Source organism: Carassius gibelio, chromosome A8, assembly GCF_023724105.1.
Source record: "Carassius gibelio isolate Cgi1373 ecotype wild population from Czech Republic chromosome A8, carGib1.2-hapl.c, whole genome shotgun sequence".
NCBI classification, from domain to species: domain Eukaryota; kingdom Metazoa; phylum Chordata; class Actinopteri; order Cypriniformes; family Cyprinidae; genus Carassius; species Carassius gibelio.
Genome location: NC_068378.1, coordinates 22069594 through 22129756, shown reverse-complemented (window position 1 = coordinate 22129756; position 60163 = coordinate 22069594). Strand labels below are relative to the sequence as shown.

Sequence of the window (60163 nt, the reverse complement as noted above, 5' to 3'; positions counted from 1 at the left end):
CCAAGTAACTGAGCAGATTGTGAAATACTCAGACCGGCCCGTCTGGCACCAACAACCATGCCACGCTCAAAATTGCTTAAATCACCTTTATTTCCCATTCTGACATTCAGTTTGGAGTTCAGGAGATTGTCTTGACCAGGACCACACCCCTAAATGCGTTGAAGCAACTGCCATGTGCAGTGGTGGACAGTAACGGAGTAGCTTTACTTCGTTACTCTACTTAAGTACATTTTTCAAGTATCTGTACTTTACTGAAGTAGTTTTATTTTGAGTAACTTTTAAACATAAGATCGTACTTTTAACTTCACTACATTTCATAAAACATATCGTTACTCCCTATAATATATCACGTGCTCCGACACGCAGAAGCGGTGTCTAATTCATCATGAACGAACTGAGTCTTTTCAAAATAAACCTTTAAATCGGATCGCGAATCGCACCAAACGATTCGTTTACGAATTAGAATGATCCGATTGCAGCTGTTCTGTAGTCGACCACTCACTGATTCAAATGAACCGTTTAGTGTGAGTCTACAGAAGTAAGAACCGTGAAATATTGTGAGCGCGTGCGTCTGATGTTGCTAAAAGTAAGTTATTAATGTCGGAATTTAGGATTAATTATTGTAACTGAAAATCATATTTTTTATTATTTATGTTATATATTTTATTTTGATAATTTAGAATTATTACTGAAATACAACCTTTTTTTTTTGTTTCAAACAGTTCATTGAACAATAATAAATGAAGTACCTGAAGCTGACAATGAAGTAAATGTATAATAATTAGCAAAGATGATTCATTTAGCGCTGTAAACGCGCGTGTGAGGGGCGGAGACGCGCCGCGGAGCGTCAGACGCGCTTGAGGAACAAACAGCAGAGCGGTAGGAAACTTCACTCCTCTCTCTTTTACTATATCGATTTATTTTTAGATACGTGATCTGAGTCTTTCATAGAGTTGTAGAGTTAGAGTTATTAGAGAAATATAATTATTTTTTACATTCTTTGGTCGAAGTTTTCAGATCGGCAATTCGGAGCCTGTTCGCGACTCTGTTGTTTCAGATCGGCACTTCGGAGCATGTTCGCGACTCGGTTGATTCAGATCGGGACTTCGGAGCCTGTTCGCGACTCGGTTGATTCAGATCGGGACTTCACAGCCTGTTCGCGACTCGGTTGATTCAGATCGGGACTTCTGGACTTCGGAGCATTTTCGCGACTCCGTTGATTCAGATCGGCACTTCGGAGCATGTTCGCGACTCGGTTGGTTCAGATCGGGACTTCTGGACTTCGGAGCATTTTCGCGACTCCGTTGATTCAGATCGGCACTTCGGAGCCTGTTCGCGACTCGGTTGATTCAGATCAGGACTTCGGAGCCTGTTCGCGACTCGGTTGATTCAGATCGGCACTTCGGAGCATGTTCCCGACTCGGTTGATTCAGATCGGCACTTCGGAGCATGTTCGCGACTCGGTTGATACCGATCGGCACTTCGGAGCCTGTTCGCGACTCGGTTGATTCAGATCAGGACTTCGGAGCCTGTTCGCGACTCGGTTGATTCAGATCGGCACTTCGGAGCATGTTCGCGACTCCGTTGATTCAGATCGGCCTATATAAAATTGCAAACATCTATCTTTCAGTACTTTTTTACTTAAGTACATACAAAATTGAGTACTTTTGTACTTTCACTTGAGTAAAATTGAAAAAGGAGTACTTTTACTGGAGTAATATTTTATTATTCGTATCTGTAGTTTTACTCAAGTACTTGATTTGTGTACTTCGTCCACCACTGGCCATGTGATTGGTTGATTAGATAATTGCATTAATGAGAACTTGAACAGGTGTTCCTAATAATCCTTTAGGTGAGTGTATTTCATAAGTCAATTTTATTTACATAGCATTTATATGTATAATTGTTTACAGAAATTCATAAAGTTTGTTTGTAATTTAATAATGTACTTACCGTAATATGTATTTATAAAAAAAGTGACGTGACATGCAGCCAAGTATGGTGAGCCATACTGAGAATTCGTGCTCTGCATTTAACCCATCCGAAGTGCAAACACACCCGGAGCAATGGGCAGCCATTTATGCTGTGGCGACCGGGGAGCAGTTGGGGGTTCAATGCCTTGCTCAAGGCCACCTAAGTTGTGGTATTGAGGGTGGAGAGAGTACTGTACATGACCTCCCCCTACCCACAATTCCTGCCGGCCGGAACTTATAGTATACCTTATACCTTATAGTATAGATAGTTGGAAAAAGATATAGCCCTGTGAGGAAATGATACATTTTAAACACATTTTCAAATGAGAGCCACTTTGCATACAGCTGATACTTTTTTCTTTTAAAGAAGAATGTTTGAAGAACAAATAATGTTGAAGATAGAGATGTATCTTGTTTTGTTCTATCAAAACAATTGCCTAAACCTTTCTGAGTGCCAGAAATATTATCTTCCCAAATTCAACATGCCCTCAAGATTTGCTTAAGATATTTCAATATCCTTTTATATCTAATTTACAAATTTTTATTTTGGTATATTCAGTTTTAAGGCTCTGCAGGGTTCGGTTCCTCATTTATGGAGATCTCAAAAGTGACTCCATGAGCAAATTGACCTGGTTGAATTTGACCTGTTTTAAAATGGTCAAAGACCAAATTTGGTTTTGTGTTTATCTAATCATCAATGTTGACACTGCAAAAATGTAAATAAGAATAGCAACCCAGGGTTTAGGAATGTACAGTACACTGTGACATGTCAGGTCATGAATATCCAGGATTTATACTTACTATTTATGTTTGCCTTTTGCCAGAAAAATACATCTACAAAATCAAACATTTTAGCCAGGTAAGTTTCTGAAATTTGTTCCTGTAGCTAGAGCATGGTGCTAGCAACAAAAGGTTGTGGATTCAATTCCTATCAAACATACTGAAAAATGTATGCTCTAAATTCTTTGATGCTAAATGTTTAAATGTAATAATTCAAAAAAATATATAGCCTATGTTTAATAATGTATTTTAAACTGTAGCTAATTTTACAACACTACAGTCTACTTATGATGAAGTGTGTGTGGTAGGGGGGAGTGAGGATATAATACTTATTATATATACTTATATAGTTATAAAACATTACTTTCAGAAAATCTTAAGCTTGAACGTTTGAAATGTTGCCTCAAACATATTTGACATTTATATCATGATTGGGTTAGATATACAGTAAATTAACTAGAATAAATTAACTATAAATTTCTTAGAATGTATAAAAGCAGATGTTACAGTCATCACGTCCAAGCTTTACAACAGTGGGGAATGATAAATGTTTAAGTAAATAAAAAAAATAAGATTTTGGCTGCCTGATGAGACCAAAAGCAGCATTCACAGACACACACACACACACACACACACACACACACACACACACACACACACACACATATATATATATATATCCTGTAACTCAATTGGTAGAGCATTGCGTTATCAAGCGCATTGTTGGGGGTTTGATTCCCCGGGAACACATGATAGGTAAAAATTGATAGCCTGAATAAGTAAGTCCCTTTGGATAAAAGCGTCCGCTAAATTAGAATTAGAATGATCCGATTGCAGCTGTTCTGGAGTCGACCACTCACTGATTCAAATGAACCGTTTAGTGTGAGTCTACAGAAGTAAGAACCGTGAAATATTGTGAGCGCGTGCGTCTGATGTTGCTAAAAGTAAGTTATTAATGTCGGAATTTAGGATTAATTATTGTAACTGAAAATCATATTTTTTATTATTTATGTTATATATTTTATTTTGATAATTTAGAATTATTACTGAAATACAACCTTTTTTTTTTGTTTCAAACAGTTCATTGAACAATAATAAATGAAGTACCTGAAGCTGACAATGAAGTAAATGTATAATAATTAGCAAAGATGATTCATTTAGCGCTGTAAACGCGCGTGTGAGGGGCGGAGACGCGCCGCGGAGCGTCAGACGCGCTTGAGGAACAAACACAGCAGAGCGGTAGGAAACTTCACTCCTCTCTCTTTTACTATATCGATTTATTTTTAGATACGTGATCTGAGTCTTTCATAGAGTTGTAGAGTTAGAGTTATTAGAGAAATATAATTATTTTTTACATTCTTTGGTCGAAGTTTTCAGATCGGCAATTCGGAGCCTGTTCGCGACTCTGTTGTTTCAGATCGGCACTTCGGAGCATGTTCGCGACTCGGTTGATTCAGATCGGGACTTCGGAGCCTGTTCGCGACTCGGTTGATTCAGATCGGGACTTCACAGCCTGTTCGCGACTCGGTTGATTCAGATCGGGACTTCTGGACTTCGGAGCATTTTCGCGACTCCGTTGATTCAGATCGGCACTTCGGAGCATGTTCGCGACTCGGTTGGTTCAGATCGGGACTTCTGGACTTCGGAGCATTTTCGCGACTCCGTTGATTCAGATCGGCACTTCGGAGCCTGTTCGCGACTCGGTTGATTCAGATCAGGACTTCGGAGCCTGTTCGCGACTCGGTTGATTCAGATCGGCACTTCGGAGCATGTTCCCGACTCGGTTGATTCAGATCGGCACTTCGGAGCATGTTCGCGACTCGGTTGATACCGATCGGCACTTCGGAGCCTGTTCGCGACTCGGTTGATTCAGATCAGGACTTCGGAGCCTGTTCGCGACTCGGTTGATTCAGATCGGCACTTCGGAGCATGTTCGCGACTCCGTTGATTCAGATCGGCACTTCGGAGCCTGTTCGCGATATATTTAGAATAAATTAACTATAAATTTCTTAGAATGTATAAAAGCAGATGTTACAGTCATCACGTCCAAGCTTTACAACAGTGGGGAATGATAAATGTTTAAGTAAATAAAAAAAATAAGATTTTGGCTGCCTGATGAGACCAAAAGCAGCATTCACAGACACACACACACACACACACACACACACACATATATATATATATATCCTGTAACTCAATTGGTAGAGCATTGCGTTATCAAGCGCATTGTTGGGGGTTTGATTCCCCGGGAACACATGATAGGTAAAAATTGATAGCCTGAATAAGTAAGTCCCTTTGGATAAAAGCGTCCGCTAAATGCATACATTTAATTTAATTATATATATATATATATATATATATATATATATATATACATACACACCTTTATGTATGTATATATAACAAACAGGGTTAGGCATCATGTGTGTGTGATATAAACAAGCTCAGGCTTTGATTTCAGCCTCTGAGTCGAGTTTACAGCTGCTGATCACAGGTCTCCTGATAGGCATCGTCAGCACTGTAGGGATGTGCGTTGTGGCTAACTTCCAGGTGACACCCACGGTTTCATTCTCTGATCTGAGTGTCAGTTCTCTCAAACTGTCAGTGTAATGCTTTTTTATATTCTTCCAGAAAACTGACATGATATCCATCCACCTTTTGGGATCGGGGCTGATCTTTGCTCCTGGGACGTTGTATATCCTGGTCCAGACTGGCATGTTGTATCATATGCAGCCACGTTTCCCGTCAGGGATATATATATATATATTTTTATATATATACTGTAGTTTCACTGCATTTGTGAATGTGAATGTATGAAAAAAAGTCAGTGTAATATAATGAAATATTTCATGGAAATACACTGGTTTAATATAGCAAAATTTGATTCGAAGGAAAAATACATACAGTAGGTTAATTAATGTAGGCAAGTTTGGTTTAATATATTTGTGAAATGTGGAGATGAAGTGTTTTTTTTTTATATTTTTTATTTTTTATTCACTATTTTGTTTTCATTGAAAAAAATATGTTTTTCAATTCTGCACGTATTCACTGGCTCAGTTTCTGTCACATTGAACCTTCAGGTCAAGCTCAAACAAGCTTTTCATGCATTAAATACAGCAGCTTATCACAGCAGTTATCCACAACACCCAACACAACACAAATGACAAACAGCTTTTAAAGTATGACTAACACATGACAACATAAATAAAAAATGATCTGACATTTAATTCTATCTACATTCCTTATAATTATTTACTACTGACTGACTGATTTATTTCACACAACTTCATTTACAACCAGCTACCTTGGTGAATACTTCCACTAGTTTTTCTTGGCTTTCTCCTTCATCCTTTTCTGGTATTCAACAATCTTTCTGTCAAAGAGCCCTGAAAAAATGGAAAAAACTTTATTTTCATTTCTATTCAAGATCATTTTTATATTGGTAGCATCCTCTTCTTAAGCAAAATACAAGTCATTAAGATGACACTATTAAAGGTACCTCAAAATGTGAAGATTTTATGTGAAGATTTTAAGTTCACTTAAATTAAACACAATAAAATAAAATAAAAATCACTATTAGTCATGCTTGCCTTCATTCATAGTACTCAGTACAAATATGGCATAATAATATTTATAATATATATCTTGATGTTGTTTCAACATTAACTTAGAGATTCAGTGTGAAAATATTTTAAAAATAATACATTTTAATGTTAGGTCAAAGTGTTTGTGTCTCACCTGTGCCGTCCTGAGAGGCGGGTCTCTGTTCCATTTCCTGAATGAAGAGGTCGAACATCTGTGTCTGTACAAATGTTTTCACAAACCGTCGTGTGCTCTTGGATTCTATTGCTTTACAGAAATTTGTTCGCTTGAACTCGCCCTGCTGGTCTTTGCCATTCCGCACGATATACTTAGCGAAGTGGCCGACAGTATTGATAAAAAATGGTAAGAAAGCTTCTGGGACCACCCGGTTCAACTCCTCCAGACCTGAAGTGATGACAAATGATATAAATATAGGTTATTAGTTTTAAATTCTTGGTCAAAATAATTGTGTAAGTGAATGTAGGAATGATTGAGATTTTTACGTTTACGCGATTGTTTTGAGAGAAGTTTATATCGTTTCTAGGGTGCGATTGTGATTGTTTACATAGCAACGTCATGGCATCTTGCAGTTGTGAATATAAAAACATAAACGAAAACAGTTTAAAATGTATTTAACACAAGTAATATTAGCTGTTAAATACACATTATATGTCCGGAAATGTCTCGAATGACAGATGTGCTGTGTTTCATTAACAGTCGCAACGCAGCATTTGCTGTGTTGCCATGTCCACTTAGAATACTTTTTTGGGCTTACTTTTCATAATATCTCTTGTTAATATTACCAGTTGTGGACTGCACTTTTGAGCTTATTTACAAAAACACAGCAGCATATTTAGGCTAATTTAGTCTTATTTGCTGTGGCTAGTGCCAAGTAGCTTATTATTGTGCTATTTTGTTAGAATCAGGTGATGGGTTCTCTAGCAAAATATGGCAACCATCAATGATGATTGGTTCGTTGCAAGGAAGGGTGGGGGTATACCTTATTACGGGTTTGTTCAAATACTTAAAGATGCTGTAAGTAGGATTGACGCCCAGTTTTTGAACTAGGTATTGCAGTCCAAATTAAAAATATTGGAGATAGTTTTTTTTTACCTGGCCCCACCTCCTCAGACTCTACGCACACACTGGTTGCCAGATTTACGACACAAACAGAAACGAGGGCACTTGATTCTGAATTAAATGAAATACAATGTGTTTTCTACCAACTAGCAACCCGGGGTTCCAAAATACAATTGGGTAAACTGGCAAAGGGCAGGCTTTACAAACCAAAACAGAGGCCGACATTCCGACCCAAAACGCAAATTTTCAAAGGAGAATAGCTTTCAGATAAACAACTTAACTTAGCATGTTTCTTAAATATCTACAAACATATAATGGTATTTTTATTCATTAGTAGTGTCAAAAACTTACATACAGCACCTTTTACCTTTAACACTACTTATGAGCAATGAGGAAACTGATAAATCAAAAACCAACTACTCTAAATATGAAAAAAAAAATTTTTACTTGATTTCTCATTTTTGGCACTGAGGGCCTGCTTGATTTCTTCTTTGAGTTTGTGAGGTAATATTGTGTCCTCATCTCCCATCTGTTTGGAGAAACATTTCAACCACAGTCACCCACACTATTTCCATCAGTCACTTTTCAAGGCAACAAATTAAAGGATGCTCTCTATGATGTAAATGAGAACTTACACACTTGATAAATGTCTCCTTCCTGCCTTCTGACAAGTCAACAACAAGCAGCTGGGGGAGTAGATGAATTTAGATGTCAGCTTGTAGCGTTTGAAATGTAAACTGCTTGCAATATTTTAACAGTGTCACGAGTCTGGTCTCTCACCTCGCTCTGGTCAGTGGCCTGATCCGCGAGACTTTTCTGAACACCCAGCAGGTACGGTGTGGGGGCCATGACGACGTCGATGAGGATCTCAGGAACGATGGAGATTAGTGTGTGCTGCCAGATGAATGGATACAGGAGAACAGCCACTGCGTGGATCACCTGAGACAACGTCCTGCAGAGATAGCATGGGTTTGATCAGGATTGGTTATACATAAATAAATCAAAGCAAAACCTAAAACTTGTGGATGTGTGTTTGGTCACCCAAGCTCGTCAGCGATGAAGATGATCCTCCGCTCGAGTACAGTAGCAGCAAACACCTGGAGCACCTCCTCATCTGTCAGGCATTTGAACAATGTGCGGAAATCTACGTGCTCCAGCCAGGAGTCTGTTGGACGAGTCAAACTGATGATCTACAGAGAGATAAACGAATGCTCTATTATAGGTACAGGGGATAACTATGAGGGGGGGGGGGTGTCACTTATTTGTCCATAAATTATTTTCCTTTTTGACACTGTAAAGCTGCTTTGACACAACCAGTGAAAGGTCCATGCACTTGGCCCAGGGTTCTGTCTTTTCAGCGTGAAAAGTTATTAAATTTAGGTTAAATTCAAATCTAACTCAATTTTATTATCTTATTTTGACTTCATTTCAATATGACCTTGAATTTAGATAGTCATACAAATTGGTTGCATGACCATTTCTAATGATTATTCTGACATTTGATTATTCTGTTTATTCTTTCATATTATTGTTCTCGTTCATTTGGGTGCTCATGTTGCTCAAAAATATGGCTACGTCAGTCTTGGTTATTAGACAGAGGAAACTGGCTAATACTTTAGCCAATTCAAAGTTATCAGATCAACCCAAGACATCAAATTCTCAAAGATGAATCTAAAAGTAAGATGCATACCTGTCTTTTAGAAAAATAAATAATATAGAGAGTGTGGACACACTCCATACTATGGGCTCATCTGGCTACAGAAGCCCCTACACTTTTGCTGCAATCCTTTAACTACAACACCAAACATCCCCCAAATGGAGGCATGTGCATACAGTTATCAGTTCCTTCTCATCAGTTATCAGTTCCTTACCCATCCTCCCTCCACTCGGTTCACTCAGAATGGTGCTGTTATGATGCAAGTAATATTTACAGTCATGTTTGGTATCATTTGAATAGTCCCATGGTGAGTGGTACAATGGTCTCAATCTTACAAAAGTAGACTAAAAGATGGTACAGTTCCTAAGAGTTAAGGTATTTTTGCTTACTGTAATGGGAGTGCCCTTTTCCAGGGTCTTCAATGTAAATTACCTTCTGTTCCCATTGAGGTGTAAAACCTGGCTTAATGCGAATTCTATGTGAGCGAGGCGTTTCCTGCATCTCCACTCCGTGGGGTGTCTCGAAGATGCTTGTGTATGTTTGTATTGTCTGTTTCTAAGGAGATTAAAGTATCTGAGGTTCTTTCATCCTTACACCCGTATTGTATAAAGCGCTATACAAATAAAGGCAACTTGACTTGACTCAGGGAGGAAATTTCTTTCTCATTGAATCATTGCTAAAAAAAAAAAAATTTAGTCGCTATATTTTCCATACAGTTATATAAATTGGTTTGTTCTTTAGTTTTATTAGTTGTATTTAGTTTTCATGTTTGATGTTTTCAGCCTAATTGTAATTCTCTTTTTTTGTCATATAGTTATAAAGCCATATAGTCAGTTCTGATAAATTAAGTATTAAGAATTGTTTCTTTAGTAATTTGTTGCTAACTTCCGTTTCGCAACTTGAAATTGAGTACCCTCAATTATAGAGAAAGATAGACAGATAGACAGACAGATAGATATATATATGGTTTTATAATAATGTGAGATATGTGCAGATCACTTGATTTGAATGTTACTTAGAAAATGTGCAGAAGGAGAATTTCAGGCAGAACTCAGTCAAGTTGGTACAAAGCCTGAGGACATACCTGCAAGAAACAGCTCATCTCTGACCCTTTTCCCCTGAGCTATTACTTCACTCACTTTAATTTCCTGCTGTTCTGCCAAAGCTGAGGAGGTGTGTGTTTGTGAATAGCGTGCCTCTGCCTGTCTGTCCGCTTGTTTGGAATTAGAGATGTATTACTTTACACCTCCTTTAATGTAATTGTAATTGACTCTAGTTTAACATTTCTGTGGAAAATACATGTAAAACCAGCTTTTATTCTCTTCCACAATTCCACAGCCTCTTCCTCTTTTTTGTGTTTAATAGAAAATGACAGACTAACACCAGTTTTTTGTTTTTTGGTGTTGGTTAGAAATGGAAAGTGTAGCAGCTGCTGACTTGAGCAACACTTATGTCATTAGGATAACCACAATTGTTAGTGTGTGTCATTGCTTCACTAGTTCTTACCTCAGTGCCTCTTTCTGGAATAAAACTTTTGATATTAACAGTGTGTCCAGGAGCAGGAAACGGAGACTCCCTCAGGCTCTGCATAAATGGGTAAATCATCGCCATAGAGTATTTTCTGCGCTGTTCCACCTCATCAAAGATCTAAAACAGCGATGCAGGAAACGGGCAGAATTAAAAAAAAAAAAAAAAAAAAAGGTTGGTGTGCAAACACCCACATTTTTTTAATGTCAATTTCTTTAAGATCACATAAGCTTTAGTCATACAACATTCGTCATTGATGTTTTCCTGAACGAACAAACTAATTTCCAGTCATTCACCTAAAAAAGTACCTGAACAAAGTTCAGCTCAAACAAACAAAAAATTCTCCAGTAACTGTAGCGCTATGTTCAGACAGTAAACAGACAGCTCAACAAGGGAGCATACATTACACATCCCATTTCAGACTAGTAAATGACTTTAGATTATCAAAGCCAATAAACTCCTAATTTAAGCTGCGGTAGGTAACTTTTGATGCTCTAGCGGTTAATAAACAGAACTGCTTGCGTCTTGCGGAAGAACATTGTAGCCGGAACTACTTCTCTCTGTTTATGTCTATGAAGAATCACAAAGGTACTGGGTTACTCCGCCGCGGTACCCCCGAAGCAATCTAAAATAGTCCGAATATAAACACTTATTATAGGTGCACCCTAGTGATTCAGGACAAGCTAAAAACACGGTTTGGAAAATGGATTCATGGTGTACTCGCTTATTATATACATTTTTCTACATTTTGAACACAAACAAAGTTACGGACCGCAGCTCTGATTGGTTGTTTCTTAACGGGAGCGCTGCATTTCTGCAAATGGCAATAGGACCACTGGGAGGAGCCAGAGGAGCTTGATTTTTTCACAGATTATCTGTCTCATATTCTACTGTCAGGACATAATGACAGGTTTAACAAATATGTAAAAAAGATATTTTTACAAAAGTTACCCACTGCAGCTTTAATACAAAGTCTCTCAAATACAGATAAAAACAATAAAGCACAAAACAGGAAGTTACAGATGACCATGCAGTAGATTAGGATATTTACCTTGGAAAAGAGTCCAAAACAGGCTAAATTACTGATGATACAGTAGGCTTCAGGTAGACGAGCTCCATTCCCATCAGGCTAATTAAAAAAAGAGCAACGACAAGAGAAGCTATTTTTAGAAACACTTTCAAAAAGTGATGCTTACCCTGTTGCTATGTTGCCAGCGTGTTTTTGTTAGCGGGTAGCTTTGTAAGTTTCACACTTAAGGTAAAGTCTAAATAACAGGAAGCATCACTGATGATATCAGTCAACATTTACCAATAGCCTCCTACAGTATCCATTCTTCCTCGTTCCATCAACATCTGTAAGCACGAAAGAGAATGTTTCACTGTGAAATAGAGAAAAAGAGAGGGACGATGAAAAATTCAGTTTCTGCCTCCATGCAGCATGCTGGGAGAAATGATGCATGTGGTGACAGTACCTGGAATATTCTGTTAAGGGCGCCCAGTTTACACCCTCTGGGAAGCAAAAGAGTGTGAGCGCCTTTAACGTCTTCTCTTCCTCCTCCTTCTGAATTCGCACCATTCCATCCTTCTGTACTCAACAGACACAGAAAAAGACAATTGAAGAGCAAGACTACATTAATAAGCATCAGGAACAGAACATGCAAATGGAATTTATCATTCATGGAGATCTCATTCATATCAGAATGACAACGAATGAGCTATATATACATTTTTATTTTCACACATTTCCTTGATCGTGTCATTTAAGTAAAAATAAATAAATATGTGTGTGTGTGTGTGTGTGTGTGTGTGTGTTTGTGTGAGACCCTGGAGCACAAAACCAGTCTTAAGTTGCTGGGGTATATTTTTAGCAATAAAATTATTGATTTTTCTTTTATGCCAAAAATCATTAGGATATTAAGTAAAGATCCTTTATGTTCCATGAAGATATTTTGTATATTTCCTACCATAAATATATCAAAACTAAATTTTTGATTAGTAATATGAATTGCTAAGAATGAATTTGGACAACTTTAAAGGAGAACTTTCTCAGTATTTAGATTTTTGTTGCACCCTCAGATTCCAGATTTTCAAATATTGTCGGATCCTAATAAATCATACATCAATGTAAAGCTTATTTAAACCTATTTTAGATTATGTATAAATCTCGATTTAAGACACACACACACACACAAACATATATAATATGTATGTACATAAATAAATAATACTATTACAAATAATAATACTATTACTAATAATTATTATTATTAATCAATTATTCACTATAATTCACTTCAAAGGCCTATATTAAACAAAAAAATACTACATATAATTAATAAAATAAATATTTCTAGATTAATTAACCCATCAGTTAAGTCATATTAAAAAGTATACACTTATCCTTAAAAAAAAAAAGTGAACAAAGACAATAAATCCTTCTGAAAGAATTATGTAATAAAACGATTGGTCTAATAAAAAGTTCTTCAACAACTGAAAACACAAAAGCACTTTTAATGAAACCATAATAATGTGAATTTTGATGTAGAAAACTGTAACATTCCTCATTTGCTTGTTACTCTTGATTTCCTAATTCAATAAATGTAAAATGTATAGAATTGTTATTGAATGGCAATAACGCCACAAGTGCTGCGAAAGTACTAAATATTTCCTGAATGCTACATGTGCCTCCATGCAGAGCACATGGTTTGTCTGCATCACCTTGGGGAACTGATAGATGATCTGTGGCTCGTATATCCCATCTTTGGTCTTCTTAGGTCGAACCACCACCAGATATTCAAAGAAAAACCCACTAGCATATCGCTGCTCCTTTTCCTTTTCTTCTATAGGGGAAAGCTCTGTGCTTGCAGGTAGATCTAGTTCCATACCAGTTCCTACAAAACACAAACACACACACGTTAGCTTCCATGATGTTTACCTCTTTTTAAAAACAAATTCTCTGGAACCAAACTGTTTTCATGTCATTTCATGGACAGACTACCAAACCAACTGTTTATAAATGTTTGATTTCAAAACCGTCCAAAAATGTTGCTCTTCCGAAAAAAGCACTTGAGATGATGATCCAACAGTGAATGCTGCTCCACAAACAAGTACAAACAAATTGGAATTGAGAAAGACGGTGCACTTCTGTAAATTTCCGTAACATCTCCTTTTGAGCATGCTTTTTGGCTGCCTCCCCCAAAACACAGCAAACAAAGCCGACAGGAATACCAAAGGAGTCCATTAAGTCACAAAGTCTTGTTCTAGCTTGATTTGCCTTACCATGGAAACCCTCAGGGTGCATTTCTCTAAAGGACAGAACAATAACTGTTGCTTGTAACTGAAAAGACGAGAAGTGCACTAAAGAACAGATGCAAATTGTGTGCTTTGACTGACTTTGTGAACCTCCTTGTGACTTCATTAATGAATTTTAAATGAACAACATATTACAAGCAATTGAAAAGCACATAATCAAAACTCCAGTTCGAAAGATAAATTAGCCTATTTTAGGCATTAGCCCTAATTACACTATGAGACCAGAGAATCATGCAGAAATGTTTTGACAAGGTTAACTAACCTACTTTTATATGCAATATATAGCCAATGGCCACAGCAAAAGATAACAATGTTTTACAGTCAAGTCTTCTGTGCATTCAACAGAGATGCTTTTTTGTTACTTAAAACATTCAAACAAACACAGTGTATGATTCAGCTGAATTTTTAAGTAGCTGAAGTAGCTAGATATGTTTGTAAAAATTTATAAAGCAATACTTAAACATTTCTCACTTTCTTTGGTGATTTTCCCCCGGAAGGATGAAAATAAGGTACTGAACCTCTTCATGGCTCCCATGTCTTGTTGATCTTCACCTGGAAGAAAGACACCTGAGCAATAAAATGCACAAAACAGTACAATTAATCAACTGCGAACACAGAGAATTGCTCTAGAAAGCTCAGAAATGTCACCAGAAATGCCTTGATCACCAACTCATGGCTGGATATTCACTTCCTCAGCCAAAGAGGTTAGCTTTGACCATTGACATGTTCATATTAATTCCAACAAATGTGATTTATTCTTTTCCCACGTGATTATGTTCCTCACCAGAAACCACAAAGACTCTTGCTAAACCTGCTTTGTCATTTAAATAGCTTACCATGTGCCAGACAGTTAACTGGAAAGAATCATTATATTTCTAATATTGTGAAAGAAACTATTCAACAAGTCAAACGGCATGATAAATTTAACTAACAAAACAAAAAGTTCTAAATAGACAGACAGACAGGCAGATAGAAGTCTTGCACAACACTGTAAAGTAAAATAAATTATAACATTCTATTCTGTCAGATCAATTAAATAAGAAAATAAATATTTAAACAATTATTATTTTTATTTACACTGTACATAAACAGCGTGGTTGAACTTACTCAGATGTTTACGCGAGTTTGCCTTCGTTCCTCTTTTTTTGACGTTAGAGAGAGTAATTGTGCTCATGTTCGAATCTCTTTGCGTAAAGTTGGTCAGTTAAAGTAATTTGTTTGTCGTGATCTAACGGCAGTCTTTCCCATATGCGTGCAAGATCACTGTATTAACGAGAATGCGCGCTGCCAACATGTGTGCGCCCTGCAGATGTCAGACTCGCGAAAGACTCGCGAATCAATGATTCAATGAGTCGAACCAAACTGTTCGTGAATCATTTCACTGTTAGAGAGAGTCAAACAGCATGAAATACAGTGATAAATAGCATTATATACACATATCCTGTTTTACTTCAAAGGGAAATCAGCGAAAACAGGATGTGGGCGTCTTTGTAAATCATTTGAGAACTCAAAACAATCCGTGAAGCATTTTAACTGATTTATTGAAATGAACTGTCCAAACGAATCGAATCGGTGAAAGGCAGATCGGAAGACACTTCCTACTTATGTTCAAACGATGTGAACTGTTAAACCACAAAACTACCTTATGAAAACTACTAGTGAATTCAGCTAGTCCAGAATTCATTTGAACTGCAGGTACTTTACATGACACTGGTGTGACATATAATGACACAATTAGACACTGTGTACTTTGCATTGCATGTCCGCGTTCCTGTTTGTTTTTGGATGCCTTTTTGACCAGGTGACTCCTGTAAAAGAGATTTTAATCAAAGTCGCTTTTGACTGGTTAAATAAAAGTTGCTAACTTAACACTTGTCAACAGTACCCTTACCAAAAAGTAGTATACTTCAAATTTATTTTATTAAGTATACTTAAGTAAAGTTGAAGTATATTTTTAAGTATGCTTTATGTAGCAAGTATACAAATATCAGTGTTCTAGTAGTATAATTGTAAGTGTACTGTTTCTATACTCTTTGCGGCTAAATTGGCCCACTTTCTAGTATATAAAAGTAGGCTATACTTTTTAAGTATAACAGTAGTAAACTTTTAGTACACAACTAGTTTACCTCTATGTTTGTAGTTTGTACTGCAATTACTAAAAGTGAACTTATAGGTATACTGATAGTTTACTAATTAAATATGTTGTATACTTTGAAGTATAGTCTCAGTAAACTACTTGTTTATTAGATTTATACTGCAAGTATACTCATAAGTTTTCTGTAAGTGAACTTTACATCATACTTTAAGTATACTATATGTCCCTATTTTGGTTTTAATTTTTATATATTTTGTTTTATGTATATCTGAACATACAAAACATCCAAAGAAAGAATAGGGTATCTGCTTGTAAACAAAAACATTTTATTCTAGCTCCATGCATTCTTTTTTAAACACTTTAATGTGGGTAAGTTTCATAAAAAAATTAAAGAAATAACATTTTGAACAAAAAGCTGAAAATAGACTATAAATTGGATTCAGAATGATAATCAAAACATAGATTTAGCTTGGCTGTAATTGATTGAGTCTTACCTTTGTTGGTCTCAATTTCTCCATCTGAGAAAGCTCTTCTCTTATCTATGTCCTCTTCATGTTCTTGAAATCTTTCTGTAGGCCAAGATAGAGACAACTGAACCTTATGCTAGTGACTAGAAGTGTTAATACGTCTGTAGGCTTCTCTCTTGCAGTTTATTTACAAAGCAGAGCAAATTTGGATGGCTAGGTGTGTAAAATGATTAACTCACGTTCACGTCGATCACTTCTAAATGAAGAAAATAATCTTCTTCTGAAATAATTTTCCCCGTCATCCGGTGGCGATCTAGCTGTGGTAGTCATAGAGACAAATCAAGACCAAAAGATCAGGAAATATTTCAAGAATGCAAATATGTTGAGATTTGAAACACCCTTTACTGCTTTAAATATATATATATATATTCAAATTACAATTCAATTTAATTAATAAACGACTTACTCTTTGAACGCATAGAGGAGAACGTCCAGGTTCTCCTGGGTGATGTCATTGTGTCACCTACCAAAATACATGCATACACTTAGTCACAAGTCACAAGTTTCTTCCATATCTTTTATGTCAGTCACAATCTAAGAGATATTAATTGCGATGTAACTAATAATGTATCAGAGAGAACCCTGACTTCAGTAAAAGTTCCGTCATTGTGAGAAACTTCCATGATTTTTTCCCAAAGACCAAGGTCGTAGTCCTTTGGGTCCTTAAGTAAATATTAACTTACAGACTCTTTGTCATTAATGGCAAGTCTTGACAATACCTTTACTGAAGGTGTGCAGAGATCACAGACATGAGACATGAGTTTTTATGAAAAAGCCTAGCTTCAAGTCCATATGAATCAGTTGTAGAGAAGCAAGCTTAACTAAATGAAATTATGTGAACATTTTAACTGTTTTTGCTTATATAGCTACTGCAACTCTTAAGGCCACACCACCACAGGAAGTGTCAGAATTGTGATGGTTTTATGGGTTGGATTCAAATATAGCATCATATCAGGTTAGCAATCATATCTGAGCCTTACTATCTTTAACATTCTACATACAATGCCATAAAGCCACATGCAGAAAAACAGTCTGCATAAAACCATAGTTTTATAAAAATTCTAGTAATTTTAATAAAAAAATAAAAAACTTAAAATATAAAAATATAGAATATAGAATATAAAATATAGAAAACTTGTTAAATAGTTAACTGTCAGTGAAATCCTTACATTTAAACAGAAAACTAAGTTTACTGTTATACTGTAAAAATAATTGCATTATTTACATTAAAATATGAATACTTGAAAATAACTACTGTTTAAATGTTTGAGGTTAGTATGCAACAAAGACAGATTAAATTGATCAAAATTGACGTTAAAGACATCTATAATGTTACAAAATATTTTAATTTAATATAAATGCAGTTCTTTTGAACTTTAAAATTAAATGATTATGGAAATTTCTATTCAAATAAATAGTTTCCACAGATAATATTAAGCAGCAAATTCTGAGCAGCAAAAAAATCTGAGCACCAAATCAGAAGGTTTTCTGAAGATCATGTGACACTGAAGACTGGAGTAATGATGCTGAAAATTCAGCTCTGACATTACAGGAATAAATGATATTTAAAAATATACTAGAATAGAAAACAGTTAAATGTTAAATAGTAATATTTCACAATATTACTGTATTTTTTAATTAAATAAATGCAGCTTTGATTAGCATAAGAGCCTTCTTTCAAAAACATCAAAGAATCTTTCCAACCCCAAATACTCTAATGGATTATGATATTTAATAATTTACCATAAAATATTGTTCATATTTTTGACTACATTCACAAAGATACCTGAAAGGTTGTCATTGTATTATTATTATTTATTTTTATAATTTAATAGAAATTAAATGTTGTGGTCAATATTAATAAATAGTTCATTTTGCTGTGTATCAAGTTGTACTGTCCTGGCAAAGCTCATGTTTATTCCCAGTCTCTTAAAGAAGAATCTCCATCCTCTCCCATACATTTATTGTCATGTTTTTGTGAAAGACGTGGTCGTTAATATTCTCGGGGTCTTTTTATAGCTGGCTGTATTCCCCACAGGATGACCTCAGGTCAGCTGTAGATCTTCCTGTTGCCCCATTGACTCCGTCTCAGCAGTTATGTGGGAATATTTTGAGGATGCACTGTTGTTGTTTCAAATGAATGTAGATCTGGGCCTTAAAGAGCTCATTTATGTTATTTCAGATCCAGACAGTGGCATAGCTTCTGTTTGGTGCCTTACTTTCAGTGTAGATTAGAAATTGGATGAACTGTGGCTCAGATATGAATAGATAGACAGAGGCTGTGTCAGCTGCTGGGAAAAGGAGAACACCCTCTTCCTAGGCTCCTCCTTCAAACATCAATCAATCGTTAACATCCATTCATTCACCCACTCATTTTCTCACTCTCTCTTTCATTATTCCAAATTAAAGGCCATTCCTCATGTGATGAATGTGGTGGGACAGTAGCTGACAACTTTTTGCACTAAACAGCTGTTTTAAATAGCTCCTCAACATTGATCTCATACTAGCCTACTTGTATTCCTTCTTGTACAGTTGTTTGTTTCTTATCAAAATAAAATTCAGATTGCACGGCATCAGCGAGGGAGAATACAGTGACAAGATCTGACCTCTGAATATTCACTCTAATCTCTTGTGTCAAAATTTGGACTCAAAACAGCTCAGAGGAGTGCAATTATTTATTTATTTATTTAAAGAAGGCTTAGCAAAAAGATGAGCATGTCTCATACAACAAAAACACAGTCTGACCCTAATAAGACATTTATTGGAATGACATATTCACCTTATGCTACTGCTCTTTCAGGATTAGTTTGAACTTTTATCAGTTAAAGGAAATTTGTTCACCCCAAATTTCATGGTAATTTTGACTTACATTTTTTGGTGTAAATCGTGCATAAGTAAAAAAAAAAAAAAAAAAAACGGTACTGGAACGATTTAGGTCCCACAAAATTATTGCTGACTGACACTGAGCTTTTAAACTACAGGTAAATGCATACAGATCTGTATTCAGCACAGAACTATGAAACGAGAACAACTGAATTTGAAGATGAGACCTGTTCTAGAGTGAGTGTGGAGTATAGTGGTTGACGTCAGTCAGCATTAAAGCATCAACGTGTGTGTGTGTGTGTGTGTGTGTGTGTGTGGTGCACAACCATACTGGGTCATTATGTCATGACAGTTTCTCCTTTCTATACTGCAGGACTGTTGTTCAACGCGGCAGGGACTAAAGCAGGTCAAATGCGCTGTGTTTTATGAAGTTGTGTGTAAAGATCCTGCTTGTAACAGGACATAAATCTTGTATTACACTTTTTTTTTTTTTGGCATGAGGCATAAAATGGTAAATACTTTTACAGTAAGCTGTCTTATCTTTCATGTCTAGAAGAATGATTGAAATGAGCTTAGTTATGTTTAGATCACTTCCCTGAACACTAAAGACACAGAGGAGCAGTTTGCCCTGAACTCTAGAGGGCAATATTGCACCTTATGACTCAAGCGAATATGTATTTCTCATTTTCCATAATTTTTTAAACTACAGGTAAATAAAATTATTTTGACTATTGTCAGGCAACAAGTTTTGATATATGAACGAGCTAGTAGGGATATTGATAGAAAATGTCTTCTGAGATCATGCGTGTTATATAAATCATTTTCTCTGTCCACAGTGAACTACAGTGAAACCAAGTTTTATTTCATAAGGAAGTCATTGAATTTGCGCTGTTCTCAGAACAGGAAATTCAAAAAAGCCAAATGAGAGACATCAATATGTTAAATATAATTTTTAATTTTGAAAAAAAAAACATTGCATTTTTATTTTTGTTATATTTATTTTTTTATCGAATATATATATATATATATAGAGAGAGAGAGAGAGAGAGAGAGAGAGAGAGACCTCTTTTTAATGAAACTCAATACACTAAAGTCTTTCAACAGAATGTCTCTCCATGAATGCAGAAACTTGTACAATAAGCAATTAATTTTGCATATGAGATTTTTGTGCAAATTAAAACTTACTCAGATAATAATAATATAATAATATAATTATATATATATATATATATATATATATATATATTCCTGTAGAAAAATGCTCAATGACATGTTACCATGAAAGTGTTTATGTAAATGTAAACGTTTCCTGCTTCTACATTTGTTGCCATTTCAAATGTTTTGAATTTACTGTGCACCTGTTCTTACAATTGTGCATGTTTCCTGTTCATCAGTTTTAAACACAACTTGTTAATTTACTGTAGTTTTCATGCTGTGTACTGACAGCTAACAGGTGTTTCTACAGAATGAAAGCGAGCATTATGGCCATCAAAGGACATCACACTCGTGGCTTGTAGAACAGAAACAACATGTTCAAAGTGACTTACCACAGTGCAAACTCTCTCTCGTGTCTCGATTTGTAGCTTGAGAAGGTTGGAATCTTCAGTTTGATTAAATATTTAACACATCACTTCAGCACGTTAGCAGTCCACAACAGTTGTTTAATGCTGGTTTACTTGCTGAACCAGTTTCTTCTATTTACTTTCTCTTCACCACTTGTCATCCCCTCACTACATGTGATTTTTTTCACTGTCTTTGTACTCTCTTAGTTACTGTACAACTGTCTTGTGTGTGTGTGTGTGTACGAGTCTTGAATCACTTTGTCGCTTCTGCTTTCATTTAGAGGAAGTGTTCATAAAACAAGAACCGAAGCGAACTGTCATACAGTAGTGAGGGGATTTCCTTATTTCAAACTCTAGTGCTTTTCAGGCCTTTCTTTTACAGGTGTATCTGCAGAAATAAATGAATTTGTACCACACAAAGGTTGTTTATTGAAAGGATAAAAAATATTGCCATTATTGAAAGGTTATTTTAACAATTTGTGGTTTTAATTCCAATTTTAAAATAAGCATATCTTTGTAAGCATCCAAACTGGTACACAAAGTTTTTATGTGATATTTTGTTATCATGTGTAGCTAATTAAATGTATCCATCCACACCCATTTAATGGGGTTTTTTTCCAATAATATTTAAAAGTGAAGATTTACACTTTCATTATTAATTCTCCCTAGGTTTCTTCCTGTAAGATGCCGTAATTATTCTAATCTTGGCAGACCTGCTTCCATTATTGTAATAAAATACTGTGAATGCCTAAGAATAGCTATTGGTGAGTGCACTAGTTTTATTAATACTTTAGCATGTTGCATTTGGCATTAAACCCTTGCAGTTGCATATATTTTGAGGGAAATATCTTTCTGTATTTTTCTATTGAGTGGATTCAAAATTGGTATAAAATTTAACAACATCTGTATGCAAAAAAATGTATGCAAAAAAAAGCATTTTAATGGCTTATGCAGTTCACAATTTTTTGCACAATTTTTGGGAGTGAAACATTTGCAGAAAACGTTGAATAAGGACAGATGACTTGGCAAAGCTTTCACAAGTTTTTTATTTGTAGAATCAGCTAAAGTACTCAAAGCTCAATTCTGAAATCTTTCTATTAAAGATATTACTTAAATTAATTGTTATTCTTTAAACCTCACAGGAACTACTTCTGCCTGATGAGGAATCCGTGGAGAAGCGCTGCATTCTGGAGAACAGTGGAAGATCCAGGGTGAGTGAGCTCAGGTTTTGATCCTAACAGAAAGCAAGAATGGTGATATAACAGGTCCGCTTGATATCTTAATGTTACAGATGTCAATATGACCATTTTCATTTATATACATTCTCTGTATCGGGGGTTGTGTTGATGAACAGCTAATAATTAAATAATAAAATGTAAAAAAACAAAAAAAAAAAAAACTTCTTTAAAAAATCTGAAAATGTTTATTTGTTTTCCTGCATGTCATGTGATCATTTACCAACATAAAAGAACTATGTAAAGTGCGAACATGCTAATGGTTTTAAATACTGAGGCATGTGTGTTTATATTTTATATACCTCAAAAATTTACTTTTTTCACTTTTTTTTTTTTTTTAAATAAAGAACAAAAAAAAAAAACTAATTGATATTAAGTCCTGAGAGGAATATTCAGATGGTTGTACTAGCCTCATTTGCAAAGAGGGACATTTCCTTTAGCTCAGGGTGAAAGTATGGAGTAACTATATGGTGTCTGAGTGCATTTCTGTGTCTTCTCTGCTCCTGGAGTTCTTGCCTGAAGGTTGGATAAGCAAAACATCTATGCATCACCCTCTTTGACTTCCAGAAAAACGAAACCATTCAATCAGAGTAACTGTTTACCTGTGCTGTTTAATCCTGTTTTCCCACAGTGACTTTTGCTTCTTTTTATTGATTCTGTAAAAGCAGAAGTCGAAAGCAAACCGTTTAAGAGCAATTAGTCACCATGCACTTTCACACCTTCAGTAACAATTTGTGGTCTGTTTTTTTTATCTATAAATACCAGTCCACAGGCTGAGAACATTTACCCACTAGTATGTGTTATAAGCTTGTTACATGTTATAACTTATTCTGGTCTAGATTTGACGTATTGTAGATAAGACAGAAAATGATGAACAGTACCTCTTGGTAACTTTCTCTTCTGTTTTTTCCTGGAGCTTGTGGGGTTGTTGAGCTGCTCGCACTGATTCAGTATAGAGAGATGCCAGAGCTAAAAATCATCAATTAGTTACAAGGCTGTCACTAAAATGCATATGTAATAATTTTTTTTGTATTGCTTTTTGTAATACACTCTCAGAAATAAAGGTACAAAGCTACCAATGGGGCGAAACCCTAAGGTACAAAATGTATTTGTACCTTATTTACCCTTAAATGGTACATATTCATAATTTAAGTCAGAAGTCACGGCCTACTGGTTAGAGAGTTTGAGTCCTAACCCTAGGGTTGTGGGTTTGAATCTCTGGCTGGCAATACCACGACTGAGGTGCCCTTGAGCAAGGCACTGAACCCCCAACTGCTCCCCGGGCGCTGCAGCATAAATGGCTGCCCACTGCTCCGGGTGTGTGTTCACGGTGTGTGTGTGTGTGTGTGTTCACAGCTGTGTGTGTGCACTTTGGATGGGTCAAATGCAGAGCACGAATTCTGAGTATGGGTCACCATACTTGGCTGTATGTCACGTCACTTTAAAAGTACATGTTAGTACCTTTTTAAAGAGTACAGCTCCAGATTGGTACCTTTTTTTTTTTTGAGAGTCTATGTAATATTGAAGTGCACACTATCAAAAATCACAATTTAAACAAAAATGGAGATTATTGTATTTTGATGGTTATTAGTTTTGAAATATAAATGAACACTATTGAACACATATTTAGAAATATTTTATTAATACTTCTCATTTCAATTTTCTCACCTGACAGAGGCCTTATCTCCATTGCAACTGGAGGATCTACAGCATCAGGCAGGGACTAAAACAAACATACGGTTTAAATGTATTTAAAGCCAAGCCAGCATAATTTCATACATAAATATCACCTATAGACATCTGAATGATCAATCTTTTGTTAAATAGTAAAAAATGTGACAGTAGATCTTGTCTGACCAGTACAAGCTGCAGTAGATCATTCTGATGAACTTTCTCCTCTGCTGTACGCGGGTCCTTCAACTGCATCTTCTCCCATTGATTCTCTCTCTGTAGCAGCTGCTCCAAATATGACTGTTTTATTAAACCCATAAAAAAAAATAATACAAAAATTCAGGTGTAGTTTTAATTAAGCGTTAGCATTAGTTCTGGCAGGTCACGTTGAGTGAAGCTTGCATCAGCTGATTCTCAGCTGATCACATCTGCCTATAGAAATATAACACCTATCACAGCACTCCTATATAAACTCTATAGTCAGTATTATTCGGCAGCTTTTCCGCTTGCTCACTTGTTTTCATTAGCTTTGAGTTTGCGGTTGATTTCAGCTGAACGCAGTGTCAGAAGCACTTGTTTATCGCTCCCAATGGCTTCTATACAAATAAAGAATAATGTTATGATAATGACACTCATTCAAAGTATTTCCGCAGGGTGTATGTTTCATCTGCTGGACTGCCACTCAATACTTATTACAGATCCATAATTCTGATCTGCTTGAATATATATGTGCTCACTTGTGAGTAATGTACGAAAACATGTTTATGAATGTTAAGTGTGATACGATGATATAGCTTGTTATGGTCACTCTCTGTGTTTAAAATGGCGTTGTTTTTTTAATTCATTGTTCAGTTCCTCCAGGGGCGGATCTACCAGGGTGGCATATGCCACCCTAAAAGAAAGCCTTGCCACCCCTGCTGCCACCCCAATTGGCAGCAACGAATTAAAGGTTATGGCCAATTTGAAATTTCACGAGCGTGATTCGTGATCCTGCTCCGAACTCCCGAACTGATTCAAATGATTTGTGATCCCCAAACTGACTCAAATGATTCGCGAACCCCATAACGGTCTCAAATGATTCGCGATCCCGCTACGAACTCCCGAACTGATTCAAATGATTCGCGATCCCCATAACTGACTCAAATGATTCGCGATCCCGCTCCGAACTCCCGAACTGACTCAAATGATTCGCGACCCCCATAACTGACTCAAATGATTCGCGATCCCGCTACAAACTCCCGAACTGATTCAAATGATTCGCGATCCCCAAACTGACTCAAATGATTCGTGAACCCGCTCCGAACTCCCAAACTGACTCAAATGATTCGCGAACCCGCTCCGAACTCCCGAACTGATTCAAATGGTTTCCCCAAACTGACTCAAATTATTCGCGAACCCGCTTTGAACTCCCGAACTGACTCAAATGATTCGCGATCCCCATAACTGACTCAAATGATTCGCGAACCCGCTACGAACTCCCGAACTGATTCAAATGATTCGCGATCTCCATAACTGACTCAAATGATTCGCGATGCCGCTCCGAACTCCCGAACTGATTCAAATGATTCGCAGTCCCCAAACTGACTCAAATGATTCGCGAATCCGCTTTGAACTCCCGAACTGACTCAAATGATTTGCGATTCCCAAACTGTAATAATTTATAAAGTATTAATATACTGTAATATTTTTGTTGTTGTTGTTGTTGTTGTTGTTGATATAAAAACAGACTTAAGCCATCAATAGCCTTTAAAATGGCTTAAAATGCATTATATAAAAAAATAAAGAGGCAATAATTATTGGTTAATAATAACACTGTTAAAATAAATAATGTAGGCAAATTTATGTACATGTTATTACAAATGCCATTAAATTGCTGCTGTTACACTTACAGGACAATGAAATCCTTGTTTAAGCTACTGACCAAACATTTCATTCAAATATTCATCTTTCATTTTTTGGCCACCTTTTTGCTATAGATCACACAGGCTTTATAATTTCTTCAAAAAAAACGTGCATATCACAACCCTCACAACCATGGTTTTATCATAGTAAAACTGCTTAGTTTCCTTTTGCATGATTTCTGAATGCTTGAGACTATAAAATAAATTAGAGTCATAATAAAGTTATAGCCACAGGTAAATGTCGAGAGCTACAATTGTGATTTGTAAATAATACAATTTATTAATTTAGTTTTTTATTTGATTAAAGTTATTTTTTCACCCCCATAGTAGTTTTTTTCCCATCATCTTATTTGAGGAAGGGGGGCACAACAATAAATCCTGCTTATGGGAACCCTTAAGGTGTTGTTATACATGTCTCTGGGAATGTGTGCTCTACTACACACACACACACTGAAGCACGCGTGGTGTTTTCAGCTCTTCACTATATTGATGCATGATGTATGCTACACATGTGCACGTCAGTGCATTATGAGAGGATTTCACCATTTCATTTGATAAAACTATAGTCATTCATTTGTATCGTATACACAGACTGACAGAAACTGCAATGTCTTTATGACAACCTGTCAAAATAAAATATCAGTATAACTTGAAGAAACTCAAACAGAAATATAGTAGGCCTACTATTGCACAGTAGAGTATGCTATACTTCAAGAAGGGCTATTAACTAATAATAATAGTTTATTAAAAAAACACAGAAACTCTGGTTACAACCCACCAAAATAAAAGTTTGGTCTAATTCAAAGAAATTATTTAAGAAATTGCTTAGTAAAATATACTTAAAAAAGATGTACTAAAACATTATTTTAAAGGAATATCACACAAGTTTTCATAAAAGTTTTAATTTAAGCTCGCCAAAACAATAACACCATATTTTTCAAAAACAATTTCTAAAAGTACATTTGTATTTGTGCAATGCTTATTTATTTATTATTATTGTCAGCTAATAAAAGCTATGCTTCAGGGACCATATAACATCTAAGGCTAAATGTAGCTCTTGACTGGTTAAGTTAGATGGTGATTAACACTAAACAGTAGAAAATCCCCAGCTGGAAATGGCTGTTAAAATCTTGTGTTTCTTATAATAAATTGACATATTGATAACACTGAACCTTTTATAATGCTCTTAATTACATGTCGATGCATACTGTATGCATAAGTGAGTGTGGTGGTGCATATGGGGTATGGTCACTTATTCCTTATATGTTTGTAATGTTTGTTATAACTGTTTCAAATGCAAGACATTGATTGTATGAGATTAAGTTTGTAAATAATAGTCTGTGTCCTTTTGTAGTGTGCACATATATTTATTATCAATCTGTGATAACTGTGACTAAATTCAGTATATATACGTCTGCCATATGTTGCCACCCCTCAAAAATTCCTGCCCCCTTCTCGCCACCCCATCAATATTTTTCTAGATCCGCCCCTGAGTTCCTCTCTGTAAGCAAACCATTTTTCTTAGATTTAAATCAAATACATTTACATGGTGTAGCGCTCCCATATACATATTATTGCATTACAGAGGAGAGGCCAGTTAGGCTGTGTTATCCCCTAATACGTTAAAGGAACACTCCACTTTTTTTTAAATAGGCTCATTTTCCAACTCCCCTGGAGTTAAACAGTTGAGTTTTACTGTTTTCGAATCCATTCAGCCGATCTCCCGGTCTGGCGGTAGCACTTTAGCTGTAGCTTAGCATAGGTCATTGAATCAGATTAGACTGTAAGCATCTCTCGCTCAAAAATGACCAAAGAGTTTGCATAATTTTCTTATTTAAAACTTGACTCTTCTGTAGTTACATCGTGTACTAAGACCGACAGATCACTTCGTACACAAAGTCTTAGTACACGATGCAACTATAGAAGAGTCAAGTTTTAAATAAGAAAAATATAGAAATGGTCATTTGAGCGAGAGATGCTAACAATCTAATCAGATTCAATGATCTATGCTAAGCTTAAAGTGCTACCGCCAGACCCGGAGATCGGCTGAATGGATTCGAAAACGGTAAAACTCAACTGTTTAACTCTAGGGGAGTTGGAAAATTAGCCTATTTAAAAAAAAATTCCTCTGATTCGTATTTGTTGTCATTGTAAGATACTTGGCGTGTCTTAAAACATGACGGCGACTAACCAGACTGCAATGCTGAATGACATAGTTTTACAAGCTCTTTACTAAATTGTGCAATATACAATATGCTTGTTGTCTTGAACTTGCTGCTGTAAGGGGTGTATGCTTCCCCCTTTACGATCACATAATTTGCTTTAAGCAGCTTAAAGAAACAAGCTTGCTGCGTGTCCTCATCGCACAGCTTGGGGTGACGCTTCCCCCAAAATATGGGACATATTTACATATACTTATTAACATGCTTGTTGTCTTAATGACCCCTTAATGAAATTAATGGCATGCTAGAAACTTTCATTGGATAATATACAACATACTGTTATAAGACTTGCTGTTGTTAGGGGTGTATGCTTCTCCCTTTTATGACCACAGTTACTAAGCAGCTCAATCAGCACGCTTGTTGCATGTCCTCGCTTGCTACATTTCCTGTCAAAAAAAAAAAAAAAGAAAGCTAGGTACTTTGTTGCTTTAGGCTTAGTGGTTGTATGTTGACACAAAGGTAACATTAACGGTACCCAGTTAAACTTAGCACAGCCAAGGCTTTTTTTATCTGTTTTTTTAAGGCTGTCTGATATGAAACGGGTTTGCTGTTTAAATCTCATCTTGTATTGGAAGTGCGGTTCATTAAACTTATCCAAATATTATTTCCAAAACGTGTGTTTAAGTTCATCATATGCTATTGCTTAAAGCTATCTGGTGTATAGGTAAAGTGCTTGATATTTAATGTGCAGTATGTAGATTTGCTACTTAAAGTTGTTATCTATGCTAACGATTATCTGGATTAGGGCAACATGCTTGTTGCCTAAACACCAGATGCTGTACTGCATTAAAGGAGCATTCTGCTCTTATCAGCTGCTTAATTAAGAAGAGCACCCCTTCACTACTGCTCCTCTTCTGTAAAGGGCATGCTGCCCCAGTCTATGCCGTTTCAGAAGATCTTGTTTTAAAGCTGTCAGTGTATTGGGATTTTGCTTGCTTGTTAAGGCTTACCTAATGTTCAGTATCATGTTTGTGCTAAACCTGCTTGTTGCTTTAAGCTATTGGTTGTTACGGCAAGGGCTGTTAACCGGTTAAACTTTCAACAGCAAGAAGCTAATGTTTAAGCTGTTGTTTAAGGCCATATGAATGTTCTTGAAATATGCTTCCTGCTAATGGCACATCTGGTATTGGAAATACTGTTACTTTAAATTTCTCTTAATACTGCAACATGATGTGATTAAGCAACCAACATTCTTGTTGCAAAGATATCGAGTGTATTGCTAAGGATTTTTTTTTTTTGTCTACACTCAAGCGGGTTGTCAGATTGAGGACTGGTTACACAACGAGCACAAATGTCACAGGAGATGACAAACCTGTAACTGGGTCAGTTTGTTGAGTCATTATATGCAGGACTTTTATATATAGTCTTTTTAAATGGATGCTGAAGCTTTTAGGCCAGGTAGGATCTGCAATCTCTGATCTGTTCATTGCTTGTTTCTATGGCTGCAGTATGCTGTGTTTGGTGCAGTTCTAGGCTGCCAATTCTAATGGGGTTTCTGCACCTTTTTCAGGTATTGCATTAAAAGGCGGTTGCTGCTCTTCTTAGCTGCTTATAAAGGAAAGCATCCCTTTACTGCCTTCTTCTGTAAGGTGCTGCTGCCCCAAGTCACTGTTATTCCAGAAGGATATGCTTCTTTCAGAATGCATCAGTTGTGGTTTGAACGGTTCTGGACTGTCGTGTGTTAGGGGGTCCGGGCCTATCGTTTGTGTTTGGGGGGGGGGGGGGGGATTATGGCTGCTCTCCCTGCTCATTCATGACAGGCTACATGGATGGACAGCAAGTTTTTTACCAGAACAGAACCATACCACCAAACCAAACTTTATGCTAAGTGATCATTTTGAAGATAGTGGTCCTGACAGAAATTAAGCGTTAGCATTAGTTCTGGCAGGTCATGTGAGTCTAACTTGCATCAGCTGATTCTAAACTGATCAAATCTACCTATAAGAATTTGACACCTATCGCGAGATTGATATATAAGCTCTAGTCAGTATTATTCAATAGCTTTTCCACTTGCTCAGGAGCAAATAACCCTCCTCGATTCCCAACTCCTTTCGCCACAGTCAGGACTTGGCTTTCTGATACTCCTTGCTGAATCAGACTCATTTTTCTTGTATAATGTGATACTTTTAAATATCATGAAGTGCATTAAAGATATCTGCCTTGTTTTTTTTACCCTTATTATTGCTGCTCTCCCTGCTCATTCATGACAGGCTGCATGGATGGGCAAGGAGTTTTTGCCCAGAACAGACCCATACTTAATGCTAAGTATCTATCATTTTGATGATAGTGGTCTTAACATAAATATATTTAAAATATGCTTAAATTGTCCAAATTGATATTGCTAAAATATTTTTAAATGTGGGTACATACATGATACTTGATATGGTACTATCATAAATACATTGATAAGCCTAAAACGTATCACATATTAATCATTATGTGTTATAGGAATTAGAGCACCTTGACTTTTTCTTGCAGTTTCCTGCACAATGCTTCGGTTACAGGTGGATGCTGGGTCATCTGACGCACCAGCAGTACGTCAGGGCACTCCAAAACCGGTTGGATGTGGATGGAACTTGACTTTGGTAGTTTCTCCTTTAAGTCAAGACTACAACCAAGGGTGGTCCCAAAAGGGGGGCCTGGGGTCCTCTTCTAAGCACCAGAGATGGAAACAAACCATCAAGGCATTATAGGTAATCCACACTAAACTGCATGTTAAAACAGACATTTCCAAACATGTTTGTGAAAAAATATTGGATATTTAATTTGACATTATAAATGAAGTTATTCGTGCCCCAGCATGTCCAAAGTGAATACTAAAAGGAAGTTTACACCTGAAATGGATCACCTATAGATTATGAATTACCTCAGATGAAGGGAATGTCTCCCATTTCCTGGATTTGAGGTGTGTGGGAATGATGTCATCGTCTTGCTTGGATGAGAGCCAATGAGAGTTGATGTCTGGGCAGGGCCTTAGCAGAGTGATGCCAAATGATTCTGAAGAGAATCAATCAAGAGAACTTGAATACTTGAGTTATTGTACTTGCTGCATTTATGATTTCAATATAATTGAAATATATATATATAATTGCAATATAATTTCAAAAGAAATGGTGTTGAAAATAAAGACAGAGGCCAGTAACATAATGCACAGATTGAAAGAAAAGTGTCCTGACGTTGTGAGTCTGGTAGTGGGTCAGTGAGAATGGCAATAGAAGAGTCACAGTAAGCCTTCTGTAGGAGATCTTCAACATCTTGAGCTCTCAGCAGCTCTGAGGCTGAACAGTCCTCATGTACCACAAACAACCTCAAAGACACAACACAATATTCTGTTTTTAAAATGTCACTAATTCAAACCAAATGCAAAATGTCAAGCAAATACACTACTATTTAAAAGTTTTTTTTGTAATTTATTTCTGTGATGCAAAGCTGCATTTTCAGCAGTCATTCAGTGTCACATGATCCTTCAGCAATCATTCGAATATGCTGATTTGTCGCTCAAGAAACATTTCTTATTATGTTGAAAACAGATACTACTTAATATTTTTATGGAAACTGATATTTTTTTTAGGATTCTTTGAGTAGAATGGTAGAAAGTTCAAAAGAACAGCATCTATTTGAAATATAAATATTTTGTAACTTATAAATGTCTTTACTGTAACTTCTGACCCATTTATTTCATCCTTGCTTAATACATTCTTTGTTACTTTCCAGAAAAAATCTTACTGCTTTAAATATATATGTACAGTACTGAATTAAGACACAGAGACAAAAGACAATGACTGCATAACAGGTGTGTGAATTGCAATATTAGCATTACATTAAATAAAAAAATCAACATTAGCAGAAATAAATAAATAAATGTATTAAATGGCTCCTTGTAATACTCAATTGTGAGTCAGTATTTTTCTACAATGACCTCAAACTGTAAAATTATTCCTGATTTCCTACATAGCTGTGCTAGTTTCATGTCTACTCTGTTCAAGTTAGTAGTCTTTCTAGTCTTTCCAGTTAATAATCTCTTAGAAAATCTACTTGTCTTTAAGTGACCTTGGTTGTATTTTTTTGAGAGACTTACCTAGCTGGTTGTGATTTAAAGCCAGCGTTCTGTTGAAGCTCTGTTGCTTTCATTTCTGATCCATTAGCCTTGACAGTGATCTGACCATCTGCATTAACCTGCCCACAATATGTTCTGGGTTTTTATTCAGGATGACTTGGATACAAGAGTTTGACATCACTTCAGTGTTATTATTGTTAACTAAAACTGAAACTAAAGCCATTACATAAATTAATACTTGTCACTTTGCAACAGCCACACAGAAACTTCATTGTTTACACCCCCTCAAATATATATAAATATTTATTAAAAAAAAAAAAAAAAAAAACATTAATTTAAATTTAAGTTTGTCCTTAAAAAACTGTTATACACAAATATTTTACAGATGACCATAACTAGAAAAATACATATTTATTCACAAATAGACATTTCATGGAAAGTACTTGAAAGTGGTTGCCCTCGGGGTCCATCACATGGCATATGACATCTTTCTGGTTCATCACATATTGGCCTAGTGGGTCCTTCTCTGATCTCTGTTGAGACTGATGAGATGTGTACACTGCCCCACTATCCTTATCAATATGGAGGACACCCCCACCATGAGGATAGATCTACAATAAAGTGACAGAGAGGAGAGATGTTACATATGATGCTGTAGACGCGTATATCTCTCACATATTCTTCCATCCATCCTCTTACTTTATATGATCCATGAGCAGTTGCGCTGATGGAAGTGCCATCCCCGTAAATAACATCACACGTTCTTCTCTCATTGTCCATTATCACTGTTGCAAATTCAGCTTTTTCCACCCTAACCAGTTTCTCTCCTGAAATCAGGTTTAATCCTTTACTGTCAACACTGTAGTAACTGTTTATTATGTTACTGCATGAAAACACTCTTGCACCTGAGCTCAGCTGTTGTTGTGGCTCCCCCTGCTGGTAGAAGGTGCTTATACGCGTTCCATCTGCGTGATCCACTATCATTGCGCCATCTTTCTTCAGCACAGACAGCACTTTGTCCTCTCTTGTGACCACAGCCTATAAATGTATCATTTTTTTTTTTTTACAACAATCATATATTGACCCCAAAAGGAGATGTTGGTTTTGAATGACAAGACACTTACTGTCCCACTGAAGGGGTCTGTAGCATGATAGGCCAGTATGGGCTGCACTTCAACTTCCTTCCCGGCCACAGAGGCGACTCTGAAGCCAGAGGGGGTTGTGGTGGTCCAAGATCCTCCGTTAACCTCGAGATAGTATTTTGGATTTTCATTTTCTATGGACTTTTGTTGCTCTACCTCTGTATTTACCTTCGAATCAGCCTTTCCTGTGAACAACAAAAGACGTTAAATATACTTTACAGTAAATGGACATTACAGTCTCTCTCTTTCATACACTTATTCAGATTCATATATTTATCAAAAAGTGTGAGGTCAGTAAGATATTTTTTGAAAGAAAAGAATATCAGCAATGATGCTTTAAAATTGAAAAGACTTATAATGTTACTAACAATTACCACGGCAGTTTTTTTTTTTGCAGGCTACATGTCGTGACAAATTTTCAGTAAGAGATTTGTTTGTTCTGATGTGGTATGTATACCTTTCTTGTCTTTAGTGTCTTTGGTGTCCACTATCATCTCTTTAACAGGCTCTTCCTCTTTTAAGAGTATGTGTGGAACCAGCACACACACTGGTTCAGAGTCTGGGCTCGTACTGACTGTACCATCTGCAAATAGGACCTGAAACACACACACACATACTGTATACTTCCTCCATGAGGTCATTATTTCATTAGGAGTGTGCTTTATGTATTTGTATTACGTGCATTTTTGTACAACCATATGTATGTACGTGAATACCTCAGTAGATCCATCTTTCTTGTGTTTGATGACAGTCCCTCTGCTGGTGATGACCCTGGAGACCTCAGTGTGTATGCTGAAGTCTGAGGTCAAATCTGATCTAGACCCTGAATTATAAAATCTCTGTCGTATCAGCAGAGATCGGACATGAGATTCCCCATCTAAAAAAACACAGATAAGACCTTACAGATGCTCTCTGTGTCTTCAAACTGAGAGAAACTATAAATAAAATAGGCTAGGCCTAGTCTATTCTGTATTTTTACTGATGTTTTTGCCATGATCGATACAGAGTAGAAATGTATGTAATGTTTATAATAAACCTTATGATGCATGAATTTTATTTACACAATAACTTGCATCTCACCCACTGAGTCCTCAAAATCAAAGTGCAGGATGAGTCCATTGGGAAGAGATACATACAGATTGAGGAACGGTGGAAGAGAGGAGGTATCTCCGGGCTCACAGTGTACCTCAGGCACCTCAGAAACACACATTTGTGAGGGAGATAATGGCTATTTAGTTATGATTCATTGAATGCTAATCTAAACAACGAAGCAATAATGTAAAACCTAACCAACCAACATTTATTTATTTTTTATTTTTGTCCAGTTACCTGTTCCTGTTGTTGCTGGTCAGTATAGATGGCACTGGGCACCGTGGATTGGAGAGTCTGACCTCTTGTTTTATTAGGTTTGCTCTGACTGCAGGACAGCTGAATGCCATTGGCCAGTACAGCATGAAAAGAGCCACATTTCTCAATCTCACAATCTGGATTGACTCCATTAGCAGCTGGACTACTGAACATATCAATTTCCTTTAGTTTGTCCTCTTTTTTTCTATCTGAAATGTGTGTGTAGAAGTGATGGCCGTCCTTCTTTACACATACTTTCACTTGTGTCAACCCTAATGATGGAAACCAAATATAAAAGGTTATAATAATAAGGTTAACCAGTTTATATAAGGCATAAAAGCTGTTATCCACCAAAGTTAAATGCATGCTCTAATACTCTTAATATATATATATGTAAAAAATGAATGTGTACTGTATTTGTGCAGGTACATTTTAGCCTGTTTATATTCTCAAACCTTGTGTGAAGTGAAAACGCTCCACATCGATTTGTCCTCCATCACAGGGATAGAGAGACTGAACTTGGCCAGTGACCTGCACCAGTTTTCCATTTAAACTGTAGCCTGTGAAAACCTGTGTGAAATATACAACCTTTTAGCTATTTCATTTCAAATTTAGCGCCACTATAGCATATAAGCTTTTTATATGGAAATATATATTTGAGACATTTGTTCTTCTCTCATTTGCTGGATCTTGAGGCGTCTCTGGAACGTCTCTGGTCTTGTCTCTAGGCAGTGTGGCCGAGCTGGGTGTTTTAGACATGTTCTCTCTACTCTTTCTTGAGGCCAGCGGAGACTTCTTGTTTTCCTTTACTGAGTCCATCCTCTCTCCAACTTTTGGTGTCGCTTTTCCTCCTTTTTCTTTCTTTGTCTTTTTGGATTGCTCCTCCTCCTTTAATCTATCCTGCTCGATCTTCCATGCCTACAGTAAATACACGAGAGAAAAAAGGCCTGGTGTAAGGATCATGAAATCTGAAAATGTGTAATGTAAATATTTCTATGTTATAGTTAACAGCTCACTTTGAGAGAGTCCTCTCTTATGTACGGTTCTAATGTGTCTGAGATTGGAGACTTCTCTAGACAATCTAAAAGAAATAAACTCAATTTTAAACATGCACATTATTAAATACATAGAAAAATATTTTTTAATATACTAATATAGTCGCTGTATAAATATGTTATCTTCATGTTATCTCTTTCTCAGACACACACACACACAAACACATTTATATTGACATAATTATGAATATGTTGCCTCTCTTCCTGTCGGTCTCTGAAGGGGTTTGAATAAGATTTCTTTCTTCCTCTTTCTTCTCCTGCTCCATTTGCCATTTTTCCTCTTCCTGTCTGGTCCATTCACTGATTGAGTGTGCCACATTTTCCAAGTAGTTTCTATGAGAATATTGTATTATATTAAATAAAAAACAAATTAAAATCTTAGTAGCTAAAATGATCAATAACTGCAGAAATAAATTGGCTTTGGATGACTGGACCATGTAAAGCTTCGAATTAGACGAAGTACCTGAAGCCCACATCTGTGTGAAGTGATGCGTCCCAGTATTCTTTGCAAATCCTCTGGGGGCTCATGGGATTGTGGCAGACAACATATATTGCATTGTCTCTGCTACAGTGAAATGTGTCCACACATCTATAAGTCTCAGAGGCAGACTGGATGACCTGAATATGCACAGAGATTACTCATTTGTCATTTTTATTGCAGTTTCTAATAGATTTTCAAAACAATATTGCAAAAATATTAAACATAAGGATGCAATAAGAGATTTGAAGGTGGGAACCTGCGGGAAAACAGAAGCGCTGTGCTTCTCTACAAAGTTCCAGTCTGCCAGCTGACGAATCAGTGTCTTCTGGAGATCTGTTACAGTCACTTCATTACCCTGCATTGATGAAACATAATAGTATATTAAAAACCAATCACTTGTTCAAGATAATGTCAATATAGTGTAAATGTTTAATTACATAACAATCAAATTTCAGCTTCAAATAGTTTTTCCAAAACTTTAATCATACCATTTTTCTCTCAGTCCCTGCATTGCTTTCTGCTGATCCTTCAAAAATAAAACAACGTATCTGTACAACCACAAGGCTTCAACACTGCTTTAAATACTTTTTTAGAACTTAAAATCTATTTGTAGCACTTAAAGCAAGTTGTAAGGGCTGCTCTTGTGCTCTCGTCACACCTGGTGTCCCGCTGTTGCTCCAGTACCGGTGTCTGGTGAATTCGACAGGGTTGTCCCATGGTGTAGGGTTTGGAGGATCTGATTGAGATCCTTTAATAAAGCTGTTCTCGTCCACTGTAGTCAATGGCATACTCTCAAACACAAACAGCTGGAGAAGCCTCTGTAGCTCAGACCAGCTCATTGACTCTAAAGATACATATTAAGAATTTACTTTAGGAAGAACTGGACCATAAGGTAATATTAATACAGTTATTCATTGTCGTTCCTCCTCACCGTCAGTGCAGAAGTGCAGTAGCTCCTGTGATCTAGTCAGTCTATCAGCGGCACTTTCAGTGTGTCTGGACATCAGGTTGGTCCAAACATGGCTTTGTCTCATAATGTCTGCTTCAGTTTTGATGACATCAAAACCATCTAGGACCTGTAACATATGCATAAGTGTACAATAATTTAGGGGCCTTAAATAAGCTATAGACGATTCTATAGGGTTAAAATGCACATAATAAAATATTTGTGTGTGCTATCAAGAATTTATGGGAGACGTGATTGTGTTTAAATCCAACTTCTTTTAATTATGAGCTTCATGGATGCATGTTCACATGCTCACAGGAAGCTGATGGAGTCTCCTTGCTCTCTCATCATGGTGATTGAGCAGGAGCGGGTGTTTTTGACCAGTATTTGGGCTGTTCTGGATCCCAAGATCCTCCATCAGTTCCTGCCATTAAACAAGCACAGATTATAGCTATAGTTAGATTTTGATTCAGAAACCCAGTGTCTGTCATTTTTTTTTTTTTTTTTTTTTTTGCTGTTGTAGCATTGGTTTGATCCAGACATTCACCTTCTTGTTGTCTTCTTCCAGTGGCAGACTCAGGACAGATGAGAGCATATAACTGATTAGATCTTGATCTGTTTTATCAAAACGCTCCCCTGAATCATCGGATCCTTCCTGTTCTGAAGCCACTACCTAGAAAAACACACAGGAAGTCAAATTTAGCAGCTAAATGTTCAAAGAAATAAAGAACTTGCAGCAGGTGAGCCTCATTCAGTAATGCATGTGTACCCACTTGATCATAAAACCTGTGTGCAAATGTAATTTTTTATACGTATGTCTGTTTTCTCTGGTTGTTAATAAAGTGGTATGTTTAACAGTCTTTCATATTTCCAAATTGAAGTTTATACTGAATCCTACAAAGTGCCCTTACCTGTTCCAGCATGCAATGCAATATAAGAGGTACAGAAGTGATTTCAGTAGGAATCCTGTCCAGTAAATCACAGTAGTATCTCATATCAACCTCTGTGCTCAGAACAGGAGACTCAGGCTCTGCTGAGGAAACCCATAGGTTCAGTTTATGACTTTAATCAATATTAAAGACTTAAGTACTGTATTAATGTAATTTTTATATATTTACTTGTTGTTGATCCCATTTTGCATGATGAAAGTCATTTGGGGGATTCTTAACTTAAATCTTATATTTCTATGTTTATTTTATTTATTTATTTTCAAATGATGGTCTTATTTTTAATGACAAAACATGAATTATTTTAAAACGTTAATGTCAGCTAGAGCCTGTGTAGCTTCATTTCTCTCTATATTTTTATATAAAGGATATTTAAAACCAAAGCTCAAAAAAATATATATATCATAACTTGTACCAGGGTCTTCCTCTGACACTCCTTTCTTCCTTGGGGTTTGTAGAACCTAAAACATAAACCACATTTAATATCATCATCAACAACAAAAAAACTACATCCTGCCTCAAGATACTTCTGGAGTCAGCTTTTTTTCTGCACTTACTACATTCAAGGTTTCTGTAGGTTTTATGATTGAATATTTAAGACTTGTTTAAGATCATGTACAAAAATTCTAACAAATCTCCATTACTTTTTAATTCATCTTACAAAACAAAACAAAAAAAGTTCTGCTTCCAAATACAGAAATAGCTTTTAATGTATCTTCTGATAACACTGCAAAAAAAATGATGCTCTTCCTCAGTATTTTTGTCTTGGTTTCCGATGTAAATCTCTTACTTTAGAAAAACATCAGAGGTCTTATTTACTGTGGAATTCATCAAAATGAAGTGAGTTGATTTATGATTAAAACAAGAACAAATATCTACCAATGGGCTAAAAAAACTTAATTAAAATTGAAAAAAGTTTTCATAACCTACAGACTATCTGTTTGTTCTTTTTTTTATTAACTTTTGTTCAGTTTTCAAGACTGTTTCACATTTATAACAAAATACTTTTTTTTGTAATGCATACAACATGTAATGCCCTGACTTTATCAATTTAAGACCTTTTTAAGACCTTGAATTGTGCAAAGGCAAATTAAGACTTTATGACCCACAGAAACCCTATACCGTATCTTTCATATTAACAGCACTACTGTCAGTAAAGTCTGACGTGAACCTCATTGGAGCTCAGTGGTCGGGACTGTGGGATGGATCTACTGGCCTCGGGCACCTGGATCAACCTCATGCAGTTGAGATAATGGCTGTACTGTCTCCTCCAGTCCAGGGTGTCATACACCAGACATGCCACCCCCTCAAATATAGCAGCTCCAAATGCTAGCTGCAGATAGCAGTGGAAGACAAACAGAGTAATGGAATATATGGAACCTTGATGATATCACATGCAATGGTCTGACCAAGGGTTTAAAATGCATTATGACAATAAAATAAACAAAATATATTAAACAGAAACAGAAACAAAACTAAATCGCAGGTCTTATTTGGTAGAAGAGAGTGTACTTCGTGTTTTTCATTCACCATTGCTTCAGTGTTGCTTTTGTCCTGGGGCAGCAAATGGATCTTCACGCTATAGTTCAACCTGGCAACATCACGGAGTCTGGATCCCATATTCCCACTGTTCAAGACTTGATCCAGCTGCTTCCAGAACACATCTAGCTCCCGCTGCCTCTTTTGTTTCAGAATCTCAACTTCTGAACACAGTATGAGTTAAAACTGGGTGATTTAAAATCTTGATTTTGTATGCATACAAATACAACACCAGCCTTCCGATGTGGGCCAGCATACTCTGCATGCATTATGTAATAGAATTTGAAAAGTATAAGCTTAATAAAATTCTTAGCAATTTGCCTTGATCTTCGAGTAATTGGTGATCCTCGTCTGCCACTGTTTCCTCTGGAGCCTCTGATTTGACCTCTCTCTCTAAGCCCAATTTAATGATATTGGACACGTGGATACCCAGAGAGTCCAACGCAGAGATTAAATGAGGCTGGCAGAACCCCACAATCAGGATGTAGTGCTGTGGCCCATCATCAGGCTCATCATCTGAATTCAAAATTTAAACATTGTTTGCAAACCCATTTTACTACAGTATTCTACAGATATTTGACTAGAAGCAATGCAGAAATAGATACCTATGTATTTGATTGTATTTTCTTCTTCCCCTCTACGTTTTAGTTTGGTGTCTTTGGTTGGAACTGGAAGTTCAGCAGCTTTCTTCCCCTTTGCTGCTCCTTTACCCCCCTGGTCCTTGCCGGCAGAATTCAGTCCCGCTTTAACAGGGACATTATCCTCTACAGCCTTAAATACATATACTCTATGTTACTGTTTATCTAAGACATGTTTATGTTTTAAATATATGCGTAGTATATTTGATTAGCATTTATCACATATAAAGTGTAAATTTGAATAGAATAACTAAAACGAGTCAACATAGACATGTTTTAGCTAATGGTAAAAAAGCTCTCGCCTTCTGCTCAGCAGCCCTCCTTGCGATGTCATTGTTTTTGATGGCCAGAAGCTGAAACTTTATTAATTTCGCCATCAAGTCCACAGTAATTTCCTCTCCGACATCCATTATAGACTTTGCAACTTCAGTCACCTATACAGAAGCACAAAAGTAGTATTTAGTTGAAAACATGAATATACAACATAATTAAAAAATATATTATTATTATTATTATTATTATTAATAATCAAAATGGTTGATTCTTTTTTTTTCTTTACTTAAAATCTGCTCCAAAATTATATATCCATTACAGATTGTCTGGAGCCTAAAACTATACATGATCAATATATGTTTGTGATTGTAACACTGGCATTTCTGTGTTTTGTGGTGAATAACAATTCCCACCTCACAAAACATGGGAACATCTTTGGTCTTTCTGGTCTTCGGGTTTCCCAGTTCATCGATCTGTGTCACCGAAGATCGGTTTATTTACAACAACAGATTGTAATATTTCTTTAATGTAACATAATTAAATGTCATTCCTTTCCATCACACCCATCTACATGTCACTCATTAATAATACTCTCTAATGATTTGATGTGAATCATCACTAAACAGAAAGCTAATTTCAGACCTTTTCCAGAGTGTCCTCCCAGGACAGCACGCTGAAGAGCTTGCGCAGGGGCTGCTGAACCGCCTGCAGAAGGGCACTGATGAGCTGTTCGTCCTCTGCTCTCTCTGCCTGCACCATAGACAGACTGGCCCTCCAGTCATTCTAGAGTCATGCATGATTCAGAGGAGACAACAATGTACATTCTGCGTGGTTTACAAGATTTTTTTCTTTTTAAAGAAGCAGTTCACCCCAAAATGATAATCAGACACCATTTACTCAAGTGGTTCCAAATCCACGATACAAAAAGAGGGATTGACAGGCCTAGTCACCATTCACTTCCATTGTATATTTTTCCATACAATGAAAGTGAATAGTGACTGAAATTGACATTCTATCAAACATTGTCAAAATAGAACATGAAGGTGAGTAATTATTAATGCCTGATTTGAACAGATATAGAGGTATAGAAGGTATAGAAGAATTAGAACAAACACAATAACGGTTTCTAGAGGAACATTTTTAGGATTACCTCTTCAAATACAGCAGCAGTAAGAGCTGTTTCCCAGTTTTTGTTAGCAGCAGCTGCCCCGGGTGGAGTTGTCCCAGATGGAGTAACACTTTTATTCCGTTTGGGGGGCATATTCACTCAAATTTCATTAAACTCACTAATTTCACCGTCAGTGTGACGTCGCTTGTAATAAATACTGTTCTTAAGTTATTGTTTGTTTATTGTTCTTTTATTTTAAAGTGTTTACTCGTACTAAAGTTTGCGTGTCTGGTCAAAGTTTCCTAAAGCGTCCTGGTAACCTATGGAAACCAAACACATCTGCGTATTCTCCGCGACGCGCGTTCCGAATCGCCGAGCATGCGCACACTGAATATAGAGCTTCACGTCACTATTGTGCGCCAGTGCTGAATATGGCGAGCAGAAAGAGGAACGCTCTTCTCTCTTCACTAGCGGCTTATGGAGATGATTCAGAGCAGGATTCAGATCCAGACACAGATGATCAAGGTATAAACTCTTATTAGTGTTAGGAAACGCATATGAATACCAAGAGTTTGTAATACTGACGGCTTTGTTGTCAGTGTAGGGGTAACGTTAAAGTTAACGTGCGCGAATGACAGCGAAGGACAAAATAGTAATGTTAAATCGGTTTGTTCCACATTTTATTTGCTTAATGGTACGGTTTTTAAAAAAAATATCTTTTTCTGCTCCTTTATGTAACTTTGCTTGTAAGCTTAATTGATACGACAGTTAGCCTTACGAAAGATCTCATGTTAATGTATTATGGATTTGCAGTAGTAACAATAACTAGTAACTATAGTATAAATTATTGTAATTGTGTAAAATCTGTGATATTTTGAATCAAATTAATTCGTAACTGTTTAAAATAGGATTTGCCATAGTACTTCACACTTTCACTGTTGTGTTACTTATTTCAGCTATTCAGCCTGTCTCATTTTGATCTATTTCATATAGTATAATTGTGTTTTAGCGTTTGATTTTAAGATTTTTGAAACTTTAGCATGGTAACTAATATGGTATTATGTCGAATCTCTTCTTGATATCATCAGGAAGGGAAGTCATTAACAGGAAAGTCTTTTAAACTTCTAAACATAGCCTCAGTGGAATTGAAAAAAGCTTTTTGTGTGTGCTTGTCTGTCAGATTCTCATGGTGGATTGGTGTCAGCTAGCTACGGAGAGGATGACGTGAGTCGTGTGGAGGAAGCAGATGAGAAGCCCTCGGAGAATGAGGACAGTGATGATGACAGCACTAGAAATTCGGTCAGTCTTAAACACAGCTTTCAGTTTAGGGCTTTTCTAGATGTGTCAGACCATTACATCACATGGAATTTAATTCACAAATTTACATTTTTAATGGACCTTCCACTAATTAGAGGAGGTCAGAGCCAGTTGTAATAAAAGGGTGAAATGCTACAATTCTGCAAACATAAAAACAGGCAAATTATAAGAAAAAAGTGTGATCATATCACTTGATTTTAAATATTGATTGTCCATTTTTTTTATTGTCATTAGTAGAAAAAATAAATAAACGTTATTTAAATTGTTTCAGATAATTACAAAATATGCACATTTTAATCTGTTTTAAATGAACATTATTCTTTACAGCTAATAGCATTAGTGCCATATAAACATTACAAACTATTCTGTAATGTGACAACACTCTGACATATTATATTAAATGCTGTGATCTAGTACAGATGCATCTCAATAAATTTGAATGTCATGGAAAAGTTAATGTATTTCAGTAATTCAACTCAAATTTTGAAACTCGTGTATAAAATAAATTCAGTGCACACAGACTGAAGTAGTTTAAGTCTTTGGTTCTTTTAATTGTGATGATTTTGGCTCACATTTAACAAAAACCCACCAATTCACTATCTCAACAAATTAGAATTTGGTGACATGCTAATCAACTCAAAACACCTGCAAAGTTTTCCTGAACCTTCAAAATGGTCTCTCAGTTTGGTTCACTAGGCTGCGCAATCATGGGGAAGACTGCTGATCTGACAGTTGCCAAGGGTAAGTCACAAACATTCATTGCCAAAAAAGCTGGCTGTTCACAGAGTGCTGTATCCAAGCATGTTAACAGAAAGTTGAGTGGTAGGAAAAGTGTGGAAGAAAAACAGATGCACAATCAACCGAGAGAACCGCAGCCTTATGAGGATTGTCAAGCAAAATTGATTCAAGAATTTGAGTAAATATCACAAGGAATGGGCTGAGGCTGGGGTCAAGGCATACAGACGTGTCAAAGAATTTGCTGAACTACAGACAATATCAAAGGGGTCTTACTGGGCTTAGGAGAAAAAGGACTGGACTGTTGCCCAATGGTCCAAACAATGTCCTCTTTTTAGATGAGAGCAAGTTTTGTATTTCATTTGTAAACCAAGGTCCTAGAGTCTGGAGGAAGGGCGGAGAAGCTCATAGCCCAAGTTGTTTGAAGTCTAGTGTTAAGTTTCCACAGTCTGTGATGATTTGGGGTGCAATGTCATCTGCTGGTGTTGGTCCATTGTGTTTTTTGAAAACCAAAGTCACTACACCCGTTTACCATGAAATTTTGGAGCACTTCATGCTTCCTTCTACTGACCAGCTTTTTGAAGATGCTAATTGAATTTTCCATCAGGATTTGGCACCTGCCCACACTGCCAAAAGCACCAAAAGTTGATTAAATGACCATGGTGTTAGTGTGCTTGACTGACCAGCAAACTCACCAGACCTGAACCTAATCAAGAATTTATGGGGTATTGTCAAGAGAAAATTTAGAAATAAGAGACCAAAAAATGCAGATGAGCTGAAGGCCACTGTCAAAGAAACCTGAGCTTCCAGACCACCTCAGCAGTGCCACAAACTGATCACCTCCATGCCAAGCCGAATTGAGGCAGTCATTAAAGCAAAAGGAGCCCCTACCAAGTATTGAGTACATGTACAGTAAATGAACATACTTTCCAGAAAGCCAACAATTCACTAAAAATAATTTTTTATCGGTCTTATGAAGTACTCTAATTTGTTGAGAGAGTGAATTGTTGGGTTTTTCTGAGCTAAAATCATCACAATTAAAAGAACCAAAGACTTAAACTATTTCAGTCAGTGTGCATTGAATTTATTTAATACACGACTTTCTAATTTTTTTAGATGCACTTGTAATTCTGATTATTTGTCATTTGTAAGTACTTTCAGTACAGATGTTCCTTATATCAAAATATTGCAGGTTCCTTTGTTTGTCCCTCTTTTTTCATTTCAACTCTGATTATTTGATTGATGCTATTTCCCACTGTCTGTGGGACCATTATATGACATCAGCTGCAATTAAATAAATCAGAAAAAATGTCACAGTCAACTGAATCTCCAGTTATTCTCAGAGCACTATGGTTGAAACTTTGTATACCTGATGGGGGAGTTTTTTTATGTTTTTGGCTGTGTTGACCCTGTTCATTTTTATTTTCATAGGAAGAAGAGGAGTCAGACTCGGAGCGGACCCAAGATGATGTGAAGGTATTTGACCCCACCTAAATTCCCTTCCTGACTGCTCTGGGGGTGAAATGCTATTTCATGCATACTGAGTTTTTTACACTGTTAAAGAGTTGGATTCCCATGCTAAACATGGACAAAGTTTCAAAAATTAAGTTGTATGTTTAAAGGAGTATTTCTGTTCCAAAAATACTCCTTCCGGTTTGTCACAAGTTTCGGAAAGTTTTTTTCGAGTATGGCTCTGTGTGACGTTAGATGGAGCGGAATTTCCTTATATGGGTCCTGAGGGCACGTCTGCCGGAAGAGCGCGCGCTCCCGTACAGCGAGGCTGAGCAGCACAGACATTTCACTGATCAAAGCGATTCACTGATCAGAGCGAGAGCGTCGCGAAAAGTCACAAAAGAAGTGTGTTTTTGGTTGCCAGGGCAAGACAACCCTGCACAGATTACCAAAAAAAAAAAACAGCATTAAGGGACCAGTGGATGGAGTTTATTTTTACAGAGCATCAACGGAGTTGTGCAAGTGTTTTTGTTTGTTCCCTGCATTTCGAAGATGCTTGTTTTACAAACAAGGCCCAGTTTGACGCCGGGTTTGCACATTGTTTATTTCTTAAGGATAATGCAGTCCCAACGAAAAAGGGTCACGATCGTGTGTTGGAACCACATGCGGTGAGTAAAACTGCTTCAAATATCTCTGTGTTGTTAACTTAGCTATCGGCGCGTAAGCACATCAAGTAAACAACATGCGATGTTGTCATCAAACTGCACTTTCCACATGTACAGCTTAAAAAAAATAAAAAAAAATAATTAAAAAAAGACGACAAAGTGGAACTTAGTCATTTTCCAAAACCGCTAAGCAAATATATACAGTTTCAGTACATATCACATAGAGACGTTGTTGCTGATGCTGCTCTTGTTAAATTTCAGCCTCTGGATCTGATTCTGGATCATAAATATACGCTGAATCTGACTGTTAGCCATGGTTTGTTTTGGTTGGTTTTGTCCTCGCGGTGTCACAGCTTCCAAACACTCTCAACGCAAAAGCCTTCTGGCGCTCGTGATTCTTTAGCTCCGCCCACACGTCACGCCTCCAGCCACTCGTGTTTTTCCGGGAAAAAATGGTACAGTCTATCTTTCTCTTATGAATATAATAAAACTAAAGACTTTTTGGAGTTATGAAGGATGCAGTACTACTCTATAGGTACTCAAGATTAACAGGATATTGAGTGAAAACGAGCATTTCACCCCCCTTTTAATGTTTTCATGCATTTTTATTGAACACTGGGTTTATGCACAGTTACTTTGGTTACACATTCTTTTCAAATTTACAAAGTGTTCAAAAGTTTGGAGACAACAATGTTTTCGATGTTTTTAACATGTATTTGACTACAGTCAAAACCGTAATAATATGAAAAAGTATTACAGTTTAAAATTGTTTTCTATTTTTAATATATTTTAAAATGTAATTTATTCTCATGTTGGCAAAACTGAAACATTTCTTATTCTGATCTGACCTGCTTAGTATTTTGGGGAATCTGTGAAACATTTTATTCCCAGGTCCTTTGACAAATAGAAAGATCAAAAGAGCAACATTTATTTGAAATAGAATATTTTGTAACAGTGCAAAGGTATGTCACGTTCAATCAGTGTTATACATCTTTGCTTAATAAAAAAAGTCTTACTGACTCCAAAGTTTTGAATGGTAGTGTATATGGTATTTGCATGGCACTATCACAATAGTGTCCAGAAACACATTTATGTTGTTATTTTATGTTTAAAGTTATAAGTGCAAGAATCTAGATTCAGTTTCCTTTTAAAAGGATTTCAAATGTTCAAAGCATTTCAGTGGCAAGTTATTTCATGCACTGACATTAGTTTTTTTTTTAATAGAAGCTTGCGATGTTGCATATATTTAGAGCCACACCCCAAAGACAGAACCCTTTCCGTCTTGCTTGCTAAATAAGAGCATCAAAAAAATGTTTTGTAATGTATTAAATTGATTGCTTAATAATTACTTTTACAAATGTAAGAGTTATGGTGCTTTTTATTTTGATGTGGGTTGAGTTCATTTTTGTCCTTTTAGACTGTTGTTCACCCAAAAACTACAATTCCCATTTATTCACTCTCTTGTAGTTTAAAAACCATATGGTGTTTTGATTTTTATTGGAAACTTAAAAGGGGAATTTTGAACAATCTTTATGTACCTATTGCATAAAAATAATAGCATATGGGTTTGTTTTGGAATGGCATAAAAGTAATTAAATCTTCACTCACGTAAGTGTCTTATGACTGTATGATTCAGACATTTGTTTTGTTTTTGCTGTTGATAAATTGCATGCAGGGGCATGAAAATGAAATGGCAAGAGTAGTATAGCCACAGGGATATGATATTTATCACGACATGGAAAAGCAGAATGGCGGTGTAGTTTGTTTATTTTATTTTTTTTTGCCTAGTTTTATTATTCAGTGGCTTCGCACTTTGGGTCTGATTTCATTACTTTCGGGTTTTTAAGCCTTCCAGGAGAGATATTTTGTTTTAAAAGTTACAGCACATGATTAAACCTTTTATTTCTGAATCGCGAGCAGTGTTTAACGATCTGCACATAACTGCATAAAAGAATACTCTTAACACAATATTTAATTGAAAAAAAAATGTGATGATTAAAAAAAAATGGTCAAGTTTATCCCTTGGCTCTGCTGTTGTTGGACTTGGAGTTGACACAAGGGGGAACTAACATTTTGTTAAATGAACAAATATGTATTGTTATTAGCTGAAATGTCAAAATTGCTAGAACTGATTAATATTTGGCTATATATATATATATATACATATATATATACACACACACACACAATATAGGACATGTGAAGTAAAATGTGTCACTGATTTTCAGTTATGCATGTTTTTCTTTTTCTTCTTTTGTAGGATGTCACAGAAGTGGAAGTTAAAGACCCTAATGAGCTTGTTGGTAAGTATAAAATGAATCAATCGTACTTTCATCTTCAAATAAAAATGTTTCAAAACTTGGCTTGAATGTGGTAGATTGCACCATATCATGCCTTCTTGAAAAGAGCACTGTATGTTTTTCTGCTCCTGCCAACCTGGTGTGATTGCTTTGTCAGAATCTGTGTATATGGTATTATTACTTCAGCCTGATATAGAGGAGGAGTACAGTCTTCATAAAACTTTATAATATGCAACATTATAAACAACAAAATGCATTTCACTTTCCCTCTCTTTCACAACACTTTCCCTTTGTGGTTATATTATTTATAATGCCACATATCTTTCTGATGCAGTCAGAGACTGAATTTACGGTTGTAGGGAGTTACAGTAAACAAGTCACTTGGGCAAGTAACTGAACGTTCCACTTTGTCTTGTTTTTCCTTCTCATTAAAATTTGAAAATATCCGAATAGACCATAAGACAAGAAGGTCTTATCAGAGAATCAAAGTTTTCTTTGTGGTTGGGAGACAGAAGCTCTTTAGATTTGTCCCTAGTTTTCCCTCCTTCCGTTTCTTGGAGTCCTGCTTTCTTGGAGTGTGTGATTTGTGCCACTTGTTTGGGAGGACACTGAACTCTGAAGATGCCAGAGAAATGAGTCACTTAAAGTCAATGCTTAATTACTTTGATGGAGAGGAAATGACAAAAAACCAACCCATGGGGAGAGATGTTCTGTTCTAAGATCAGCTAAGATCCACACTGTAAATGAGGTCAGGGATAAGAAATCTGGCTCGAGAGCAGCAGCAGGGTTTTTAGAGGCTTTATAGAAGACCCCCATCTTGCCAACATTCCTGCACACCCTTGCTGCCTGCTGCTTCCACATTTACTCTAATCACACTGTAATTATTAGAACAAGGTTGAATGCTTTATAAAACACGTTTTTCAGACCAACTACACAAAGCTGAATCCATGAGAGCCTCAAATATAATCCCACACTCCAAGTCACACTCCTGACAGCTTTATACTTAAGTTTTTATATTTTCTAAGTTGTGTTAGTCTTTGATGTTTTGGCTTTGTTGCTAGGGTGTTCTTGGTGGTTTCTAAGTGGTCGCTTGCAGTCAGAAGAGACCACATGTCTATGTCACTGTGGAAATATTTTTCCGTAATGCCGCCTAAATGTTAACTTTAGCCCCTTTCACAGTGCACGTCGGACCCGGCAAATTGCCGGAACATTGCCGGGTCGCCTTCTGTGTGAAAGCAAACACGTCCCGGCATTGATTCCTGCATTGAACCCGGGTCGGGGACCTAGTAACATTGCCAGGTTCGACCCGGGGCGAGCCTGTGTGAACAAAAGCCCGATCCAATGCCGGGTTGAAGTGATGACGCGTGTTATCGTGTGACTCTTTTACCGGCGGTTTTGAAGGAAGATTAACGTTCACAAACTGAAAAATATGTGCAAACTGTAACTGACGCCGAAATCGTTCGCTTGCTTCAGTGAAAGTATAACGTGCCTAACGTTTTGGACTCGTACATTACACGTCACACCCTGATGTCACGTGTCGTTACGGGATCTTTACGGGTTGTGTGTGAAAGCACGCACATATCCCGGGTAATCACTGGCAGTGTGAAAGTGCAAAATCTAGCGACCCAGGAAAAATTGCCGGAACACTTTACCCCTGAATTTTCCGGAATGGCAGTGTGAAAGGGGCTATAAAAAAAGGCGTGGTTTCAGTAACTGCAGTTATTATTGAAGCAGTCATGTCAGGGAGATGCTATGTGTATCTAGGCGAAAGCAAACGCACTATTTGGCCTTCCTAAAACAGATGCATTTAGGAATCTTGTAAGATTACTTAAAACAGAACGCGTTTTATGGACAAAAGTTTCATGAAACTAGGAGAGGAGGTCATTCTGACTTTGCTACGACAATCTGCCGCTTCTGAAACAGCTACTGTTAAGTATGTTTTGTATGTTTATGTTCAAATGCAGAGTTTTGCGTATCGCGTTTGTGTGTTTGTGCGCGTGTATTCGCTGTCTGTGAGAGAGAGAGAGACAATCACATGGTGGAGTCAGCTGTATTAACGGTCCGTGGCTTGTGTACTGCAAACACATACAAGCTCCATCATAGGCTTTAAATGCACACTTTTGGTTCAGTCGGACTGAATTCATTACGATTGATGAATCTACATAAAGTGATCGGATTGATGTGCACGTTTATGTCACAAGCTTCAAATTGGAATAGATTTTTTAGACATGTGCACACTGCTTAAATAGTGAAAAGTGAAAGTGACATATAGAGTTTCTCACTGTTTACACATAATAATTCCTCCCCGTATTCTTTATTCAAAAGGAAGAGCTGCTCATTCCGTGAGAGTCATATGTCATTACGTTATTTCTGCATTATTGCAAATGCACAGTTCTTTCAGTTTCTTGGTTCAATCCGATCGAGTGTTTACATGCACTCTGTCGTTTTAGAAGAGGAATAAACCACCCCCTTCAGTCGGATCAAAATTTCATTCCGATCGAGCTTAATCGGTCAGTTTAAGGTGTTTATATGAACATTTTTCAATCCAACTGAGCCGTCAATCCGATTACAAATAGATTATTTGGGTGCATGTAAATTAGCCACTGTGTCTGTCATGCGACTCTGTACCCCTTTTGGGCTTGAACTGATGGTAAAACTAAGGACATATTCTGTTACACCAAATACACAAAATAATGATCTTTAAAAAAGCATCATATGACTCCTTTTATTTTTATTTTCATTGTCATTTCCCTCAGTAAAGCCTTTAAATACACAGTCTTATTATTCTCAAATTTTTCAATACTCTAAACAGTGTCTGAAACTTTGCATTACAAGTAGGGTTGTGCGATTTAATCAAAATTGTTATAAGATCACGATTTGAGCATGCGTGTTTTCTAAATCACTTCATAGCAAGCCCCGACCTCCCACAGTATGCTATCCGAAACCAATCAGAATGCAGCATGCCTAAATGGAGTGCGAGGACAGTACCGACTGGACATATACCTACATAACTTACAGATTCTCACACACTGTCTGGTGGGTATTTTTTCCCAGCCCATGTTAACAGATTAGAGCGTTCACACACTGCACATGGTAAAAGATGTGAACAGAGAAGGTTAGAAATAGAAAGGTGTGAAAATAATTAATATATAGTGCGTGAGCATAGAGAGAGTTGAGTTTGAGCAAGAGGAGAGACGCGTTTTAAGTGCCCGCACTCTCTCCGGGCGAGTTTTATAACTTCAACTTTTTATACTTAGTCTAAAATTTTGAACCATAACTACAGTACAGGACAGCAGTTTTGCCACAGGGTTGTTCTCAAATGTACAGTTTATGTAAGGCAGCTCTGGCTGAAAAATAGTTTGACCTTTCCGAAGTAACTCTGCAAGTTTCCATTTGTCTTTGCAAGTTTATGTGTGTGTGTGGGTGTGTGGTGTGTGTGTGTGTGTGTCTGGGCATTGCTTAGGGAACAGTGCCACATCTAGAAGGCCCCACCCAGAACCTTCCTTGCCTTGTTTCAACAAACGGAGGCATGTTTTGGGCCACAGTCACTGCCTCAGACATGCCCAGGTGTGAGAGAGGCGGAGAGAAGAGAATTCAGCAGTGGCCTGTTTTAACCAGTATAATTTGAATAGTGTTCACTGCTGCGTGTGTACGCAACCACAAATACCATTTCTTGGCAATTTTCTCCAGCGATGTCTGACAAAGACTGCTGATAGATGCTTCTAGTTTAAGGGGGGGAAATCGTTTCTGCAAATTCTTACCAAATTGAAGTAGCAGTTCAGTGTCATTTAAAAAAATAAAAATGAAAAATGAAATGTAGCTTGAGGTTAAAGTTGCATAAAGAATCCAGAATGTTTATGTTTGGAAATTTCATACAACTGATGGGAGAAGTATTTTCTTTAGGCATGGTTAATTTATGTGTTTTTTTATTTATTTAAATACATATATGTTGAAATGTATCGTGGACTAGTGGTTAGAGAGTATGTTTCCTAACCCTAAGGTTGTGGGTTTGAGTCTCGGGCCGGCAATACCACGACTTAGATGCCCTTGAACAAGGCACTGAACCCCCAACTGCTCCCCGGCACCGCAGCATAAATGGCTGCCCACTGCTCCGGGTGTGTGTTCACTGCTGTTTGTGTGCACTTTTGATGGGTTAAATGCAGAGCATGAATTCTGAGTATGGGTCACCATACTTGGCTGTATGTCACTTCCACTTCCACTTACATTTCTAATCATGTGCTATTTGTGATAAAGAAAATATACAAATCTAGTTTGTTTTATGTATGACTTACTGTCATTACTCTATTGCAACATTTTGTACAGTATAGATGTATTTGCTGTCTTTGAGTATTTTTTCTTTTTCACAGCACAGTTTTCAGAGAAGGTTCGGAATATGTCTCCTGATGAGATCAAAATTCCTCCTGAACCTCCTGGGCGTTGTTCCAGTCATCTGCAGGTGAGATGGTTTGCTATATCCTGTTTGAGATGTTCCTAACTTCCTGCCATGGGCACCAATGAGAGAAATCTTGACTGCACTTGTTCACTTTGCTTGTTTTTTGATAGATGCTAGTCTGAGCTATCAAATAGCTTGACTACTGATCATTCACAGACTTATGCATATTGCCAATGACAAGAGTGGGCCAAAATCAGTTCTAATCTGATCAGTTGACTGCTGTGCAATTTCCAGGAGTCACATTTTTACCAAGCTGTGTTAAAGACTGCTGCAGTGAACCCATGTTCAGGTCATTTTTGATCCTTTAAAGATAACTTTTTTTTTTTGGCATTTGCACTGCACTGTGAACTGACATGAACAACCATAAACAAAAGTATTTTAAATAACAAAGCTAAATAAATACTGCATAAAATATTGCCCATTGTTATTTTTGGAGATAGTATATTGAGCTTAAATCAAGTATTTAAATGAAGTCGTCATCAGTCTAAGCACGGTTACTTTAATTTGTATAAATACTTTTGTGAATCCGATGCTAAAATAATATAGATTGTGCCATTTATTTATTTTTTGGCCATATATCAGCGAAAAACATTCTCTCAGCTGCGTTGTTTTGATTGGACTGCTCCTTGTCAAACCATGTTGATACCAAGATCATATTCGAACACATTTCATTAGAATTTAGTTTGTTTTATTGCAGTAATGTGTGTGTATATATTTTGTTAAAATTCTAATTGTCATACTGCTTCCTGCTGTAGCTCTCTCTCTCATGAGCTATCAGGACAGGTGAACATAGGTGGGGTTTTCACACTACAGTACAACCTTGTTTTGATAGATGGGCTGTGCTTTTCCATGTCTTGATGAATATCATGTCCCTGTGGCTGTGCTTTTTTTCGCTGTTCAGACATGATCCTCATTCCCTTATACATCTGAATTTGTCTTCCTGTGAACTTACTAGTAGTAAATTCTCTAAGATTTAACAAACATTAGTCTCTTAACTGTCAACAAACAACTTTTCGATTTATTTGACGACTTTGAATGTTATGGAATACTGATTGAGGAGCTGAAAATGGCACATCTCCAAGTGATCTTTGGAGACTGGTTGTCAAAAATCGCCCTCTAGTTCTAAAAGCTCACACTGAAACAAAGACTTTATTCATTCTTGGTGTCTCGCAGCACTTGGAGCAAAGAGGCATTTTTTTTGTCTTGTTTTGTACAGCACTTCTTTCATTTAAAATGAACTCAAATAGGCTTAAAATGGAGTTTGTTTATTTAGCAATATCACACATGCACTTAATATCAGTAATGATAGGGGAAAATAATGACTCCCTTTTCTGTTTGTAGGAAAAGATCTTTAAACTTTACGAGAGGAAGCTTCATGGAGATTTTGATACAAACAGCCATATTCAAAAGAAGAAAGAGTTTCGCAACCCCAGGTCTGGAGATAACAAGTGTTTATGATCCACTGTGCACTAGACATAACCGGAAGTAAATTACCTATTGATATTGTTTTATTTGTTTGCAACCTAATCATGTGTTTGTGTTTATAGTATTTATGAGAAGCTTATCCAGTTCTGTGGTATTGACGAACTTGGAACCAATTACCCAAAAGTAAGTGTAATGCTTAGTTGTTAATACCACATAAATACCATACATTGTATTCATGTCTGTTGCAAAATGTATTTGTTTACTTCTTCACAGGACATGTTTGATCCTCATGGCTGGTCAGAGGATTCATATTATGAGGCACTAGGTAAATTTAGCTTTAAATTCGGTTTGACATTTCATATGGATTGCATTGACTACATCTGTTAACCATTTGTGTGCTGTTCTCTCCACAGCCAAAGCTCAGAAAGTGGAGATGGACAAGCTGGAAAAAGCTAAAAAGGAAAAGACCAAGGTTAGAGCCCTGAGGCACTCAAAAATAAATAAATAATAATAATAATATTAAAACATTTGTTTGTACTGTCTGGGCCACAACATCTTTGAGACTTAATATTTGTTCTTACCCATATGTCTGTAGATTGAGTTTGTGACATGCACCAAGAAAGGCAGCACTACTAATGCAGCAGCTATGGCCACAAACACGACTTCCACAGGTACACCAAATGCATAAGTTATATTACTCCTTTATAATAATAGCCTGTTAATACTTTTCATTATTACTGAAACAATATTTTAATGGTTAATATTGATCAGATACTTTAATAGTATATTTAATCTTTCTGTATGTAAATTATTTAGCCTCTTTTTCAAGTAAATAAATATGATGTGTAATTATATTTAATACAATATTAAAGTGGAAAACCAGTTCCATAAAAAAAAAAACAGTACTGGTAAAAAGTATACTGATCAAAAAGTAATTTGGACCAAAATGAGATCTGTTCCATTTCCCACTTTATTTCTTGTTAATTTTTGGAGATTTTTGGGTGGCATAATGTGGTCTTTTATAAAGACCTTAAAGGGGCTATATATTCAAAATGTTTATTTATTCCTTTATTTATTGCCTCATTACTTGTAAGGAAAATTAGACTTTCCCCAGCTTCCTAGGCTGTCAAGAAAGCCTGTGGACTGATTTTTAAGTGAAGGTCTCGGGATTGTTTGCTGGGAAGATCTGTGACTTTTGAGTCACTAAATCACATTCAGTCTCTTGTATGTTTCATGTGCTCCAGTGCCAGCTTGACCAAACAAGTTGCTGGCTGCAGTACTTTTTTACAGTCACTGGTGTCACTAAAAGCAAGGGTTTCTGAATTCTACATATAGCCCCTTTAATTGTAAAAACACCATAGGCAACAGCCTTCACTTTACTAATGTCTGTTTATAGTATAGTAAGTCTGAGTTTGATGACCTAGCAGATGCTCAGAAGAGGAAGAGCAAATGGGACTCAGCTGTGCCAGTGACCCTGGCACAACCCGCCCTCCTCACCACCACTGCCACCCTCCCTGGAGTCGTCTCTGTGACCACAACAGCCAGCGGCACCAAGACCACAGTCATCTCTGCAGTGGGAACCATTCTCAAAAAAGCTAAGCAATAACATGAAAAAAGGCAGGGTTATTTCACTTCAGATTGCCAGATTGATAGTGAATGGCAGTGCTACATGCTTTTTTTATTAGTTGAGCAACAGATGGTTTTAACTGTCTGGCAACTGGAATAGATGGTGTTTATCTCATTTTCAGAAAGTGTAAATTCTGCATATAGTTTTATAATGAAATAATTGTATCATTCATCTCTGTGCTCGGTTTTGACTAGCTGTTTCAAATGCGTTCATCTGTTGGTTGATTCTTTGATTTAAACTTATTGGTTTGTCTTTGCCAGATGTTTTCCATTTTAATTCATAATTTATGTAAAAATGATCCTGCCTGTTGCAGTAAAGTCACCTACCTTTCATGTCAGACATATGAAACTTTTCTGTAAATTACATTTTTCTTTGGGAATGTTTTTTTTTTATTTTTTTAAATCATTCAGTGTTTGATAGATGTCCTGTCTGGTCTTTCTATAGTCTGTTTCCATTTTTATGTTTTGGAAAGGCCATGTACACAGAACACCAATTAATCATCACCAGAGTATTCTTTCAGTATCTTATTACAACTAATTGACTATATTATTGCATTTATTATAAGATACAAAGGGTCTTATATTTTGGTGCAAGTCTATTTTCTGCCATTTCTATCTTTTTATTTTACCAATGCAAGTAGGTATTTTTATGTGTGTATTAAGATGACTCTGGATTCTCTGTTGCTCAGCAGTGTAAAAATAAATGTTTTTTTGTATAAATGCAAATCTATTGAATTGTTTCATTAATCACGCCGTTTTTTTTCTCCTCTCCTCCCCCAAATCTAAAAGCATCTGCCTCTGGGATGAAGTAATTTCAGGTAGTGCGGAGGAGTGTTTTTAGTTCTAAATTTGGAAGATGGTGTGTGTTTTCAAGATGGATCACTGATTTATATTCTCCCAATGCATTTCCATTTTGAGCTCGAGGCATTCAAACTTTTGTTCAAGCTAAGAAATCCTGGGCAATGAGGGTCATTGGTGGCATTTTCCATCATTTATATTTAAAACCATCTGCTGGGAATGTGGTGGTGCAGCCTAGTGGATGGATAGATAGATAGACACAAACTCACCTAAAGGATTATTAGGAACACCTGTTCAATTTATCATTAATGCAATTATCTAATCAACCAATCACATGGCTGTTGCTTCAATGCATTAAGGGGTATGTTCCTGGTCAAGACAATCTCCTGAACTCCAGACTGAATGTCAGAATGGGAAAGGTGATTTAAGCAATTTTGAGCGTGGCATGGTTGTTGGTGCCAGATCTGCTCAGTTACTGGGATTTTCACCCACAACCATTTCTAGGGTTTACAAAGAATGGTGTGAAAAGGGAAAAACATCCAGTATGTGGCAGTCCTGTGTGCGAAAATGCCTTGTTTATGCTAGAGGTCAGAGGAGAATGGGCCGACTAATTCAAGCTGATAGAAGAGCAACTTTGACTGAAATAACCACTCGTTACAACCGAGGTATGCAGCAAAGCATTTGTGAAGCATTGTTTCTGACCATGTCCATCCCTTTATGAACACAATGTACCCATCCTCTGATGGCCACTTTCTGCAGGATAATGCACCATGTCACAAAGCTCGAATCATTTCAAATTGGTTTCTTGAACATGACAATGAGTTCACTGTACTAAAATGGCCCCCACAGTCACCAGATCTCAACCCAATAGAGCATCTTTGGGATGTGGTGGAACGGGAGCTTCGTGCCCTGGATGTGCATCCCACAAATCTCATTTAAATGCAGAGCACAAATTCTGAGTATGGGTCACCATACTTGGCTGAGTGTCATGTCACTTTCACTTTATAGATCTGGGCTTGGTAATAAAAAGGTTGTGGGTTCAAACCTACTACCATTTATGTAGACATTTCTCTAAGTGACAGTTTTTTTTTTTTTTTTGTGTGTGTATATATACACTACCATCCACAGGTCTGGGGTTTGTAGTAGCCTATATTTTTGTTTGGTTTTGAAAGCGTCTACAGCATAAGTGTCTTATGTTTATTTGATCAAAAATACAGAATTATGAAATACTATTATAATTTACAGTACTACTATTATAATAAAATTATTATCAGTTGAAAAGAGTTGTACTGCTTATTTTGTGGAAACTGTTTTTTCAGGATTCTTTGATTAAAAGAATGTTCAAAAGGATAGCCTGTATTTGAAATGGTTACACTGTCTCAAGGTATTAACTGTTACTTTTGATAAGTTTAATGTATCCTTGATGAATACATGTTAAATTATTAGAAAAAAAAACTCTATAATTGACCACGTTACTTCACTTTAATTTATATATAAATGTTTCCTACTTATGCTTTTATCTAATTTCAGTTGATTAGCAGTCATCTTATGGTATGCTTAAGTTTATTTGTTTCAGCGCTTTTGTCATTTCTTCCTGCCCCCCTCTGTCCTACTGGCCTGCCAGATGGTAGTTTTGATCAAATATAAGCCTTTATGGTTAAAACAAATGGTTATGTGTGTGTGTCTGTGTCTGTGTGTGTAATATATATATATATATATATATATATATATATATATATATTACTTTTTTTGTTGTTAAGTCTAGTAGCCTAGAACCTATAAGTTGACCATAAGAACATTTGAACGTTCATAAGCTCTTTAGAGTAGCTCTTCTTATTTGGTAGTTTTTGGACTGCTTTCAAAAGAAATAAATAGGCTACATTCTGAGTGATTCTTTTGTCATGTAATTGATGGATCCGTTCGCCTCACAAAAGAGCTTTTGCCAAAATGTGCGTAATGCAGTACAGGGCGTTAGCAAGTGCTAGGAAAATGTGAATTTAAAAATGCATGTTTTTTAAATCTTTCGTTTCTACGTATGACACATAACGTTGAATCCGATTCGGAACGCGCCAAAGATGCCAACAGATGTTTTCTAGGAGCTCGCAGTTCTGTCACGCGCTGACTGACTGACTGTTTTGTGCGACAGCAGAACTCGTGTGTGAGGTGAGGTGAATTACTTTCAGCAAATCAAACTTGTCTGTAATACTGTAAGTTTTTTTTAAACCGCGCTATACTGTTGGCAGACGTTATGTGCTTAATGGGTGGTCGGATTTGCTAAGAGAAACCTTGAGAGAAATGGTTTTGACCGCTGAAGGGGGGAAATAATATTTGTTTTATTTGTAGAAGTGCTTGTTTGTGTTCTGATGAGTTCACCATCCTGCCAAGAAAGATTACCATGGTAAATTGATATTAGTCACTTGTCTTCAGCAATTGATCCTGAAAGCTTAGAATGATTAAGTCATGCGTTTTTCTTTTAAAGGAAGCAAAATTCCGAGAGAGGACAAACATGTTTTATGAACTGGCATCTAACATAAAATTAAATGCCAAATAAGCAATTAGTTTTAACATTAGTTTTTTTTTTTTTTTTTTTTTTTTTATGTATTTTGTTGAAGGCTATTTATTTTGGTATTAGTGTTTATTACTATAAAATTGATAAATTACAAAATATTTAACAGTAATTTAACAATAAACAGTATTTATTCATGACTCAAATTTTGGTTGCAAAACGTCTTTATGACCTTTTGAGGTTGACACTCAATAATTAAAAAGAAAACAAAATACATTTTCATTAATTTATTCATTTTCTCCAGGCACTATTTTGTACACTGTGAGAGATGATTTTAGCAGGATTGCATCAGTAACAACAACAATAACTGGCAACTTTACCATAGGTGATTGTTTTTGGTTGGAAAGGGAAATCCTGAGAGGGATGTTCTTGACCATAAATTATATTTATTTTGAAAATTGTGTCCAAAATTTTCAGAAGATAGTACACAAAAAATGATATATTTGTTCATTAAATGCACAAACATGTAATATTTGTCACTTATTGCCGATTAATTTGTGCTAATTTGTGCAACCTGTATGAATTCAGTGTTTATAAACAAAAGAAGGTTGAATATGAATTGTTGAATATGAAGGCCAGAAATAATGCTTCATGTACATTAATTTAAAGAAATGATCTAAAAGAAAGCATGTGAGGAAATGCAGTTGGAACTTTTCTGATGTCCAGCAGACAGAAATGGCAATAACAGCAGTTAAGCTTGTTCACAGGTAATTCCTGAGGGACAGCTGTACCACACACTTCCCTTTCTAACGTTACACCAGGCCAGGCTTTTTGAATGTTACTCAGGAAAGCATACACCTTGTTTCTGACTGAGTTCTGTCTGTCTGTCTGTCTAACTGTCTATCATTTGCCTGTCTGTCTATCAGTCATTTAGCTGTTTTATTCTTCTAATTGCTCCATCTTTTTGTCTCTTGCTCGTTATATCTGTTTTTCAGTTGTTCTGTCTGTTTTTCTATAATTTAAGTTCCATCTATCTATCTATCTATCTATCTATCTATCTATCTATCTATCTATCTATCTGTCTATCTATCTGTCTGTCTGTCTGTCTGTTGATTGTTCTATCGTTGTATCTATCACTCTGTCTGTTCTATGGCTCTGTCTGTTAATATATCTGTCTTGTCTATACCTATCTATCAATCATTCTGTCTGTTTATCAATCATTCTATCATTATATTTATCGTTTATATTCATGTGATCTATAAGTTGTAAATCAAGGTCGTTCTGGAAACTTTTGCTTTGTTCCTGCTACACAGGAGTGCATGTTTTCACCTCTCTCTCTCTCTCACTCTCTCTCTCTCTCTCCTTCTACCCATTTCTTCACTGTATTTCTAGCTTCCTTACTTTTT

General features: G+C 36.5%; 3 protein-coding genes and 1 long non-coding RNA gene across 7 annotated transcripts; 2 read left to right on the top strand and 2 right to left on the bottom strand.

The window, feature by feature from the left end:
• Positions 1-2722: 2722 nt before the first annotated feature.
• Positions 2723-6326, top strand: LOC128018898 (uncharacterized). The gene is made up of 3 exons (XR_008185011.1): positions 2723-2832; positions 5215-5303; positions 5385-6326. It is a non-coding gene; the product is annotated as an uncharacterized LOC128018898 (long non-coding RNA).
• On the bottom strand, positions 5599-21172 carry LOC128018890 (DENN domain-containing protein 2D). 2 transcript variants are annotated; one of them, XM_052604749.1, is made up of 16 exons: positions 20904-21172; positions 16940-16996; positions 16713-16790; positions 16501-16575; positions 14383-14478; positions 13318-13490; positions 12072-12184; positions 11909-11978; positions 11651-11728; positions 10579-10719; positions 8457-8605; positions 8196-8367; positions 8051-8101; positions 7863-7944; positions 6492-6740; positions 5599-6139 (listed from the first exon to the last, which is right to left on the bottom strand). In XM_052604749.1, exons 2-16 carry the CDS (start codon positions 16986-16988, stop codon positions 6075-6077), a joined length of 1641 nt encoding a protein of 546 aa, XP_052460709.1. In that variant the 5' UTR covers positions 16989-16996; positions 20904-21172; the 3' UTR covers positions 5599-6074. The 2 variants fall into 2 exon arrangements, with proteins under 2 accessions (XP_052460709.1, XP_052460711.1); XM_052604751.1 differs by lacking the exons at positions 16501-16575; positions 16713-16790; positions 16940-16996; positions 20904-21172 and adding an exon at positions 15019-15234.
• A 774-nt stretch (positions 21173-21946) lies between these two features.
• LOC128018896 (sperm-associated antigen 17-like) lies at positions 21947-41803 on the bottom strand. Its single transcript, XM_052604764.1, has 38 exons — positions 41523-41803; positions 41015-41155; positions 40786-40845; positions 40402-40533; positions 40067-40232; positions 39783-39977; positions 39453-39625; positions 39094-39255; positions 38332-38383; positions 37887-38008; positions 37523-37648; positions 37292-37399; positions 36961-37105; positions 36688-36873; positions 36518-36555; positions 36286-36384; positions 36012-36166; positions 35745-35881; positions 35510-35574; positions 35157-35411; positions 34949-35063; positions 34476-34765; positions 34227-34341; positions 33863-34023; positions 33604-33742; positions 33129-33331; positions 32910-33042; positions 32704-32831; positions 32448-32615; positions 32026-32123; positions 31124-31254; positions 30814-30944; positions 30408-30599; positions 24011-24124; positions 23822-23876; positions 23035-23122; positions 22756-22809; positions 21947-22669 (listed from the first exon to the last, which is right to left on the bottom strand). The coding sequence occupies exons 1-38, from the start codon at positions 41631-41633 to the stop codon at positions 22546-22548; spliced, it is 5067 nt and encodes a 1688-aa protein (XP_052460724.1). The 5' UTR covers positions 41634-41803; the 3' UTR covers positions 21947-22545.
• Positions 41804-41842: 39 nt separating this feature from the next.
• On the top strand, positions 41843-56179 carry LOC128018894 (SAP30-binding protein-like). Of its 3 annotated transcripts, none has more exons than XM_052604761.1 (11): positions 41843-42005; positions 42661-42779; positions 44964-45008; positions 47910-47952; positions 52317-52405; positions 53744-53835; positions 53950-54010; positions 54101-54152; positions 54241-54299; positions 54423-54498; positions 55255-56179. In XM_052604761.1, the coding sequence occupies exons 1-11, from the start codon at positions 41912-41914 to the stop codon at positions 55431-55433; spliced, it is 909 nt and encodes a 302-aa protein (XP_052460721.1). In that variant the 5' UTR covers positions 41843-41911; the 3' UTR covers positions 55434-56179. The 3 variants fall into 3 exon arrangements, with proteins under 3 accessions (XP_052460721.1, XP_052460718.1, XP_052460722.1); XM_052604758.1 differs by having other exon boundaries at positions 55252-56179; XM_052604762.1 differs by having other exon boundaries at positions 55224-55373.
• The last annotated feature ends 3984 nt before the right edge of the window (positions 56180-60163 follow it).

Coding starts and splice junctions, on each gene's coding strand:
- LOC128018890 (XM_052604749.1), bottom strand. CDS start 16,988: ATGACATCACCCAGGAGAACCTGGACGTTCTCCTCTATGCGTTCAAAG. Junction 8,102..8,195: donor AGGCCACTGACCAGAGCGAG/GTGAGAGACCAG, acceptor CTACTCCCCCAG/CTGCTTGTTGTTGACTTGTC. Junction 6,741..7,862: donor TGCCAAAAATGAGAAATCAA/GTAAAAATTTTT, acceptor TCATCACTTCAG/GTCTGGAGGAGTTGAACCGG.
- LOC128018896 (XM_052604764.1), bottom strand. CDS start 41,633: ATGCCCCCCAAACGGAATAAAAGTGTTACTCCATCTGGGACAACTCCA. Junction 41,156..41,522: donor CTGCTGCTGTATTTGAAGAG/GTAATCCTAAAA, acceptor GCATGACTCTAG/AATGACTGGAGGGCCAGTCT. Junction 36,556..36,687: donor GAGCAACAGCGGGACACCAG/GTGTGACGAGAG, acceptor TTATTTTTGAAG/GATCAGCAGAAAGCAATGCA.
- LOC128018894 (XM_052604758.1), top strand. CDS start 41,912: ATGGCGAGCAGAAAGAGGAACGCTCTTCTCTCTTCACTAGCGGCTTAT. Junction 45,009..47,909: donor GGACCCAAGATGATGTGAAG/GTATTTGACCCC, acceptor CTTCTTTTGTAG/GATGTCACAGAAGTGGAAGT. Junction 47,953..52,316: donor AGACCCTAATGAGCTTGTTG/GTAAGTATAAAA, acceptor TCTTTTTCACAG/CACAGTTTTCAGAGAAGGTT.